General features: G+C 43.1%; 2 protein-coding genes across 3 annotated transcripts; both read left to right on the plus strand.

Moving 5' to 3' along the window:
• Positions 1 to 5,585: 5,585 nt before the first annotated feature.
• On the plus strand, positions 5,586 to 8,498 carry LOC308145030 (visinin-like protein 1; the record flags this gene model as incomplete). Of its 2 annotated transcripts, XM_080516352.1 has the most annotated exons (3): positions 5,586 to 5,747; positions 7,989 to 8,204; positions 8,301 to 8,498. In XM_080516352.1, 3 exons carry the CDS (start codon positions 5,586 to 5,588, stop codon positions 8,496 to 8,498), a joined length of 576 nt encoding a protein of 191 aa, XP_080372478.1. The 2 variants fall into 2 exon arrangements, with proteins under 2 accessions (XP_080372478.1, XP_080372479.1); XM_080516353.1 differs by lacking the exon at positions 7,989 to 8,204.
• An 11,572-nt stretch (positions 8,499 to 20,070) lies between these two features.
• Positions 20,071 to 42,434, plus strand: nt5c1aa (5'-nucleotidase, cytosolic IAa). Its single transcript, XM_080515967.1, has 7 exons — positions 20,071 to 20,629; positions 24,442 to 24,486; positions 29,895 to 30,062; positions 30,146 to 30,275; positions 36,776 to 36,898; positions 39,258 to 39,442; positions 40,271 to 42,434. Exons 1-7 carry the CDS (start codon positions 20,474 to 20,476, stop codon positions 40,625 to 40,627), a joined length of 1,164 nt encoding a protein of 387 aa, XP_080372093.1. The 5' UTR covers positions 20,071 to 20,473; the 3' UTR covers positions 40,628 to 42,434.
• Positions 42,435 to 72,089: the final 29,655 nt, after the last annotated feature.

Here is a 72,089-nt window from a genome sequence, read left to right on the forward strand (position 1 = left end):
GTTATTCAAGTTGGTCAAGTTTTTTTTCTTTCCCTTGGTGTCAGTTGATTTATTTTCTAGTCACCTGCCATCATTGGTCCCAGTCCCATTGCATTTCTCGAGATGGAACAATGGAGCCAAAGCTAGCAGCTTTCGCCAAGAGCAGTGTCATGCCAAGAAAACTCAGGTTGAATCTGGCAAGTTTTCATGTTTTCTCTGTAATCATGTCTTTTTTTTTATTGTTATTCCAGCTTCATGTACCTTCATGATCTGGGTGTACCCTGATATGTTTCCTCCTTTTGATGAAGATGAACTGGTTAAATCAGGGTGAACGTCAAGTCTTCAACATGTACATTTCCTAGACTTTGACTAATCAGGGTAAAACACAACAATGTCTTGGCAATGCTTTGTTTTTAGCATTAATTTATCATAATACTATGAGTCAGAGGCCACAGACCAGGTGGTCGGCGCCTGTACTGAGGCAGCAGACGTCAAAGTGAAGCCAGAGGCTGTTTCTGTGACCAGGTTGTCAGAATTAGACGTAATAATACGTTTTACGGAACAAACCTGGGAAATTATGAATTGCTGTTGTATGTTGATTAAGGCTACTGTGTCATCTGTGATATCTTGAAGTGGTATTTGTTTTGAACGTTATATAAATTTTACCTACAGTTTGAGTTATTTTCAACTGATTTTGACATTTGACAGTGGCACAAATGCCATATATGTATTTATTCCACTCAAAAATATACAAAAACTTTTTTCATATGCTTTTTTAAAATCTTTTTTGTATGATTTTACTGCTGTGTTCATGCTTAATGTTGAACATGGGTTTCAAAGCCAGACCAGTAAAAGTCTTTGATGTGGCTCCGGCTATTGAGTTTCATAAAAGTGTATGTTTCTGCGAACCATTTCTCAGTGAGGCTGAAATATCATCATCATTGAGAAATCATCGCTGCTCAGTGTTTTCCTGGCCCACAGACCTTGCATTTGATACCCCCGATGTAAAACAATGCATGTCAATGACAGATGCTTTTCACCAAATAGTCCTTGGCGAGAAAAAACAAACAAACAAACAAACAAACCTACTTTCTCTCCACTTTGTCAAACTTTGCATTTGACTCAGCTTGACAGGCTGATTCTTTTATAACACTAGAAGTGCAAGTTGAGTGCAGATCTTTTTAAATCTCCACATAAACTGTGGATGTGGGCGAAGGCCCAGAGGTCAGGAGCCGCGGCGCAGCAGTCTGTATACAACATTTGAAGTGTTCAGAAAAAAAAAATAAATCGTTATTTTCTTGTCCGTGCATACAGACAAGCATCACCTTTACAGCAACGACAATAACAATAACCTTGTTTTTTTTTATTTTTTAGACCAGGAGTGTCAAACATAAGGCCCGTGGGTCAAAATTGGCAGGTAAGAGGCTCCAAACCAGACATTTAAAGGAAAAAACAAACGAAAAAAACAACAAAACATTGATTATCTTTTAAAACATCAGCCTCAAAGCCCTGCTGTCATAGTGAGTATGTAAAAATATGTATAATGCAACAGTTGTAGGAGTGTCTTTCGAAGTTTCACTCTATTATGTCCCAGAAGATTTATTTAAAATTGGCTTCATGCTGAGATTGTAGTGATTTTCAGTAGCAATTGTTTTTTTGTGAAAATATGGACAGTCTCATCACGTATACGCTGTGCCACTACAAAGAAAAAATTCAAAGATTAAATTTAAAGGCGATTATTCACTGCTCTGTTCCACACGAGATGAAAATGGGTCGTATGAAGCCCCTGAACTAAAACGTGTTTGACGCCTCTGATTCAGACGTTTCTTTTCTGAAATGCGAGCGAAGCCAACAAGAGAAAACTTCCCGTGTTATTTGAATCAATCCTACAGCACCACGCTCCACAGGAGCTGGAGACTCGGTGAGCGATTACAGTGAAGCCACGGGTTCCAGGTTTTAATCTTTGATCCGTTCAGACGGCGTTTCCTTCCTTTGTTTGCTCGACTGGTTAGTGTCTGCCGCCGTCTTCCTTCAGAAACTCCATTATCTGCTACATTTGCTTCCCTAACTGAGAATAAAATCTCGTCTCAGTCAGTTGGAGCAAGAAACAAAGTAAGAACCCCCGCGGTGTGTGTGTGTGTGTGTGTGTGTGTGTGTGTGTGTGTTGCCTTTGCTTTGCAGTCAGTGATTCACACAGCTACCTGACCCGACTGTAAATGATTCAGCAATGGTTAAACTTTTCATTCCAGCTGTTTATGGAAGGACTTTAACAGTAAAAAGACATTCATGGGTAAAATAATCCGCGCAAACATGGATATTATACAAACTTTCCGGCTTCGCGAGGCTCTTTGGTCGTCCCTGATATGCTCCTTTAGGTTCAAGGACAAATTATGAATATAATGGAAATTATTGCGCTTGTTTGCCGATTAGTGAGCCAGTCACATATCGGAGATTAAAGCAGTGCTTCCGGAGGCGGTGACAAATTTAGGCCAAGGTTGTCAAGAACGTGATGGATGCCCATAGCAAACGCGGGCAAGAAATTTACGTTTAAAGAGTTTAGTTCTCATAAAAGTCAGAAACTCATGGAGTCTCAGAGGGTTCGGCGAGAGTGAGTCCAATTTACACATAAACGCAGCTTCAAGTCTCCACTAACTCCGGGCACAGTGCAGATCGGGATAAACTCAGTGTCTCCGGTTGGATCTAAAGGTGGTAGATTTACATCACAATTTGAGACGTTGTGTTTTTTTTCCCCAGGATTCTAATTGGCTATCGTAGCTTCATGCTCCTTGTTACACTGCCCTCTACAGGTTTGGTTGCTCATAGCAGCTCTGAACCGGCTGTATATGTGGTCCATGTAAATCTTTTTTATAAATTTTTTTCAAACGTAGAGGGAGAAATATCTGTTTTTGTAAAAACCTGGGTACGTGTAAAAATGGTACAAGCACACACATACACACACACACACACACACACACACACACACACAAACACACACACACACACACACACAGACACAGACACAGACACACACACACACACACACACACACACACACACACACACACACACACACACACACACACACACACACACACACACACACACACACACACACACACACACACACACACACACACACACACACATTTATATGGACAGATGACCAAGCTTGACTGTTATTACTGTGACTGTAAAAATGAAACTATCAAGTCCCAGGAGAACATCTGCTTTTGTTTTCGGGGGCTCCGAGCACCGTTGTCATGACAACGGATGCCCAAAATGCACCTAACGTTATGAGTTTTATATGAAAGTTGCTGCTATTTAAATGCGACCTCAGAGTGTGTGTTAATCTATTGAGGTTTTTTCACTGGTGCGGAGAAAAGTGCCTCTTTAAATCCCGCAGCAGACAGAACGACACACAAAGGAGTCGTTGAACTTAAAAAGTCTTCCGTCACCTTTAAGCTGATTCATCTGCGTTACAGCTCCAAATTAAATGGCGCCTCCTTTGTGTGAGTGGAACACTTAAGAGTTGCTCTTTTATGGCTGCTGCATGCTGAGATCTTTTGTTATCAACACTAAAAGTAGAACGCTAATGAAAACCTAATGAAGTCGGGCTGCCTGGATCTTACAGTGAGAGGACTGCGGCAAACAGATGGACGTCAAGCAGTCAGGTTTAACCCCGTGATTCTTTAATTGCGCCTCCTTTTGTAGGATCATAGTCACATTATCTCCATTGCATTTTCTGTGAAGATATCGAAAACTGGAGTCTTTGCAGAAGGATAACACGTTTGTCGAGGTAGAATGAGCTTCCTATTGACATCACCCGCTTTTTATCTTTCAAGACCGGTTCTGCTACGACGCTTCTCCACTTATCCAAGGAATGCGAAGGCCCGGAATATTTGTGCAGTTTTTAGAGGCGTAAGTCTCCTCGGCCGACGTGACTCGTTAACCGTAAGATACGACGGGACTGGGATTTGTGGCTGAATCGGCAGCGTTGGCTGCGGCCCCGGTGTCAAAGTGCGGGCGCCGTCAGAAGTGAGTCAGGCGTGGCGACACCACGGCGCCGCCGTGATCATCAGGCATGTGAAGGGCTGTGCGGTGTTGTGTGGTTAATGGGCCGTTTTATGGACGGAGTCGCAGTGATTGCAGGTGATCCTCAGTATCTTTGACCTATCTGAGCTAAAATAGGTGGCTGGAGACCGACCCTGTTGCACATTTTCAGTCCTGGTGATTTTCTGGATGAATGATTGGGTTGTGATGAGCTGGAAGTGAAATTAATCCACCATGAAAAAAACCCCTCAAGGTGGCGTCATTGTCAGGAGCAACCAAACCCTTTGATAATCTGTTGCCTGGCATGTTTAATATTGACAATAAGTACTAATCCACTAAGATTAAATGCTGTTGACTAACCTTGAAAGAGGCCAGTGAGAGAACTGTAGTTGGGGAAACGTAATGTCGAGGATCAAATTGACGTTTGGCTAACCCCGGCTCAGTGTGCGATAAGGGGATGCAACATAAAATTTATTGTTCACTCTACAGAACATTGAATACAAGGCTTTTAAAAAATACAATAACAAAATAGCTGCAAAAAGAACCCAAACAACTTGGCAATGATAACAAAGATAAGCGGCTTACAATAAACACAAAAACCAAATGAGTGAGCCAAAGGCAGAAGGCAGAGCTGAGGGTTCCGCTAAAACACAAGAGCTAAGATAACAAATAAAGAAAGAAATAAAGAAATACACTATCGCTAAATAAATCTGAAGTGAACAGAGACACACATATCACAAGCTTCAGCTCCGGACCCCTCCCAAACCCCACCAATGCTCTCTCAGCAATGTTAGAAATAGTAAAAACAGTGTTCTCAAGCATGCCAGGCCACCAGTTGGCGCTGTTGGTTGTTTTGGTCGAGACCCACAATCAAACATTGATGCATGCAGAGAACAACATGCTATGAACTTTAACAATGGCGAGAACACGGATATTGGGATGGACAGACGACAAAGTTGGCCTGCTATCACAGTGACTGTCAGCGATAAAACTACCAAGTCCCGGGAGAATGTGGACTGGGAGTCCTGACACTCTGGAGGCCACCAGCCATAGTGGCTGTTGGGATCCAGAGGCAATAAAAAAAAGTACACATCTTCTATGTTCTACCTTATTTTTTATATATTATCTGTCTGTAATGGTTACACTAATAGTTTTATGTTGAAGCTCATTCTATAGATTAAATTTACCTTTCATATATTTTTTTTCCACCACAAATTCTTCTCAAGAAAGTAAAAAAAAAAGTCCTGTTTGAAAAAGACGCCCCCGTGACTCTGCCTGTGAAGCTCTCTGATGCGTACCATTGAAGCTCAGCTTCACTAACCCTTTGGTATAATGAAATCCCGGTCTTGCTTGCCTTTCTCAAATGTACAGTATATTTCAATCCACAGTGTCAAAACAAGACAACTCCTCGCCGGTCTTGCATTTGCGCTCAAGAGACTTGCGTCTTCCCAACAACACATTATTTCTGCTGCGCTGCTTCGTTCATACACCTCCTCGTCTGTTGTTTTCACACTGTCTTTCCCCCGTTGTCTTCTACCCCAGAGAGGCCAGGCACCATGGGGAAACACAACAGCAAGCTGGCTCCGGAGGTCCTGGACGACCTGACCAAGAGCACCGAATTCAACGAGGCGGAGCTCAAGCAGTGGTACAAAGGCTTCCTCAAGGACTGTCCTTCTGGTATTCTCAACCTGGACGAGTTTCAGCAGCTTTACGTCAAGGTGAGAGGCAGTGGGACTACCAGAAGAGGCACAGTTCATTTCTGTGTACAGAAACACCGATGAAAGCAGCCCAGCCCGTTATGGTGACGGCGCACCAGGCAGAGATTAAAAACAAGCAACCCTTTAAAATATTACTTTTTTTTTTACCAATCCCAAATAATTTTACGCACGGTATGTACAGGGTTCCGGCTGGCGGCGCAACTGAAGTCCGCGCCACTAATGATATATGAGATTCTTTAACATAAATGACAATCACACTCATAAGACAGACCTTGATCTATGTTCTGCCAAAATATCAAGAGGGAGCGAAAGATAGTCCAGTAACTTAATCACCAGTCATTTTGGCCAGCCGTGTTAGCCCGATGTTGCTACATGCTATTGCTGCTCCTAGTGCTACATGCTACATGCTAAAGCGTTCATACAACAGCGATGCTACATGCTAAACAGGAGTATGACTGATAACACTCATTACCAGTAAGCTCTATAGAGCAGTACGTTGATTGACGCTCCGAACTGCGTTTTGCGTACGCCTGTAAGGCAATTGGTGCTCATCTTTGTATTGATCACCAACTACTAAACACTTCAACACAATGTTGCTTTTTGTCAGAAAGGTTCAAGATTGCAATAATCTCGCGTTGGGAATCTTCCTAAAGAGAGCTCTTCCTGTGGAAATCCACTGTGTAAAAGACACAACTGGACCAGTGACAGCTCACTGTCATCACCACAGTGAAAAACAGATTTTTAAATGCAGTGGGCAGACGCACATTATGAGAGCTGTTTGGAACGGTTCGTATTATGATCTTCCACCTGTGGAACACTTGACCTTGACGACTTCCACAGTCAGGAAACGGTGGAGGCTGATTATACAACGATCAGTAGGGTTCAGCTTTTTCTCACATTCTGTGCAGTGACTCGAGGAGGAAATGTACTGCTTGTACTTTCTCTCGTTATACAACGAAGGAACTACCTCTTAAGTGACTCATGAACGTGAAAAGCTGTTACATCGAGAGGTTTATGAAGATTTGATCAACGTTTGGGGAATAGAGAGGAAGCAATGACTGTTGCTGCCTTGTTCTGAATCTTTCAGAACCTTTTTGAAAAGCCACAAAGAGACGCCAGGTTTCTTTATTGGACAATCGGTGCAAAGATATTTAAGATATTTTATTTCTTATTGCTTCCAGCTCATCCGCTCCCCTTCTGCTGGCAATCCATGAACAATAAAAACACATTATCTCCTACATAACTAACGTCTATAAAAGCAAACATGGAGCATTTGTAAATCCGCCTCAGCCATGTTGATCTATATTTACAATCACATTTGGAGTCAGCGCGGCGATGCCAGGTCACAGCGCGTCCTTGGAGGGCTGCTGAACGCCCTGCCGAGCTAACGCTGTCACACTCTAGCAGTGACAGGAGAGCCGCACGTTCAGTCTGTGTAAATAAGCCGGTTGCTTTACTCACAAGTTCAACCAGAAAAAAAAAGCATCATCCCAAAATCTCCCAAGGCGAAATTATCACACTCTGGTGTCACATAATAGTGACGCACAGAAGAAACTTGAAGACATAGCCGATTGTAACTGTCGTTTAAATATGACGGTGTTGTCGTTTTGCTTGTTAAATGCAACAGCGGCTTTATGTAGCTGTTTACTGGTTGTTTAGGTAAACTATTTTTCTCGGCCTCCATTTACACAACAATGCTTCAAGTTTCAACGCTTTCCTTTTACCAAAGTTTCGCATTTACAAGGCAACGTTTTGAAAACGCTGTCTGTTTACACAGAAACCCTGAAAATGATACACTAGGTTGGGCGCTGTTGGTTGTTTTGGTACTGAAACGTCACACACGTGCTCAGAGTACGCTATAAATATCAGCAATGGTGAGGACACTGACATTCGTATGGACACATGATGCTATTACAGGTGACACTCAATGATAAAACGACCGAGTCATGAGTCATGATGCTCTGCAGGCCGCCATTGTTGTTGTTGTCCATCTACTGAGCAAGTGTAGAACACCTATTTTCTACGGCCGTGGTGTGCATGTGCAGCAGCAGCAGCCTTTCAGATGTTGTGTTTTCCACCCGTCTACGTGGAGACTGAGCGCTTTCGAAAAATTCCACCTTGGGAGCCGTTTTCAAAAGGTTGAATTTTCAGTGACTCCAGGTATCATTGTCAAAATGTTTTGAAAAGTTTCCCGATTCCCCCGTTCCTGTTGACTTGATCCTCTCACTTTTCCGTCTCCAGTTTTTCCCATACGGGGACGCCTCCAAGTTCGCCCAGCACGCGTTTCGGACGTTCGACAAAAACGGCGACGGGACCATCGACTTCAGGGAGTTCATCTGCGCCCTGTCCATCACCTCCAGGGGCAGCTTCGAGCAGAAACTCAACTGGGCCTTCAACATGTACGACTTGGACGGGGACGGGAAGATCACACGCATGGAGATGCTGGAGATCATCGAGGTGCCCGTCTGCCGAGATCACGACTTTATCAATAAAACCATGAACAGGAAATAAAAAAACAAAACAGATAATGTTCTTTATTGTGACCCTCTACAGGCTATTTACAAGATGGTGGGCACCGTGATCATGATGCGTATGAACGAGGATGGCCTGACCCCTCAGCAGCGCGTCGACAAGATCTTCTCCAAGATGGACAAGGACCACAACGACGAGATCAGCTTGGAAGAGTTCAAAGAGGCGGCCAAGTCCGACCCTTCCATCGTCCTACTGCTGCAGTGTGACATGCAGAAGTAGAGCGGTGGGAGGATGGAGAAGGAGGAGGGTGAAGGAGGGGGTGGGGTTAAAAGTCGAACTGAAACACAAGATGGAAGGCGGCTGAGAGTGCAGGAGGAGGAGGAGGAGGAGGAGGAGGCAGGAGAGCTTGTCTAAAGGTCCGTTTTGCTCTCAGCAGACGAAGCGAGGACAAAATAGGTGTTTTTGAATCTCCGGTTGGTGCCATTCTTTTTACTGGAGGTCTCCTGGAACATGTCACTTCACAAATTCAGTGGTAGAAATCCCTCCGTCAAACAAATACCATCGAAGGAAAAGGTCGACACATCTTGCACATATTGTGAAATATTCCTTTAAAACATGGCTCCGCTATGTGTTTAACCAGGTGTCACTTTGATTTACCACCCTCTACGTCGATTTCCAGAAACAAAGCCCCACTGCAAATTATCTTTAATTTTCCCCCCCTGCATAATCTCTTTGAACCTTCTATCCTGCACAAAACTACCAACTACTTGAATAATTTTTTGAGGAATTCAACCTTTTAAAGACCAGTTTGACTGCTTGATGTCAAGGTCAACATTAGTTTTATCATCGTTCAATAAAAACATGAAGGATGCACGGAGAAATTAAACTTTGGGAATGGTTCCATCAAATAAGAATGTGTTTTTAATTTCTGTTAAAAATTAGCCGAAATATAAATGATGGGTTAGTTTCCTTATTATTTCCCTCGCTTATGACCCTATCAAGTCATAAAGTGAGTAACAGTGACACCAAGTGAGCAAACAGGTATTTAAAGGGCCAAAACTCTTAAAATGACTGAATATTTGTTTTGTGTTCAAGAGACTTACGCACAGGAAACATAACTTTTTTGGAAATAGTGTTTTGTCTTTCAAGATTGTCGAGAGAAAAACGTCTTTACTAAAATGTGTACCATAGACAGCAACACAGCCAAAATGATGGACGGATCGAGAGGAAGAAATTACTCCAGACTATCTTAGGGTAGAAACCTTAAACTCTTTATAAAGTGAGCAATCATGTGTCAAAGCTTCTTTTCGTTTTCCTTGTTTCTTTAATACTAATTACAAAAAAATATGCAGATTGTGGGAGGTTTCTCAGGACTTCCACTAAGAATTAAACCCCATTCACAGATGAATTTTTCTGTTGCTTTGGTCAGTTTCACGCCTTCTGACAGATTTGAATCCATAAGAATGGCACGTGTAGGTATTTATCCATACCCAATCAAATAGATAGTATTCAACAGCGCCCAGAGGTGAAATCCTTCCTTTTAAAAGTATTTTCAAGGGTTAAGTAGTTGGTCATCGATCAAACGCATATCTGACTTGTTGTTTCACGAAGGCTTGCTACCCCCCTTTGTGTTCCGCGTATCGTCAAGCTAAGCTAAGCTAATCGGCTCAGATCGTCCACTAAAAAGAGAATTATAGAAACGTCTTTCTGAAAAACACTGGGCTGGAGCTTTCGTCCTCTCGCTGTCTCCAGCTGTGGAGAATTTCTCCGCTCAGCCACAGATCAGATGCTGTGCACAGTGGGGTAGCTTGAGAACCAAACCAGAACCCCGTTGTTTGGTCCATATGGCCGATGCAGAGCAGGATTACGGGGAATCTCAGCGATGGCAGCAAGAACAAAGCCAGTGTTTTTGGAGCATGAGTCTCGATCTGACACATCGACGGGGATTGGTTAAACTTTACCCCTTTGTACCTGGTGACACGGCGGCTCTTTCATTAGCTTCCAAACAGACCCGATCGCATCTGGTTAGGCTCCAATCTCAGAGCGAGACGCACCGACTTGTAATTCCAGCCCGCCGTCAGCGCGCTTCACTCTCTTAATGATGACTGTCTCAGACGCCCGTCTCCAGCGCCGTGCCCCGGCATACTGATGCGCCACCGGCGCCTCCAGCTTTTCCACATCTGATAAGGCAATCAATACATCTTCAAAACGATAATGCGCTCCGGCTCTAGGACTCACAGCTGCGCCGGGGGTAAGAAGTCACATCGTCCTATACTGAGCAGTTCAACTAATGAGCCATATTGGTCTAAATCTGCTTTGGTGATTAAGTTGCTGGTGTTGTACGAACTATCTTTATCCCTTTCTCTTGATATTCTGATGGATCTTAGTTCACAGTCTGTCTTATGTATAGCGTTCTAAAGAATCTCCAAAGCGCAGAAATCGCTCGTCCTCTCAGACCCCCGGGCGACATTGACGATAAATAACGTGACGCTGTACTCGGCTGGTTGTATTGCTGATCTTTTTCAGAGTAGGAGTACCACGTGCAGTATCAAACCTGATACCTGATACTGGCGTCGGGCGGTGGCGTCTGGTTTAGAAAATATAGGAGTTCATATAGGCTTCAAAAAACACAAGTAAAAATGTGCTCCTCCCTCTTTAAGGTCGGCTGTTCGAGTCGCTGAAACGGCGAATTCCCTCAGAAGTTCAGGCGTCGTGACAGAAACTGTATTTCTCCAAAAGGCCAAACCTGCCTCGGCGACTCACTGTGGCCTCACAGGAAAAGCAGAAATCCGTGCTGGCTCCTCCTCTCCCACTGTCCTGCGTGCTCCACTAACCAACACCCCTCTTCCCCCCACCACCCGCCTTTTGTTTTTGTCTTTTTCCTCCATAAATGTCAGAGAGGAAGCTCTTTGATAGTAGGCCGAGGGAGAGGAACTTTGCAGAACTGGTATCTGAAATCGATGTGAAAAAGAGCAAAAGGTTGGATTGGGAACTGGAGGTTTATGTGTGGAGAGCAGATAACAGGTCAATATACCTGCTGATGTAACATAAAGACGAATAAACTTTGGCACAAAGTGGAAAACGCGACAAAAATGTATAAACGACATTAACTTCTATGTTGGAGGATAGTCAGAACATTGCTACCGCTCTTGTTTCTGCATCAGCTTCAATAAAACATGCAGGTAATTTCATGTCAGTTCAGTTTGTTTGAACCAAAGGATGTAAATAAAACATTATGATAATAAATAACAAAGAAATGGTCATTGTGACCAGGAGAGAACTCACCAACAGCCTATAAAATGTATACAAAACACAAATTAGCAGTAGGAATATTGGTGTTAACACACACATTAACATCATCTGCATAGAGGATGAACGTTTGAAAGGATGTTTCGCCTTGGTCTCGTTAGATGTTTTCAGTTTTTGTCCTGTTTTTCGTTCTTTTGTCGATCTGCGCAGGGGATCAGCTGCTAACTTCAACGTTTAATCAAATGACAATGGAGGAATCCCATTTTTATGAACCCAACTGAGTGTGAATAAAACATTAGCTTTGACTTGGTATTTGGCTTGTCTTAGGTGTATGCTAAATTGCGCCAATATATAAATAGTACTTTTTCTTCAAACAGTCCTAAACTAGGGTACTCTCCCACCCCAACATCTGTATTGGTTGACTTTATTTTTTTGTTTACAGACGTGTATGGACACAAGAGTACAAGCAATCGCATGCTAATCCAGCTTGTGCCATGTGCTGCTGAGTAGATTTTTGTTGGCCAAGCAGGAGCCAAAAACAATGATCGGAAACACGGTGTTAATATAGAGCTATTTACAAACTGCAATAGCATTGTGTTGCAATGACCTTCGCTGTGAAGCCACGTGGGGTTCAAACACAGCCCCTTCTGATTGACCATGACCCTTTCAAACTGGATTTGGGAATCTGTCCATCAGAGAAGAAATAACAATGTCGTGAAAGTGTTGAGAGATTTCAAGGTAAACCATGAAACCAGAAAGAGTAACAGTAAGCGTGAGGATGGAAGTAAAAAAAAAAAAACAATTGTAAAGCCATTATAAATCTCTACTGAGAAACTATGATGGATATTCAGGACCTTCACATCCTTCAAATCCAGCAACATGGACAGAAACTGGTACATCCCAAAGATTGTACATGGACCTGGTGAATGTCTCATCACACTTCACAACTTGCAACTCCTTTGAAGACCCTAGAGAGAGTGGTAAAAACAGGCCTTCTGCTTGAACATTGTTCTTTCTTCTTTGTCAAACAGATTCTCAAATCCAGCCTGAGATAGTCTTGGCCAATCACGACCAAGCTCTTGTGAACCCCTTGTGGCTTCATGAGACTCCAACGACTACATTGTAGAAACTCAACAGAGTACCAGTGAACCTCACTGTTTTGAGCAATTACCAGGAAAACTTGGGAAGAATTTAAAAAACCTGAGCTCCCCATCCTTCAGACTCGATGATGCCTGGATAAGGGACAAAAACGTCTCACAAGACAAACTACCAAGACCAGTTGGCTTGATTCAGTTGGTTTGGGGGGCAAGATCAGCAAGGTTCAGATATTAACCACCATTCAAAAATGGTCATGTTTGTATAGACCATCATGTTTTCATCGTTACGACATGCTGTATGCGACAATCAAACGAGAAAGACTTCTCATATTTCTGTTTCAACTGATTCAAAAAGAATGGCAGTCAACTGGAGGTTCTCACACTCATGGCTGATGTTCAGAACGATGATAAGATGACAGAGAGTTGGGAGACACTGTTGTCGGGTCCTAAAAAGACACAAAGACTAACAAAGATTAACAAAGCTCAGTGGACTTTACCAGACAATTATCTCATAATCACCAACTTTCAGTCAGGTTATATTTTTCAAAGTCAAGAGTTATTGCTGCTTTCCAGTTACCTGCTTTTACAGTTTTATTTTGTGTTTTTATTTATTTATTTGGTTTTGTTTTAACATCGTAGATCACGAGTAATAAAATACTTTTTTCGGTTCACAGTGCAACATGTTGCATATAGGCTGTTTTTACAACACATAGAAGTTTTTCTAAATGCGACGGAGTCGTACAGAAAGCTTTCCCAGCGTTTTCCAACAAAGTCACAAAGTTTCTAAGAAAATCCGAGCCTCGTCACGACTGGAACGCAGCATTAGGCACGCAACAATCGGCCCGATTATCGTCAGCCAGCTGAGGCTTTTCATCAAACACCTGCACTCTGCCAATCAGATCGCCTCCTCCTCTTCACCCGACCAATCAGCTCACTCCTTCCCTTCAGCTGCAGAAAGAGCCCCGCCTCCATGTGTGATAGTGTAACGATAAACCTACATGTACATTACAATACGACTGTAATCGTATTTATGAATATAAACTAATATAACATGTAAATGTAACTCTAGTATAGACCTAATTTCATATGACGACACAGCTACTGAGTGTATGTGAGAGGTGTGTGTGTGTGTGTGTGTGTGTGTGTGTGTGCGCGCGTGTGCGTGTGTGTGTGTGTGTGTGTGTGTGTGTGTGTTGCACTTGTGCGGGTGCTAACATGTTTTGTACTTGTATCATTTGTGTAACGAGCGACGCCTCAGTCCTTAGTCCGACTTTGTAAAGAAAAAAAACCCCAACAAATCTGTGTAAATCGTCACACGGGAGCTCGGAGTATTATTACCCACTCGCACGCACACACTTTCGCTTTCGTGGTCCGCTGGTAAACACGGCATGCTATTGTCTCTGACGAGGTATGCGTTGTCGTTCTCTGCGCCTGCTGTTGCAGTTTCCAACAACTTACACTCATGGGAGGGGCTTAGCTTTCACTGGCGAGCAGCGTCGATGGGTCATTCGGGGGGTAGGGGAGGGGTGGGCTTTTGAATCGAGCGTGGCAGCGGACTGTGGGTGATTGAGACCCACTCAAATGTTAAAAACTTCATAGACATTTGTGTGATGGCCTGAGGAGGAAAGCCCGTCACAGTACAGAACGCGGAAAATCGGTCATCCTCCTGCACTTTGTGTTTTTCTTTAGGTAAGTCTGCTAACCTTAGCGAGCTAACAACTAGCCTTAGCCTGTCCATTCTTGCAATACCACATTGTACCACAAAATGGTGTCGTGAGTCATGCTATCCCCTCGCTAGCCCATATTGATTTATTGTCCATACCCACAAGTTACAGATGAACAATGCACCGATGCAGACTCCCCTATGTTCACAGTGACGGTTCAAAAAGTCGACATTAGAATGCTCGGTGGCCAATTACAGCAAATGCAAGGATTAAAAGCTGCACTAATTACTAATTAATGTCCACAAAATGATCAACCAATCCACCGTCCACAGTTTATGCGTGTAGCTAAACGTGGATCTGCTAACATTAGCAAGCATTCAACTGGCTTCACCTTATTCAGCCTTGCAATACCATTTTGTAACACAAGATGGTGTACCGAGTCATGCTATTGTCCATGGGTTTGCTATTTAAAACCTGCACTTATCACAATTAATGAAAATTGAAGTACAAAGATCCGTATTGCTAACGACAAACCAAAAAGGGAAACTCGATACTGTTAAGAGGAAAACTGAGCACGAGAAATTCCAATTAACTGAAATCTTGTAATACTACTTTCTACCACTAGACGGTGTAAAGATCAGAAAGCACAAAATAGAGAATATCCAAGAAGTGCAGTCATAATTATTAATGGTGTTCTTTGAAAAATGTAAGATTCATACTCGACCGTGACTCACCACTGCCCCCCAGTGTACAAAAGTATCATTATGTAAATTACTTTAAATGAATAATGGAAAACATTAGTGCAGCTTTAAAACATCATATTTATTGACTCCTGTTGAAGCGAGACTGAAATTAATCGCATTGATGGACTCAAACACAAGCTGAATGAAAGGCGTTGAAAAGTGCAGGCATGAAGGTCCAATCAGTCCTTCCTACACTGTCGCCTCTCGTTGGGATTGTTTTGATTTGGCGCGTTATTGACGCCGGCCCGGCCAATCAGCCTCGGCCAGGAGCGATAAAGCAGGTTGATTGGAACAGATTGGCGTCAGAACATGTTGCTCAGACTCTGTCCATCTCCATTAGAGCGAGGGCAGAGTGGCGCCCCCGCCTGGTTTCAACCCTCACAGTCCGTCGTCCACTCTCTTCTCTCCCGGGGTTTCACGTGCCAAGGATGTGGTTGCGTTACATTCAGCTCGCCGTCTTGCGATGTGACGCAGCTCGTCAGCCATCCAGTGTTTGGGGGGGGGGATAACGAAGCTGCGTAACGATACGCACGCTAACCTGGGTGACGCCAAATCTGATGGTCTGACTTTTTTTTTTTTTTTTTTCTTCTCTCCATAATGGATATTTTTGTGCTCGGTTATGTGTAATACAATTTCTCATAAAATGTAAAAATGTCTTTCTGTCCCAGTCGGATGATTTTTTTTTTGTTGTTGTTGCTTTTTTTTTTTTTTTTTGTAATATTATTAGACTTCTAGAACAAAAACAAAACAATGTCATTATTTTTGTTACATAGAATAAAACACGTGAATGTCCAGATTGATTTCTTCACTGAGTCTCTCCAACACCTGCACACACACACACACACACACACACACACACACACACACAAAACACACCCACACACGCACACACACACACACACACACACACACACACACACACACACACACACACACACACACACACACACACACACACACACACACACACACACACAGACACACGCACACAAACTCACCAAGAGGATGAGTCACCCTGGTGTGACGTCATCACTCATGCTGTTGTCAGGGCAACCGTCATTCATATTCGTCGACGACGAAAACACAGTTTTTCACATTTTTTTTTTCCAATTCAAACAACATGAATCTCTTTATTCATATTTTCTATTGCTTCTGATGGATTCCATTCTATTTCAGGAGGTATGGAGGTCAGAATGGACCGGCTGCAGTACCACACAGTGACCACACGGTGGAGCTCGGAGGCAGCCTGCAGAAAGCTGCCCTGTGACGCTTTGAACGCTGTATTTTCAATTCAGTGTCTGATTTGCGTTCCTTGCGAACACTCAACCGATATCTCACTGCTATTTTGAATTTTCTTTTTGTATAAAATGTACTAAAAATCAAGCTCCCATGACTTATTGTGCAAAATGTTCCATGCAACTACAATTTTAACAGAAACTACTCCTCAAGTATTAAAAAAAAATAAATAGATGCAACTAGAATAAATTAGAGAACATATGTTTAGGATTTAGGTTAAAAAGTCAAGACTCTTCTCCTCTAATCCAAGAAGTGTAAAATGTCATGACCAAAAATAAGAATAAACAATCTATAGTGAGCTTCAAAATGATTAAAAATGTGATTCATAACTGGCAGAAACAGGTGGTATTTCTGAATTTTTTTTTAAATGAGTCGAAGAGATAGCAAATGAACGTACAAACACAGAACAATCAAAATGCGACTCAAAATATCTGAAAAATGTGAACTAACTCAAGTAAATTACAAAAAGAGATGTATGAGGTGTAAATCCATACATACATACGTCATCCAAATGTGACTCAAAGCTTCAATAAAGACATTTAAGAATGAAGCCAAATGTTAAACAAAATGAACACAAAGACAGATTGCAGTTTGAAGAAATCACTTGAACATTCATCCAAATGAGATTTAAATGTACAGAAATGCAAAATAACCAAAATCAAGAAATAAAATGGTCATTAAGAGACACAAATGGAATGTTAAACACTCACAACAAACCAACTGTGAATTAAATGGCCAACAGAAAGATGGAAAGCAGTCTTAAATGTTCTTTCAAAACAAAACCTACAGAATGGCCCAAACTGCATTCAAATAGACCAAAACCCTTTGTTAAAGTCATAACAAAACAAAAGAAATACAAATTAACTCACAAAACTACAACCATACAGTGTGGTTATGAAGAGACCCAAAGCCTGAAAAAGTGATTTAAAACCTCCACAAATTGGTCCATAATAACTAAAGTACACTGAATGCAACTGAACACATGTTTAAATAGTTATTTTAGAAGCAAAAATGAAAAAATTCCATTGTAGTTTCCTTTCACCGATGCTGGATTGCATAGAATTGTTGGTTTTTGTCTGTAAAAGTGACATTTCTCTCTTTATAAATAATAGTGAATTGAAATGAATCGACTAAAATTAATGATGTAATCGCAGAGAGGATGTGATCTTGAACTGAGGAGTGATGCTTCTGTATAACTTGATATTTGAACCGGTTGATTTGAGCTGGTTGAGAGAGTCCAGGTGGTGAGAGAGTCCAGGTGGTGGGAGAGTCCAGGTGGTGAGAGAGTCCAGGTGAGAGTCAAGTGGGAGTTCCCATCCTTATCCTTCTGAATGGTCCCTGGTTCATGAAGATGAAGATAAAGATGAAGATGAAGATGATGATGATGATGTCTGTACCTGGCAGGTGGTGGAGGTCATGCTGATGTAAAGGCTTTCCAATGGTCTGACGTGACACTTGTTCCATATCTGCACGATGCTTCCATTTGACATTTATCAACTTCACTGAATTAATTGCTATGACATATTCTAACCAACAACCATTCTAAAACAGGTCCAAATACCAATGTATAGTCATTTTATCCAGCTTTATTCTTGGTAATTTCTTGATTTTCAGTCATATTTTAATGTTTCCATTCCCTGGAGATGAGGGCCTTTTATATTAAATGTTTTTATTTATTGATGGAAAAACGTCTCATCACCCCAAAACCTGCCTGCCGACACACCGTCTCACTATACTTTGATTAATAACACAAAGGAATCTGTCATGGCACCTTTTGTGTAAAACACAGCAGCACAAAGGAGTGGTGTAGCGTGAAACCTCTGGAGCGAGGGCACTAATGGACCTCGTGTTTAACTCCCTGTCCAACCTTGGTTTTTAATGAAGGTTACATCCATTATCAGCCAGCTTCAGGCGGATTCAGCCCCAGCGCCTGATCAGAAAGCACATCTCTGCCTCGCCCACAGTCAGCAGCCTTGTAGCTCCTGTTTAAATAATTCAGACCTGCTCCTGCACAACTGGAGGCTTTCTCAGGCACGGTTTTAAGGTATTGTGTTTCGCTTCAATTAACTTTCTTAAAAGCTCGGACTATTAAACAAACATTGAACCACTGATATCCTATACATACACACACAAATACAGTATAGAGTAAGACCTGTGATGTAGGGACACCCTCAAATCCAAGGGCAAGTGTCAAGGACGTCACAGTGTTAAGGAAAGGAGTCAGGAGGCTTCCTAAAGGAGTTAGAGAAAGGCAATCATGTTAGTGTGGCAGTCAGACCACATTTAGTGACGTCATAATAATCCACCGCCGCCACAAGTTAGTGACGTCTGCCACGGTGTGGGAAAGAACTACAAGTATCTGAAAATGGACTATAAAAAGTGCATTTCTACCACTTTCACCTGTGGTCAGATTATTGCTTTGGTAACTTATATGATCTGCTTCCATCATCCGACATCATGAATTTCCGTAAACACTCGGTTGAGTGGGTTCCTTTAAATGTTGTCGCTGCAAGGAATTGTGGGGCAGCGTGTTTCCTATGCTAAAGGAAGCATCCGTGTTTCCTATGCTAAAGGAGGCATCCGTGTTTCCTATGCTAAAGGAGGCATCCGTGTTTCTTATGCTAAAGGAGGCTCTAAAGGAAGCAAGGAAAAGTTGATAGATAAGGAGAGAGGAGGGACAATTCGGAAGTACTCTTCTTCTTCTTCTTCTTCTTCTTCTTCTTCAACGCCTGGTTGAAACTCTCCTGAAACTACACACACGAGTGCAGAGAACACAAACCTTCATATCCTATATGTAACTGCAAAACTACCAAGTCCCAGGAGAGTAAGGACTGGGAGTCATGACACTAAATGTTGTTGGTATTGTCCATCTACTTATGTCTGTACATACTTTTTTTTTTTACTACGACTGTAGTGCGTATGTGCAGCAGTGTTTAAGAAACATAAAGTCATTTTGAGAAGTTCCACCCTTTTCAAGAAGTTGCGTTTTCAGTTCCTAAATATCAAATCTGACTCGACATTTAGAATACTATGACCCAGACATATAAAACTACAGTGAGAATAGAAGAGGTCCCAGTACACAACCCTGTGGAACACCCTACGTTATGTTGTGGTTCTTTCAGATTTGATTTGTGAGGGCATGCAAAGTGTTTTCAAACTCTGAACCTTTGTGTAAAAATACGTCAAGAACAATCGTAGATATAAACTAATCTATCATTTATCAGTTCTGGTTTTGATTTGAAGACAGGAGCAGTTTTTTATTGGCAGTCTTCAAAGTTTTGATGTGAAACCGAACTAATTAATGTTTTTTTTTTTCTCAGATGACTCATCCATTTTAGAAGTCATTCATGACTGCAGCAAGTGTAAATTGACCCATGAGGGTTTTTTTTCCTTTCCATCAATTGTGGAAATTTTTCAAATTTTTTTTTGTCCAGCTCCAGTTAGTATAAATCAACTCATTTTGTCCGCTGCCCTTTTAAAAGCGTCATTCTGAATTGCGATGTCGGATTACATGGCACACGATGAGACATGTCTGCTGCTCTGTACTTAGTGTGTGCCTGGATATCCCATGAGCCTCCTGGGCAAGCTGCACGGGACAGTGTCGGGAGGGAGGGCAGGAGCGAGGGAGAGAGTGAGAGAGAGGGAGGGAGGGAGGGAGGGAGAGGGAAAATGCGGGGGCTTACTGAATAAGGAAGTGGGGCTGCGATTGGTGGACGGAGTGAGGGAATGAATGGAGCCTGGGAGCTGAGAGGGTGATTGAACGGGACAGAAAGAGAGAGGGGGTGGGGGGGGGGGGGGTGAGAGGGGAGAGAGAGAGTCCGAGAGGTAGCAGCAGATGGACGGCTGCACAGCCTGCAACACACTGATAAAGGACAGACTGTCCGTGTGACAGTGTGTGTGTGTGTGTGTGGGGTGTAACAGAAGAGGAATCACGGCTTTGGAAGCGTGAACATCTTTCATATCCTCTGGAACTGGATGCAGAAACTGACAATCCTCCTGAGAGGAGGAGGGGAGAAGCTCCAGGGGGAGTTGGAGGAAAGAGTCCAGCTTCCTCTGTGTCTGGCAGGTGTGACGCCTCAGTGAGCTGCGAACTCTCCCGCGTCATCAGCGTAGAAGAGCGTCGGGAAAATCGTGAATCCGCGGCTCCAATCGAAGCGGAGCTGTCGGAGAAGTTTTCGGGGAGTTGGCCCGGGTTTGGGCTCTCTATGGTGAAGATGAGTCTGGACCCGGTGCAGGTGATGAGTGGACAGGTAAACGAGCTCAAAGTGTCTCCTCCATCCAACGGGGACAGCAGGGGATCATGGGAGGGGAAGCAGGAGTTCGACCAGGACCAACTGGGCCTCGGCACCAACACCAAGCCAGTAAGTCCCACCACACCTCCAGAACTTTAGGTCTGCAGTTTCCAGACAAACCAAGGGAGTAGCTGGTAATCCCTCAGATCTGTCTCCCCTCTCCTCTTCTGCCGTCTCGAGCATCTCAGTCTGATGTTTACATCGTCCACGTGTACTTTACATACTGGGGGGTTTAAACAGGGTCAGAATAAGATTGTAGCCCGAAGACTTTGGTTCAGTCTTCGGCAGTATTTAAACATGCAATCTTTTACCGAACTCTGAAAGTTCTTGGAATTCAGTCAAGTTACAAAAACAAAAGAACAATTTTGGACAATTTGTTTGATCTGGTTTGGTTCTCAAGGCGAATGTGTTTGTATGTGTAAAGTGAAGACTTGGTTAAACCTCTTCTGGAGCCAAGAACTTCAACTCCGACTGGTGGAACCTGAGCGCTGATCCAGCCTGACTTTGAAAACAGAACCAGTCACACTCACCGGCGAAGGGTACGAGCTGTTTATAGACGCAACATACCAAACAGGACGGACTGCAGCTTTTTCACTCCGATCGACACCGGAGACGCATTTTGATACCAAGGGTTTATCGAGGAGTGAATTTTGTAGATTTCAGGGAGTGGTGATTGGATGCAATGAGTTAAACATCTGATACATTACAGCACAATGTAATCCATTACAATACCATGCACTGAGTAAATACGTCACAATACAATGTGATATGATTCAATAACATACTATAACATACAATATAACTTGATTTAGTTGCTCAGGGTTTTTGTTATCGGGGAAAGCCAATTGCACTGACATCTGAGGACGGTTATGGAAAATTAACTTTGAAATACATATTTAAGTATGCAATATGAAGCAATAGCAAATACTGGATGAAAGCTCTGCCCACAGCTGGAGGTAACAAATATAATATATAATAATATAATATAATTCATTCAGTTGATCAATTTAATTACATAATTTGCATTGGTTTTTTTTCAGTTAATCTCGCTTTCGTTTCACCTTTAACATCCTGTCATTTTGAGTTTGCAGAGCTTGAATGTAGAGCAAACGGAAACTATTATCATTTATCCCAGTCGGGTCTGTCTTTCGCAAGGAAGCTATCACACCTGTGAATATCGTCATGACGATACAATTACAATAACATGGTGTAGCCCCAATTCAACTTTATTAGTCTGAAAATAGCCAAACTAAACAAAGGGGGGTAGTGAGTGAGTGCAAAAAGCTTCAGAGATCTACTTCACCTCTATTGAGTGATTCTGCTGTTGGTGGATTTTTCTATTTGTGGTAGTAAAATAAAGTATGGACACTTCTGAGAAAGATCGTTGGAACGACTCTGGAGCCTTTTCAGCTCAAGCTTGAAGAGTCTGCAAGAGCCGGGTGACGAGATGTAGAGTATGGATATTGGATTTCCTCCTTTTCCTGCTATTTACAGGTCAAACAAACACCGTACTGGATATCAAACCATGCTAAAGCTCCGTTTACGCAACATTTTCAAGTGAAAAAGGAAAAGCTTTAGTTGCATAGTCGTGGCCTTTTTTGCTCGGAGTCACTGTAAACTCAACTTTTTGAAAACTGTTTGATTACATCTCCATGGAAACAAGGGACAGTGCAACTTTTTTAAAACACTTCAAGACTACATCTCTATGTAAATGCTGATACTGAGACACACACACAGGCACGCACGCACGCACGCACGCACGCACGCACGCACGCACGCACGCACGCACACACACACACACACACACACACACACACACACACACACACACACACACACACACACACACACACACACACACCCCACGGGTCGTTGTAAGTAGTTGTTCTGCACATGTGCGAGTCGATCAACGATAACAACAAGATTAGTTCTGTAGTGTCATGACACAGAGTGTTTTTGAAACAGAAAGGCAAAAATGATGTGTCTTCATTTCAAGCGTTGTCGTGTCCACGGGGCTGAAGCACAAGCCATGTGGGACAAATGACCCAATAGTTAGTTGCTGGAGCCACTTTCACCAAAAAAATGCCTTAGTAATCCTGCAATTTCCACCTGAGAGCAATAAAGACTTAGTTTCAGCCCAGCAGCTGCGTGAGCGCCGCGTCTCCTCCAGCCACCCTCTGGTGTTACCATATCTGCCAAGGCTCAGGCTGACCGCATCATCACTGGCCTTTACCTTATCTATAAATATCAACGCCCCGTTGCTCCCCACTCGCTCGGCTCATGCGCTCACCTCCCTGTTTCTCCCCACACGGCACCCGCCTGTTGACTGGGAATCCCTCTCCAGGAGGGTCGTCTCGCAGCCTCTCATGAGTAAATAACGGGTGACTCACGGATCTGCGTTATGAGTGGATACCAGTCGTGCTGATCGGGCAAAAGCCCTCATGGGATTCACACACGGAGGAGCTGAGTGCAACCACAGGGGGGTGGGGGGGAGAGAAAAAAATAAAAGAAATTACATGCAGGCTTATTGAATTTCAATCACTTCGTGTCATATTAATCAACAGATCTGATGGGATTAAAGTCCAGTGCATTCCCAGCAGGTGGGAGGCCCCCCCTGGAAGAGAGCAGGCCGTCCACACTGGCAGTATCAGATCTCAGCAGAGAGCTGGCAGCGCCCTCAGACTGTGTGACTTGTTATTCATAGAGTAAAGTAACTCCAACAGATAAACTGCCCCAAAGCTCCTGTTGGCTCTGCTGCCTGCAGGTCGTCTGTGTGCAAAAGCAGTTTCATCAGGGTAACAGGAAAATACCAAATGCTCTTTTTCTGTTTGCAGTGTAGAAAGGTGCTTCACGCAATCATTTGGAATGAGAGAACATAGCAAACTTGCAGAATTTTACTAAACTAACTCGAAAATCCCACCCAGTTTGTCCTCCATTTTGTGTTTCTCCCCAAAATATTTTTTGGGTAAATATTTTGGGGAAACGGTTTTGCCGTATCGTTAACAAAAGTCACACTATACACGAATTACCTGCAATTTTTAACATTTTTTTTTGTGTAAATGCTCCCATTTTGAACAAAAAAGGTGAATCAACATTAAAAGCTGGATATTCTGTCGTTTGATGCATTGACGTTTGATGCATTTTCAAAATCATCGCCGACCAAAACTCAAAAGTTGCATTTCTGCATATTGTATCTTCAAATGTGTTGAACCCTGGTTTATGTGTAAGATATTTTATTTATTGGTTTGTTTAACTTTTAATTCACCATAAAAATCTAAAAGCATTAAAAAAAAAATCTCCTTTCAAGTGTGTCCTGGCCAAGACAGGCAACAGTACATTCAGGTTCCAGACAAAACAGGCATATAAAACACACATAAAACATATAAGAAAAATGTCAATACATTAATAAAAAATTTGCAAATTTGCGTAAAAAAAAATTGCCCACAAATTAAAACCAACTTCATCATTCAAAACATCTGCAGACAGATGTGTCAGTTTCCAAGGAAGAGAGCCCAGTGAACCCAGGTTTTTTTTGTAGTTCGTTCCAAGCAGATGGAGCCACAAACCTGAAGTCCTTTTTCGCAGTTCAGTTCTGACGTTAGTAACTGATAATAAAACAAGATCCTCGCGAGGGAAGATTATGAGTCCTGGTTTCTGTGACCGATGTGGTTCTGAAGGTCGGAGGGCCGCAGAGCCAGAAAAGACTTAGAAATAAAAACACACCAAGGATTGAGTCTTTGTGGATATGAAGACCATCCAACTCAAGTACACAGCAGACATCGAAAGCTCTTTATTGTTTATTTGTAATTTTACAGGAATGCCTTCTGTTCTTGCGTTGAACAGTCTTCCTGATGAATTAAAAACACTGTTGTTCTGCTAAGGTGGCTGGGAGACGAGCCCGGAAGGTGGAGGGAGGCGTGTTCTTCGTAAGTATGTCCCGCCATCGCGTGAGGTGATGAGTTTTATGTCCACGGCTGCTGATGGCTACAACCGCACCCTTTTCACCCTCCTTTTAACCTCCCGTGTGACGGCCTGCATGGTCACATACCCCCCCCCCCCCACCTCACCCCTCCACACTACTAACCTCCTGGCTGACCCGATGCATCCTCGCCTCCGCCGTCACGTTGATTCGTTCGGAAGCTACGGAAACTTAATCAGTCGACAGCTGTCGTCCCCTTTAAAGTGTGCACTCCTGCTTTGGTCTGGTTTTATTTATTTATTTATTTTGCATTTTGACGCTAGATGACATATTATAAGTGCTGAGTGTGCTTGTCTCAGCTGCAGTTTCCACATCAGATTGCAGGATTTCACAAATAGTCGAAGCCCAATTTAAAATCCTACTGACATTTCCAAACTGCACCAAGAGTTGAACGTTGAGTTCTTCCAGATAAGGACGGCCCTTCTTTGAAAATCCGGTAATTCAATATCGCAGCGTATCAAATGTTTATGTTGCGGGTGGTCCTTCATTAAATGTGGTGTTGACCTTTTGTCACGAGGGAGCGCACGATAAGAAAAGTCTCGCTGGTGGTGTTCTGACACCAACCAGCGAAACACAAAGATATAAACATCACACTTCCTGTTACATCATGTGGCAGCTGAAGTTATTTATGCCTTTTGTTCCAACAAGGTTGTGTTTTGATCAGCTGATCTAAACATGCAAAAGTTAAAGCGTAGAGTGTTGCTCTGTTAGCTTTCTGAAGTTTTGTCTTCGCCAGTTGAAACGATGGTATGGATGTTTTCCTGAGTTCTATTTCTAAGTGTCGACAGCGACAAGAACATTAAACCCCGACAGGACGTGGATGACTATATTGAGAGGATGCCACACATTCACTTTTAACAGTATTGCCCCAAAAGCATCTCATCAGTTCATAGATTGCGCAACAGAACCCACCACCACTTCCTGTTTGCTTTAACAAGCCGTCCGTCAACAATGTAAACCCTCCAAAAATTATTGTGGCAAAATTTCATCAGCTTAAGAGATCAGAAATCAGAAAACTTCGTTGTCAGTGGCTTAAAACAAGGAACCATTGTGTGTTGCAGTCAGACTTCTCCGAGCAGCAGGAAAAAGATCAAATTGAGTTTCAAAATAGTATAAAAATAAATCTTAACAAGCTTGAGTGACTGTAGAAGGGAAAAGCTCCTTTTTAACAGGAAGAAGCCTGCAGAAGATTCACGTGGAGACTTTCTGCTGTTCTGATCAGAACAAAAACCCAATTCTGACCAGTGGAACCCAAATTCTCACCACAAACCTGTGCATTGAAATGTGAAGGAATTTCTTTTTTAAATATGCAAAGGGGTAGAATTAAATAAGTTTACACCTCTTCCTACTCCCTTTTTGAACACGTAAAGCCAGATTTGGCACATTTTGAAGACGGATTATGTTTATTCTACATTTTGCTAAGTCATGTGGATGGTTTTTTTTCTTTTTCTTTTTCTTTGTGTTTGTGTTTTCTTTTTTCACATGTACAAAATAATGATATAAAAAACAAAATGAATAATGAAACAATTGCATAAATACATAAATAAATGCATGAATGTATAAATGCACAAATAAATAAATAAAAATATATAAACAAATAATAAAGAAAGAAAGAAAGAAAGAAAGAAAGAAAGAAAGAAAGAAAGAAAGAAAGAAAGAAAGAAAGAAAGAAAGAAAGAAAGAAAGAAAGAAAGAAAGAAAGAAAGAAAGAAAGAAAAAAGCCTCAACAGCCTTTCACATAAAAATCTCTTGGTTGACTGAAGTGGTTGAATCAAATCAGATTCTCCACACTTGATGCCATTAGAGACCAGTCGTGACAAAGAACCCGTTTGTATAGCTTGTGCCAAAAAGTACCTAGAAAACTTTACAAAGACAATCTTCTTTTTGCTCCTGCGTGTCGGAAGCCGGCTTGCAGCTCGCCGCGATAGTTTCATGCAGTTTTGCGACCGATCCTTCTCCTGCACAGCGGGGATCTGAACAGTGACTCATGTTGTCGTGATTCAAGCGCTGCTAACTACTTCATCACTGTGCAGTCTTAAGGTTTCAAAGCATCTTTTTCGACTTTGTGGTGTCATAATATTCATATTGGCGGAGTACAAGCCAAAAGGTCATGTTGCATAACGGCTGCACTTATTTTTCATCTATATTTGTTCACGGGAATCGTTTCGGCCTGAAGCTTTGTAAAGGTCCATGTGGTCAAGTGATTTTGTCCACACAGACATACAGCAACCTTCCCGACTGAGACTTAAATGCATTCATTCGTTGGAGTGTGTGACACAAACTGCATACATATCAGTATTATTAGATGCTGCTATATAATGTGGAGAAAAGGGTGTCATGGAAGGTTTCTTTTTGTATTTCTCTGTTTTCAGTTTATTGCTTTTTAGACACGATCTCAAATATTTCCTTATAATGTAATGTACAATGGCATTTGGCCCAGTGACATCCGTTTACATGGAAATGGCAGAAATGCTAAAAAAATAAATAAAACAAAACAAAACAAAACATGTCATTTTCATGTAGGGTCATGTGAGGACGAGGGAAATAATTCATAACTAAATAACTGTTGAGAGAAGCTCGGGTTCATGAGCATCAACAGACTTCCCCTCCAGAGATGTTAAAATGTGTCAATGAAACTCAATGCAACCTTATTTTAGGCAAGGTAATGAATTAGCCGTGCTACATACATAAAGTGCCTGATGTCCTGCACTTAGTACAGATTACTGAAGCTAAACATGAAGTACTTCTTTCTTTTTCTGAGCCTGACTTTGTACTTTTGGGTGCCCAGTGTTCTCGATTAGATCATTAAATAATAATTGTGCCAGGAATCAGAGTATAGTTACAATTATTGAAGCTTCAGTGGGTTTGTTGTTTGTTCATTTTAATTTAGGTACACGGAAGGAGTTGGGAAAATCTCTCTGTTAGCAGCTCTTCAATGTCGCTATTATCATTTCTCTAAACTCCAGTTAAGCACAAATCAGAAGTAAGGCAGGCCTTGTTTACAACACAACAATGCTCAGAGCCACTGAAAACAACTCCTTTGATCATGCTTAGCATGTGGCACCGCTGGTGTGTGAGCCCTGAAAGTCTTTAGCACGTAGCATGTAGCATGTAGCGTGTAGCACGGCTATCAAAATGCTCTTGGATCCACTAAACAGTTAAACTAATGAGAAACGCTGGTCTCTAGTTTGCTGGTGTTGTTTGAACAAACCTTCACCTCTTAATATTTTGGCAGAACATCATTTACAGTCTTCCTTACTGTTGTCATTCGCAGTAATAAAAAACTGAGCACGCCAGTAATGATATCCTCATGCTCTCATATCAACGTGCTGGCGACGTTGCTGACGGATACCCAATACTGGTATCGGGATCAGTATCGGTACCGGAACATCCTTAATATTTACTGATGCCGTTCGTCATTCACACATGGCATAACCAGTTTTTATTAATTCCGTTGTGTCGTTAATTCAGGCTCACAGGTTTCTATGTTGCTTTGGCCAGTTTGGTGGCACGATGTTTTCAAAACACAAATAAACTATTATAGTTGGATTGTAATCAGATATTCAATTTTGAATTTTAATCCGTCTGAAGATCTGGGTCAGGATTAGTCCTTCAAATGTACTGTGTGTGTGTGTGTGTGTGTGTGTGTGTGTGTGTGTGTGTGTGTGTGTGTGTGTGTGTGTGTGTGTGTGTGTGTGTGTGTGTGTGTGTGTGTGTGTGTGTGTCATCAGGTAAGCAGGTGAATCACCAGCAGGCAGCAGGTCTGATGAAACAGATTTAATTTAGGAACAGTGGCGCGGCGCCCAGGTCCATGTGGCCTAGTTATTCACTCTCAAAAAAACCAACAAAAAAACAAAACAAAACACGTAATCGTAGACTCACACTGGCTCAGTAGCACTCGCATGCACACAGTTGTTGTTGTTTTCTTTCTTTCACACTAAAAGCACTGTAAAAACAATGTTTATTCTTTAGTTTGTTTCTGCACCTTCTCTACCACCGTTTCCTCATCTCAGCTGTGGGCACCGACAGTGGCTGCCCTTGAAGGAATGCTGCCCCCCCCCCCAATTCCTCCCCTCGCCCCCCTTCAAACACCATAAACATGAAACCCGAGGCGGCCGTGCCATCGAGCACTGATCATCCGATCTCCTGCAGAAAAAAAGTCTCACTCACAGTGTTTTCTATTTCAGTCCTTTCTGACTCATCATTCAAATTGTTTTTTTCTTCAAGAAGCTCCCTGTCATACTATTATTACGAAACACTTAAAGCAGAGCCGGATGGCTCATTAAAATAGTTTTTACTAGATATACTCTTAGCAAGTTCAACTTGATTCTAATGTAAAGCAATGCTAAATAAATATTACTGCAAAACTAATACCAAGTAAATGGAGAGGGCCTTTACTGTAATGGATCATTTGTCAAGATTAAATCTAAATTACTGTCTAACAGCAATCTAAATTTTCCTGATCTGCACTTTTATTGTTTTATTTACATCTGGCTAATTTTTCTGAAGGCAGAACTCTTACCACTATGGAGAGGGCGGTGCAGCGTAGTTCTTACATTGTCACAATGATCGTAACTTCCTTCAATAAACACATATACACAATATTTGTATCTTTATGTTTCGGTTCACAATAAGTTGTTTCCTGTTTAATTTCCCATCTGAGCTCAAACTGGGCTGCACGTGACGCCAGCAGCGAACTGTGATTCTTATCGAGAAATGATCTTGAGAGCCAATTCATTTGAACCCGCTGTGTCAGAGCGACGTCACATCAGACACATGCAGGCGCTGACCTGAAAATGCCGGCTCACATGTCCGGACACATGTAATGCTCTCGTCGCACGAGTCCAGACGATTCTGCTCATAAATCCATTTGATATCAACAAGATAATGCGATGACAATGCAACAGATGACGTGCATGACACGAGGCCTGGTAAGCTGGTGGACTGTGACGTGTTTTGACGATGATGGAGGCGAGATGAGAACGATAACCACCTTCATGTTTCCCCGATCTGCTCCTCGCTGTGGTTTTCAGTCATTGTTTCGTTGGTTCACGACGCCTCAGTGGCGATGCACCGATACCAAGCACGAACTACCTTTCACCTCCTCTCGATAAGAACATAATTTACATTCTGTGTGATGTTTGCCACCCTCAGTAATATTAAATAGGTTTTTCGTCCCCCTGCTGGCGGCGTTGCTGGTGGCTGACGTCACGTTATACCTGCTGGTTTGGTTCGGGGATGTTTTGCCGAGTGTTTGAGTATTGGTATTGGTGCGTCCCTGCTGCTCCCTCATCTCCGTATCGTGTCATTCCTCCGATTTCCATCTTTTGGCTCTTTTTTTGTTTCCCCTCGCAGCCGAAGCCAGAGAACGCGGTGACCATCGCCGTCTCGTCTCGGGTCCTGTTCCGGACCGACCGGGAGCAGAAGGTGTTCGAGCAGAAAGGCGTGGAGGAATACCTGAGATACCAGATCGAGCACGAGAATGAACCCTTCGCTCCCGGACCGGCGTTCTCCTTCGTCAAGGTCACAGTCACACAAAAGACATAGGTGGTTTTTTTTTTTACATGTTTTAGCTTCTTGTTTGACTGTTTCCACTTTCTCGACAGGCTCTGGAGGCGGTCAACGCTCGCCTGAGGGATCTGTACCCACAAAGCGAAGAGCTGTTCGACATCGTCTTGGTGACATACAATCACGCCCACGTGGGTATTCGGCTCATTAACACCATCAACCATCACAGTGAGTCTCACACAACCCATCTGCCACTTTATGCGTGTACATTAAAAAAAAAAAAAAGAAAGTGAACGCCACGGCCAAAGCAGCTATAGAGACCGACATCATGTTGGTGAGAACAGAAGGGAAGGTGATAGTTTGAAGGGAAGCAAAGTAAACATGGAAACAGCAACGGCACAAGGAGGAAAGAGGACGACATCGAAACAGTATTTAAAATAATGTGGGAGGCATGAAGGGTGGAGGAGGTGGTTGGGAAGAGGAGACCGTCTTTACCAGATTAAGAATTGGGCATTCATACCGCAGTAGTACAGAACACATAAGGGGGAAACATCCAACAGACCGTTACAGTTTATGTCAAGAATCAGAAAGAGTGGATGTGCTGGTGAGCTGCAGGGAGTGTGGGAGTGAAAGAAGCAATATGATGGAGGGATTGAGGAAAGAAGGAATGGAAGAAGGAGGAGTGAAGGAGATACTGGAGTGGGAAGGAAGAAGGGGCAGAAGATGTTTAAATGGGTTTCTTTTTTTTTTTTTTTTTTTGTGTCCTGCAATTCACATTAGTTCTCGCAGCTAGCTGCCTTCTTCACACTGCGTTTAAATGGGTTTCTAAAGGCAGCGGGTCTGTTTGGGGAAAGTATAGACTAACTAGAACCAGCAGATGGCGGTAATATAACTTCATGGATGCCAACTGCCATTAAAGCCAAATGAAGAAGAAGAAGACTTTGACAACCCTTGGTGGAAGTATTAGAAGTTTCACTGCAGAAGACTGAATCTGGGGTTTTAATAGCTTCCTAATAGCAAACATTGACAGGTTACTTTCACAAGGTTCCACATCTATTTGATAGGTGAATTATTTGTCTCCATCAGAAAGCCAAATTAAATGTACACTGTTCATTATTTAATTAGCAAAGAAAATCCTCTAATGTGTTGAGTTTATGTATGAAAGGAGGAATTTAGTCTGAACAATCTTGGTAAAAACAACTGGAACAGAGTTTTCACCCCTGAGTAAATACATGACGTCTGCAGGTGAACTTTTTAATCAATTTATCTTTCTCTCTGGCCTATTTGTTCTCCTGCCACTTACACTTTTAATATAAAGTTTTGTGAAGCTGAATTCAATGCATACTTTAAGACTCCAAAGCATTGTTATGCCACATTAAACAGAGGTGTCAAACACATTTTCATTCATGAGCCACATTCAGTCCATTGAGTGACAGTTAAAATAGTGCCATAGTGGCTTTTAAATTTAAACTTTAAAGCTTTTCTTTGTTGTGGTGAACAGTACAGCATATGTGATGAAAATGTCTGTATTTACACAAAACCTAACAACTACTACTAAAATCGATTACAATCTCAACATAAAACCAATTTCAATGAAAGTTTGAAAGCAACAAGGTAACTTTCATTCAGTCATCTCAGCTTAGATCACTTCTCCTACAGAATGTGTTTTTTTTTTTTTTAATTTGTTTTCTCTGAAATTCTTATAATTTTCTTTTTGGTTTGGCCAGATTAGATTGGAGGATCTTGCACTCTGGTTTTGAGTCTTTGGTCGTGAATCGCTGTGTTAAAAAAAGAAATAGAGCCCGACGGTGGATCGTTTGCAACGTAGTCATGAATTCTAACTATTGGAATGCTCAAACTTAAAAACCTGAGCTCGCTTAACGCACATAATTATTATAATTTGAGACCCGACTCTCTTTGACGTTTAGAAAAACAGAACATTGACGTGTTCCACCTTCACTTGGAAACGTTCTTGAAAGCGATGTCTGTTTGTGGAGCAACGGCAGAAAGACTCAGGATGAATTGACACTGTTGATTTAGTTTTTGTTGGAGTTATTCATGTTTTATACTTCACTACAACACAAACGACCCCAAGGAGACACAGAGGGGCTATTAAACATTTTCAGCTGTCATTGGCTGACAAACACAAAAACCAAAAGCGTGTTTCTTTTGTTTGAGCATGTGCCACTTGACTGCTTTTGCAAACCATTTCCATTTTGTTCTCTGAACGTGATTCAGACGAAGGAACCGCCCCAGACTTTGATGCAATGAGAAAACCCAAGTGATGGAAACTGACGCAGGAGAGAGACAAACAACAGCGTGTATAAACAGCTGACTGACGGGATCCTTCCCAGGGAAAAGTGTTTAACCCTCCGCTGACATCGTTCCTCGCTGACCACTTCCTGTTTCAGCTCCTCGATTGTTTTCAGATCCTCGGAGGTTCGGGCCGGGTCAGAATCGTGTCCCTCTGGGATTTAAAAGGGGCCTGAAAGAAAAACAGGTCCGAGCAAAGGCAACAAAACTACGCCCGGCCTCCCCAGATGGTTCCCCGTCTGATCTCTCTGGTGGCGGTGAGCGGGGCGCAGCCGTTCCCGCAGAGCTCCGGTCGAACACACAGAGCGCCGCTCCTCGCTGCTCGGCCATAAAGAAGGATGAAAACACAAACATTTACTCGCTGCCTGACACCGAACAAGGCGAGCTCAGTGGAGTATCACACACTTGCTGTCTCGAGCTGGTTTGAACCCGAAGTGAGCTGCAGTGTGTCTCCTGGCGTTTGAGTGACTGGGGACAGCTTTACAGTTGACACATGGTTCTGAATGGCCGGCATGCTGCGAGCGCCAGCCAGCTATTCCATGCTCCTGCTGAGCACCTACACATCATGGGACCCGAGGCTGAGGGTCATTTTGTTTTCACATGATGAAGTCATTATTCTTCCAGTAGAGACACGTCCAGGTGCCCAGAAATGGATCGGTTAGAAACATTTACTAGAGCGGCTGCCATTAGTCATAAACATCTGATTCATGAAAATTCAGGGAGAGATATTTGATTAGTTGGGTAGCAGAGTGTGTCTTGATATAATCTTTCCTCAAGGTTTTATTGATTTTCTTGGAGATTTTGCCTTTGCCTTTGCAGACACAACACAACTCTGAAACCGGACACAGTTTTGGCCTCATCAGGGTGAAACTATAAAAAACACAGACAATGCAACAGCTATAGAAGTTTTTTGGGGGGGTTTTTTCTGGACATTTTCCTGTTTCATTGAAAGTGGCTTTATTTTGATTGTCCTGTTGCAGAGTATACGTGTTGATATTTTCAAATCACCCCCGATAATTACTACAAAGTTTATTAAGACACTATTTTACCAGACCGGCCAAATCAAGATGAAATTGGGTCTGATTTAAGTCGTGTTTGACCCCTGATCTTGAATGAATTGCCACACCAACATGTGATACAAGTTGGTATTACAAGACTGGAGGGACCAGGTCTGAATAATCTGGTTTTCTGCTGTCACATTCGATAGATCCACTTAGAATTTGGTGGAAACAACATGGAAGCATGGGTCTGTTCTGCCTTGGATGATTAATCTGGGTTGCTGCTGCTGGTGAGATGGATGTTTTCTTGGCGTATCACTAGGACGTGGTGGGACAGAAGACTGACATTATGGATGTGCAGCCAGCAAACTTTGTGACTGTCATGGTGGAGCAAATACTCTGAGGGATGGTTCCAGTGACTTGCTGGAGCCACGCCATGAGGAATTAAAGGAGTTCTGAAAGGGGAAAAAGAAAATCCAGGCCCCTGCTAGTAATCTAAACTGATGGGACAGCACTTCAAAAACCTTTCAAGCAGAATTCATAATATTAATTTAGATTCTGACAAGAACTTACAAAATGAATGTCATTTTCTTGTCAATCTCAGAACACATTTCCACAAAGTGATGTGAGTTTATTCAAAATATATTGAAAAAATTTCGTTAGAATCATCAAAATTGATGTATTACCACAGTCCATCATAGTGATTAATCCGATTAAAAGCTTTAATGCAATTAACCCCATCTGTAGGGCAGACTCAAAATCCCCAAGACATCTCTGGCAATGCATTAACTAATGAAGGTGCTTAATACACACATTAAGTGCAGATATATTCCCTTCTTTCATGAATCTGCTCATACAAAATGAAACGTGAATAATATAGAGTTAAAATGAATGATATTTAACCATGATTAATCAAAATTAATCCACAACATCAATAATAATAATAATACTTTTACGAATACTTTTTATTCATATAACGCTTCAAAAAACACCCCTAGACTTATCATTAAATCGTATCCATTTGCAAAAACAGCCCATTACGTACGCCAGCCGACTGCACGCAGTCAATGTGGGTCACTGAAAGCATCAAAATGTGAAAACGGTCCAACGAAGCTGGTTGTTCTTTACTCCAGTGTCTTCCCACATTAGCATGTTTTAGATCTTTCCGACAAGCAAATAAACCGTACGAAGATAGACTACACCAAAACATTCATGCGAACAGGAAAAGGGGAAAAGAAGGATACAAAGACATCAGTGAAGAAGACGAGTTGACTCCCACGCTCCGGCACTTGTGTTAAAAGCCGGGTGACACTCGAGAGGTTTGAAATGATGAGGTGGGGTACAGTGTAGAGGGGAGGGGGAGGATGAGATTCAAACTCGCCAGGGCTCAACTACAAAGCTAAATAAACCATTCAGGACGTCTTTGGAGGACACTGGTCTCTCTCAGTGATGGAGGGATCGCTCAGGGGGCTTGAAGCAACACTGGGGCTCTTTTTTTTTGTTGGTTTGTTTCCATATCCCTTTGCCTCGATCCTGCTTGTGAAACCAAACTGTTTCTAGCCTGTCCAGGAGAATTGGTCAATGGGGATGAGAAGGAACAAGAATTATGAGGTTTACAAGGTTAACGCTCACAGATTTCACCACAGTGGAATCGATTGTTGAGTTATTATGGGTGGATGGATGGATGGATGGATGGATGGATGGATGGATGGATGGATGGATGGCTATTTGGTTCACATGAACAATAGATGGATGGCTTTGATTTAATTTCCTCGCAGAACAAGACTGTAACACTATATGTACACATTATATAAAATCACCATCATGTTAAATAATTGTGATTCTTTTTCTTTCCAATCTGTTATACTTGGTCATTTGCAATCCCATCTGTATACTCAACTGGGGAACATGATCTAGCAAATCATTTCACTTATAACCACTGAGGTAAAACATGATGTACAAGTCCACTATGCTTCCCAGTGTAGGTAAAGTGGGTGGAACTATGATACCGTCGTAGTATTCTGGCTTCATGTTTCTCCTCAATATATAGACCCCATTTCTTTCAGTGTAGAGTTTCCATGTTTTCACTGAATCTGTCTGTGTTTCCTGGGGGAAAAAAACATGAACTTCTCTGATCTATGAAATTGTTCTCGAGGTGTGAAAAAGACGTCGGCAACATTTCTCGGCTGACTCTGTGTCAAGTCAGAAGAAAAACACTGTAATCCAGACCTTTGTGTGGATAAACCTTTCACAGATAGTTACTCTGGTCGTTTGGCTGCCTCATGGTACACATGAGTAGCTTCAATAATCAATAAATAACGATATTTTCCAGTCGCTGTAACCTCGGAGAGTCACGAGTTCAAAAAGTCATATTTCACAGTTTGGAGTATTTATATAAAAACAAGACACAGCCAATAAGTCAATCCTGTAATAACCTGGAGATGAATGACAAAGTTGTTGTCACCTAACTAAACCAACATTAATATGAAAGGTCCATATTATCGGTGGACATAGTTGCCATACATTTGGGCTCACTGTAGATTAGTGTAACTGGACTCATGGAGTTTGATGATTTTCAGTTAATATATATAATACAACCCTCATGTATATACATTGATGCTGTTGTCATGAGTGACAACACACTGGCTTCCTGAAAAATTCCGACTTTCCTAGTTAACAATTACTCATGGATGCATCATCACGAAAAATAGCTTTTGCTTGCAGTATGGTAGATCTCAACTCTAGCACAGTTTCCTCGTATGGAAACAAGACATTTCTGGTCTTTCTTGAAAGTCGTCCTGCCGGCTGATTTGGCCTCCGAGCCGTCTGTGTGACGCCTCATGGTTAAAGTCCACCACTGAACTGGACCTCTAACGTCGACAACAAGCCTCGTGCCTAAATGGCTTCAAATGAATGCCACAACCTTGCAATGTCTCTTTTCATAAATCTCCCTCCTCACACGTGACACCTTCTCCTCCTCCACATCGCCGTCTCTGTCACCCACCTTTAATTCTAACCTTCAGCTCCGTTGACAGTCACTCCATCAGCTTCACAGCCCCTCGTCCTCAGCTACATGTAGAGAGCGACATGAGAACACACAGGCGGCTGCAGCCAAAAAGCAAAAAGACACTTTCCCACAGGTGTTGGTTCCTTCCGTCTCCCTTCTCAGTGCCCCCCCCCCCCACTGGATCGTCTCCAAAATTTCATGCATTTGTAAGTTTATCCTCTCACCAGGTCTTCACCTTCCCCTCCAGTCGTCTATTATTTTTGTCGCTCTTAGAACTTAACGAGACATTTTGCTTTTTTTCGCCGCTGTGTTTACGAAACTGTGTAATTGATCTGCTGTCGATGTACCGAATGTGGAAATGTGACGCTGAAATGAAAACCCTTGTTGGCTTGTGTCCCTCTCTTCCACAGACCTGTTCATCGAGAGGTTCTGCATGACGGGAGGGAGCAGTCCCATTGGCTACCTGAAGGCCTGGCAGACCAACCTCTACCTGTCTGCGGACGCCGACAAGGTCAGGGAGGCTCTGGCTGAAGGTGAGCGCACATGGATGGGAATCGATGTACGACTGTAACTATGAAGGTACCAGTTCTTCACAATAAGTACCTGTAGTCAGTGATTGTCACTACGACTACTGGGACTCGTCTGGTTGAGTCCGATTTCTCCTGATGGAGATGGAGTCTGTTTGACAATACAAAACATCTGGATTTTCAAAAGTACTGCTTCACAACTTTGCCTTTAAAAAAAAACAACCAGCAGGTTTTATACAGCATGTCACCACTGTGGAAACTGTCCTGGTTAAAAAAAAATAGGGAAAAAAAGCCATCACGAGAATCCATTCTCAAGATATTTTACATAATTACTACATCTCGTAAAGTACGTCTTTAAATGTTCTGCGTTTCATCCTACTTAAAATGGAAAGAAGTGAAAAGGTCACCCCTCTCTATCAGACTCATGCACATTTACATCCCTGCACTGGGAATATATACGTTGTGAATTATTTCCGTCTTGTTTGCATACGAAGCAGCGTTGACTGACGTGGTCTCCCATGCTGCAGTCCCATTACCATAAATCAGCATATTGATGATTTCCTCCCTGCGTCTCTCTTGATTTCATTGCTCCATGTCACTGAATACCAACAAGTAAGCTGAAGGGAATACTAACATTTGCCCGTCCTGTGGCTCTGGATGTGTGTCCATAATTGCAGATATGGCTTCCCACCGCCGAAGTTAACAAGCTGTTAATATGGTGGAAACAGAAGACTAATTAATGAGGAAATGTGTTTGTTTATTTTAGGTTTTCTTTCAGGGACCATGTACACAAACATTCATCTTGAAGAAAAGATGCTTCCTACCAGATTTTAGCAAGTTTCCATTGGCAGTCCCCAACAGGGCAGGGACACAACTTAATAATACATATTCAAAAATATATCATACAGTAAAAATGTATAACATTAACAGGAACCATTAATATCTAACACCTGCTTTCATAAAAATTCCTACAGATTAAAAAAAAAAAAAAAGCGTATGCAACACATTATACAGGAAATACGAAGAGCAGGAGCACATTTGTCGCATTTGACGTGACAAACTGCTTCTGGAGGTCTAAATCTGTTCGTTTCATGTTGCATTATCACGGCTGTCAGAAATGAAAAGTGCGTCATGCTGAGAATCCACAGAGCTGCACGTGGCGCCTTACAGGGAAATCAACGTATCCCCAGAACTCGGCGCGATGATCACAGGGCCGCTCTTCGTGTGACGGACAAGCTTCATGTCGCCTGCACTCGGTGTGAGAAAAGCTGGCGTCCTTGACATTTTACTTGGAGGGTCTTTAATTAGCCACAAAGCTGCTGGCTGATACTATCTGCAAGTTGAAGGACGTCTTACGAGTCTATTTAGAGGGTGATCTTTTTGAAAGGACTGCGGATGGAGAAGGGCTTTGGTCTGGTTTTGGTGCAAAATGAAAATGAAAAGCATCACGGTTCATAGTTGAGGTCTCCCGTTTTTAACGCTTGCTGTCACTTTAAAACAACAAGGCCCCTTGTTCAAAATTGAGTTTCGACATTCTCCCTCTGCAGTCATTGGGTTAAGTGACGTGACATTTTCCTGTAGGAGTGAGTGAGGAATCTCTCTCTCGCTGTATGTGACACATTCGCTGGTTGTATTGTACATTTCTTTTTTCTTCTGGGGTTTGCTCACGCTCCCGACAGCCCAAACTTAAATTGATGGATGAAGGTATTACGTCATTATATCTGTGTCAAAATACCCATTAGTCCAGTTAACTTTTGTGGTAAAGAGGAAGCAGTGAAACTAAACTTTCATTGCGTTTTGGGCGTCCGTTTACACAACAATGGTGATGCACGTCGTACTATTTTGTTCTTGGTCTCACTTTCCCTGTCGGCGTTCTTGTTCTTGAGCTTGGCGTTTCCACTTTGTGCCAGTTTCTGGTTATAGCCTTTTTACTCCCAATGAGTACAATTTTAACCAGATACCCGTCTTCTTTTCGTCTCGCTTTCCCAGATACATGACAACACAGGTATTTGGTAAATCGTAGGTTAGTATATTATAAATTGTTGTATTTCCAGTACTACAAAACACTTTTGATTTAGCACAGCACCTGAAAACATGGTTGTTTGGTTTTTAGTTGTCTGCAAAAAAGTTTCAGTTGAACTTGAAGTGAGGGACACTGAAATTATGACAAATGAAAGCGATGGAAAGTGAAGTGCGTAGAAAATGTAATATAATGACAGAGGAGAGTGACTGAAGTCTATCAAAGTGCATTCAAAGTAAAATATCCACCAAATTGCATTACGGCTGACTCCTCTCCTCTCCTCTCCTCTCCTCTCCTCTCCTCTCCTCTCCTCTCCTCTCCTCTCCTCTCGGTGTTTATATGCAGGCATTGCTGCAGCCACCATGTTCATGACCGAGAAGCTGACGAAAGTGTCGGAGACCCAGCTGAGGGTGGCGTTCGACGGCGACGCCGTCCTCTTCTCCGACGAGTCTGAACGCATCTTCAAGGCCCACGGGTTGGACAAGTTCTTCGAACATGAGCGGGAAAACGAGGACACCCTACTGGATCATGTTTGTACCTTTAAGTTTGTGCAGACGCAGATGGTATCTCACATTTCAAATACTTCAAAATATTCAATGAAGCCCAGTCATATTTTGTAAGTATAAAATATAAATGTCATGCTATAAATAACAGCCGGTGTGTTATTCTGTCAGACAAGCAGCTTCGCTGTTGTAGGTGTCACACTGGGCTACAATGAGATAAAACGGTGCAATTAGAGTGTCATGCCTGTGCCTTGACATCAATGTTCAAAAGAGATCTGCAAAAACCGAAAGTAACTACAACTTAAAAGGAACAGAAATCTTCAAAAAACTAAAAAAACAGGACCAAAGTAAGTGAATGCTGCTTTTTGATAAAAGGGGTCCAGTTAATTTGTAAACCTTGTATTCAAACGTTCTAGCTTCTCCTCGATTTTCCTCCATTTGAATATTGGCTCATAGGAGCTGCGTTCAGAATCTGCTGTGTCTGTGTGAGCTGGACTGGCTCCGTCCACACATGACCATGTTGGGAAGAGGAGGAAGTACTTCCTCTTGTGAGACTATGTGTCAAAGTAGAGCTGCCCAATTATGGGAGGGTCAAAATCTACCTTGATTGTGATTGGCTGAACCCCCGATGACACTATATAGGGTTTGATTTCTGATTGGCTGGTTGGAGCAACACACTTTTTAAAAACTGAAACAAGCCAGGGAGAGAGAGGACACACTTTCTTCACTTCTGGGGTGTCGTTCGGGGTATGGGGACGATTGTTACTGTAATATTGGAAAACCAATAGAAAGTAAGCGATCACGTATAGTTTTTATCTGTTACTTCTGGTGAACACAACACTTCTTGTCCCGCAGGGTCCCCTGAAGGGCTTCCTGGAAGCTTTGGGGAAGCTCCAGAAGAAGTTCTACGCTAAAGGCCACCGCCTGGACTGTCCCATCCGTACCTTCCTGGTGACGGCTCGCAGCGCGGCGAGCTCCGGGATCCGGGCGCTGAAGACGCTCCGGGCCTGGGGTCTGGAGATCGACGAGGCCTTGTTCCTCGCGGGGGCGCCAAAGGGCCCCATGCTGGAGAAGATCCGGCCACACATCTACTTCGATGATCAGATGTTTCATGTGGAAGGGGCGGCGGAGATGGGGACCATCGCCGCTCACGTTCCCTACGGCATCGCGCAGAAACTCAACGCCAAACGGAACGCCAGCGGGGGGAAGTGAGAGGAGGACGAGCTCCAAAACCAAAAGAACCGACAAGGAATCGAGTTTTGGGAGACAAGAGCGACGTTTGAGGAAACAAAGAGACTGACTTGGAAAAGTGACATTTTCACACAGGAAGTTTAAACCGTCAGGAGTCGGGTGTGTTTCATCGACTCTTACTTTGTAAGACTGTCACAAGTGCTTACATGACACGGCAACATCAAATCTCTCTGTGGAGACGACATTTCTCCAGAAGTGCAAAGACATTGCAAGAGTATTTTATTGCACATGACCCTCACTGGCCACCTTCACCGACTCGCACTGTAAAGTACGTCGTCACAAAATGTGCCGTAAGACGATGCACAGATATTAAAGGGTTGAAAATGATAGTGATGCACTGTAGCGTGAAAGCACCACAGCTATGAAAATAATGTAACTGAAGACAGCCAAGCTGTCAGCATGTATCAGCCCACAGCAGACAGCCACAAGCTTCAGTCCGTGCCTTAAGAGTGAAATTATACTTTTCTGGTGAGAACGTGTAGGCGAGAAAGCACAAGCAGCTTTCTTTTAAATGATTCAATGTACTCTTGGAGAAAAAAAAGGATTTCCTAATATGACCTGAATTAGCAAGGCGGGTCTTTGGAAAAGCACATTTCTACTTATTTTAAACATGACAATTTATGCAGAGAGCGATATTTCAACTACTGTAGCATGTAATGCTATAAAAACTTGTTCGAATTCTGTGAGAGTTTGTAACAACGGCGAGATGTTAGATTTATGGCTTTCTTTATTCCATATTTGTTCGGTTTCAGCCATGACATCTGGAATGAAAATTTTATTTCTGCCCACAAATTTATACAGTAGTGAATTGTGACCATGAAACAGTAAGCTGAGGCTATGAGATAGTAATTTGTGGCTACAAGATTGACATTTGAAGTCATAAAATATTAACTCGTGACCACTAAATAGTAATTTTTGCACTAAATAGTAATTTGTGGCAACGACAGAGTGATTTAAGCCATGAAATAGTAATTCCTTTACCACAAAAGTTGTATTTAAATAAGATAGTAATTTGTGACTATAAAATTGTAATTTGTGACTGTGAATTAATAATTTGTGGCAATTGCAAATAATATTTTTTCTCCATAATATTGTAATTTGTGGTCACAAAAAAGTCATTTGAGGCCACAAAATAAATATTTGGGGATATGAAATAGTATTTTGTGGCCACGAAGGAGCAATTTGATGCAACCATATAATAATTTACTTTGTCAAATGAGTAATTTTCTGCAAAAAAATAAGAATCTTTAAAAGGATTTCAACTCATGGCCATGAAAAAGTAGTAATACTGTTTTGGTTTCACAAAATAATTAGTTCAAGATGCAAAACAGGAATTTCTGGCTATGAACGATCAATTTGGTGCTGAGAAATAGTCTAAAACAAGTTTTACTTCCGCTGTCATGTGTGAGGCTCCTTGGATCTGGAATGAAAGTAAAAGTGTGTGTGGAGGTGTGCGATGTGTTTATGGTTCCTGCACTGGGAAAAGATTGAGAGCATGTGGTACACCTGAGCAATAGTCCACCAGACAATGTGAAATTTGATTGTGATGTACAGAAGAAATGTCCGCAGTTTTGTTTTCTGTGAGAGACAAAGCTGCAATATTCTGAATGTCTTCTTGATTACTAACGTGAGAATGTTTAGCATGTGGATTGATTTCATTGTGTTTTCAGTGTCAAGCTGAACGCAAGCGAAGGCAAGAGGCTGGACTGAATAAAGTTGAATAAATTGGAACCATTAATGAATTGATTAAAGTTTCTTTGTTCTCAGACCATTGTAGTGGATATTCAATTTCTGTTGAAAGAAACGCATTTGTGTGAAAATGTGAAACATGTGTATTGTTAATGTGCCACGGTAGTATCTTAAACCAGAGGAATTGCATAACACGTGTCTGGGCGTGTTTGCAAAGTTCCACCTTGGGAGCAGTTTTCAAAAAGCCCCTGAATGAACCCCTAAAACGCAAAGAAGGTTTTTCGTTTTCAGTTGAAAACGTTGTGTAAACGGGGCCTAAGACGATCAGTTGTTTGTACAGATGGGATCTGTTGTTTTACAAACACTCACGAAAAGAAGTCACAAATAACGCCTTCGACTTTCAAAAAGAATTACGGCCGTGTTTTATTTCCCAATTTTTGTTTCAGAAAGGCATGTCGGGAAACGGGAAACGACACGATTTCCATTTATTGATTTTTTATTTTATAAAGTAAAACAAGAGACGGCTCGTCTCCCAGTTTTTGTTTCCCAATGTCAAATCAAAAAACAAAAATCGGATGGGCGGAAGGTACACGGACGGAAGAAAGAGTTACGGTTCCAGAATAAGTTGAAGTCATCAATGAAATCTACATTGTGGCTTCTGCAGGCGGAAGTAAGAAACGTGTTCAGACTTCAAATTCTGCTGAAGCAGTTGCACCTCGGCCAAGTGTGCGAATGAGACAGGAGATAAAGACAGACTTTCCACACTTATTTAAAAACTTAAAAAACTCATTAAAGTCCTTCTTAGTCACTTCGGATTGCCGACGGGCCGCATTATTAGAACCTACATGGACTATCACTCAGTGGACAGACGGTGGAAGTGAGTAAAAGCTCTGGAATCGTACTGAGGATTAACCGTTGTGCCAGGAAAACAATGAGTTATCGCGTTGAAGAAGTGGATATTTCTGGTGACGGAAGCTCAGTTCAGCACTTTTCAGGGTATTTCATTGTCCTTTTAATCCTTTTTTGATGCAAAGATGGCTCAAACGCTGGGGAAATGAGAGTTGCTGGTCCAGTGAGGAGGAGACTACAGAGTCCACGTCCTGTCACCAGAGTCCCAGATCTTTCCCCAAGCTGCTGTCCAGTGGTACGAACATCATCCTGCTGGATTCTCACAAACAAGCAGAACTGAGCTACTGGATGCTGCTGTTGACTTTCCCTGTGTCGTTGTTTCATGTTGGACCTTTGTAACTCTTCCAGGTTCTGCATAGTTGGGGAGTTTTGGTCTCGGCTTTCCTTGGACCACCTGAGTCGTCCACTGTCCTCCATCGCACCCCCACTTCCTGAAGACCCCCCACCTCCCCCACCCCGTCCCTCCACCACCAACACTGCCCTTACCTCCACCCCCCCAACCCCCCCCCCCATCCATTTTCTGAATAAAATTTAAAAAAAAGGTGTACCGCACAAAGATGGTCACTGATTTCTAAACTTCACACAATCAATGGAAAACCAGGCAGGAATCATGTGTACGCTCCAATTGTCTCCAGAGATAGAACGAACACACACACACACACACACACACACACACACACACACACACACACACACACACACACACACACACACACACACACACACACACACACACACACACACACACACACACACACACACACACACACACACTGCTACAATGGCTACACAGACAGTAAAAGTGAAAGGCTCAAGAGACAGATCCGTGACACCAAGAAAGAAGGTAAAAAAAAGTGTCAAGACAGGTTCAAGCAACGTGTCACAAATAATATCTTTTAAATGGAAAAGTTTCAATTGTACAAGTGCGTTGAATTGACCCAGTTAAGCGTCAGAGTATGGATTAGACACGTGATACCCTTATTTCCAAACGCACCAGATGTTTCATGAACTTTATATAATATATATATATATATATATATATATATATATATACGTATATATAGTATCATGCAATACGAAAGCAAGATGAGTACATGACTGTGTGTGTGTGTGTGTGTGTGTGTGTGTGTGTGTGTGTGTGTGTGTGTGTGTGTGTGTGTGTGTGTGTGTGTGTGTGCACTCCTTCAGTCGACCATGCAGTGGCAGCATTGGCATTATTAAAACGCGGCCGCAAACATTGGAGGCGACTTGATCTCTTGATATTGACTGAGCAGCTCCACACATCAGACTGAGCCTGAATCAAATCAGCGTCTATATTTCAAACCCTCGTTCGTTTACCCGCCTTCTTGCATTATTTCTTAACGCGTCTCCTCTCATCATTTCTCCATTTTCCTTTCACTCCGTCACACCTTCACTCCTCAGCGTTGCACAGATATGATGAATGTGTTAATATTCACAATATTTCCACTCCCTTGACGCCTCTTTCGTCTTGAGCGTCGGCGATAAAAGTCAACGAACATCCAGGGCTGCCCGGCCGGCTGCCATCTTGCTAATGGCACCACTGGGGGTGGGGGATTGGGAGGGGAGGAGGAGGAGGGGGGGGTTCAATCTATTCCTGCTGATGGATTGACATGGATGTGGATTCTATATGCTTGGAAACAGCAGCAGTGATGACACTGCGGAGAGCAGGCATGGATAAGATAAGGCCCCACTGCCCCCCCCCGCCCCACACCCCCCGGCCAGCTGGTGGAGTCCGCCAAGCTCGTGCACGCTCGTCCACAATGACGTGCGCGTGCGAGCCGGCCAGCTGCACATGTAAACACACAATAACCACCAGCGCGAAAGGCAGGGGGGTGGAAACGTGGGGGAGATGATGGCTGGGCTCCGCGTCGAGACGCCGCCCGGGGACACGAACGACCACAACGACCCGCCGCCCCGCGACGAGCTCGCATAAGCTCAGTGACTGGAACAGGAGAAGCGTGTCGTGGCGAGGCCAAGGCGGTCGGCGGCGACGGGAGGCGACTGTGGAAGAAACATAGAGGAAGGTCGTTTTACTGGCTGCACTGGGAGGCCAGATGTGGGACGTAACGCGCCCATAAGCTCAAATATTAAGCTGTGTTTGAACCAGATGTGACCTACAGTGTCTGTGTGTGTGTGTGTGTGTGTGTAGGGGGGGGGGGTTCAGCCTTTATCAGGGGCTGAATAGCAGCAAAGGCCGACAGAGAGACAGATGGAGAAAAAAGCAGCATTTGCCCCAAAGACACACAAACAAACTCTGTTTTTTGTGCTGCTTTCGCTCACAGAATGAGAAAAAAAACACCCGTGGAGGCGACGTGAAAATATTCCCAGAAGCAGTTTTCTATCGGATCCATAACACTTTTTCATTTATTTATTTATTTTCAAGCCAGTTGAAGGAATAGTTTTCTCAAAGTGCATCAAAAGACCCTTCAGAAGGTTGGGTTTTTTTTCTTTCTATTTCACCTCAGAATATCAGACATCAGGACATTGAAACACCTGATATTTCTCAATAGAAGGCCGCCCCCCTTCTTTCAAAGATGCTCAACTATACTATACTATACTATACTATACTATAATATACCATACCATACCATACAATACTATAATATACTATACTATACCATACTATACCATACTATGTTGTGGGTTCAGCTGATCCAGTGTACAGGTTTCACACACAGGTTTCAGTCTCCACATGTGCTTTTCCTCCCTTTCCACACTCTGAAATAGGTTTCTTTGTCACAGACTTGCTTTGATAGCTTTTCCTCACCGTCTATTCCGGGGTGTGAATAATTTGCTATTTCCTGCTGGCGGAGCCGACTCCGTTGTTCCCAGGCAAGAAGAAGAATAGCAGGAGAAACGATGTGGCTGTTCAGTTCGAGCCAACAACAATGTAAGAGGACGTCAGCAGAGCTCATAACGTGACTCCTCAATGTTTTTGATCTCAGCCGTTAAGTGTCCTCGGTGGAACGCAACGCCTGGAAAGACGTCTGCCTGCTTCTCGCCTGGCCTGCTGAGGATTCATTAACTCTCAGGCTGCATTTCAGAATTGATCTCCTGGACGAGCATCTGCGGCTGGGAACAGAGAAGGAAGTACAGAAGGTTGCCAATTATGTTTTGTTCAACAAGGTTCCATGTGGAAAAATGCAAATTTGCCTTTAAACTCCACCAATCTGCGTTTGTCAGTGTTAACAGGTTTTAGAGGAACTTAGAAAAAAATATTTCCTGGACTGTAACTTAAATCACTCAGAAAATGTTCGTAAGATGTGATCCGAATAGATCTCCAAAGAGAGCAGAGGTCTGCAACGTGCATGACCAAAAGAGTGGGTTTTTTTGTTGTTTTTTGTGATTTTCCACCAAATAAAATGTGTTTGTAGCCACAAAACCTGCTAATTATTTGATATAATAAAAAAATAATAATAATTATGTATTCATAACATTTTCTAGTTGTAGACATACTTTACCTTTTTTGGTAACTCATTTTAAGAGTTATTCTTATTTTTCCATGGATTTTTGCTCATAAACATGAATTTACAGATTCATTGTTATTTTCTCTAACTAACTCTGGGTTCCCACGTCGTCTCGCGGTGATTGATGGAACAGTGGCGCTTCAGCTGGGAGCGTCTCCTTTTTTTTTTGACTGTAAAAGATGCATCCAGCTCTAATTGTGTCAGTTCGTTCAGTAGAGACATATTTCATATAACTCTATTGGTACATTTTTCTAACCGTTTCATCTTTCATCTTTTGCCCGATGAGTCATAATTTCTTTTCCCACTGCTACGTCTATGAGCTTCCCTTTGTGTATTTTTGCTTTTAAATAGTTCTTCTGTGTGCCTGCCTCTTTTAGAAAACACGGTGCAATTCTCAATGATTGTGTTTTGTCTTTCTTCTGCAGATTTTTGGTACATAATCAGTCCTTGACCGTCAAGAGCACGTACACAAAAAGCAAATAAAAACGTGGAAACATTTGGAAATAGTATGCTATGACTTTTGTTAACAATTTGGCAAACCCTTTCTGATTTTAAAAAAATTATGTGGAAAAACTTCCCATTGAAAATTAGTAGTAGTTTATTGTCGGCAGCGAGCAGCAGGGACACAGAAAACACCTAGTTTTTACATTTGTTTTAGATAAATTATACACTTTCACGATAAATGCTCAAACTTAGTTCTTTTCTGACAAATTAATACATTTCTGACTCACCTATTTTGAAGATAAATACAAATTATAATTCTGGGAAACATACCAGACCAAAGACAAGTGAGACTCCAGAAATGCAGACCGAACAAACGAGATTTCAAGATTTCTACATCAGTGATCTTTTTATTTAGAGCCATTTATCGGCTCTACTGGCGATGTCCTGGTGTTTCCGCCTCCGTGTCGGCGGAGCTGCCGGGCTACTAACAACACCTCCACCTATAAATATAAGACTTCCATGGCAGCAACCTCTGGCTGGAAATGTGTGCTGACCTTTTCACCAACAGCATCCGGCTGGATACCACTGGTGCTTCACACTCGCACGATGTATGACACAAAAGTGTGCGCGTTTCTGTGTGTGTGTGTGTGTGTGTGTGTGTGTGTGTGTGTGTGTGTGTGTGTGTGTGTGTGTGTGTGTGTGTGTGTGTGTGAGAGAGAGAGGGATTATTAACAGAATACATGAACGTTCATCACTTCAGCCCAGTTTTCGCGGCTTCACTCCGGTTTCAGCCGACGTCTGAGGAAAAGGTCAAAGTGCAAAAACACAAATAATCAAACACCTGCATTATGTTTCTGAATTGTTGTTGTAACGTCAAGTTCTTGTTCCACCTCAACCCCTGTTTACACCATGTGATGTCATTAGAGTGGGAGAGAGGATGGATTTTATCTGCACATTTTGGAAACAACTCCTCAAAATCCACAGTTTTGGGCAAATATTTTGATAAAATTATCATTTCTTAAGAGGAAAATCTGTCGTCTTTCAGTCTGTGTGGGTTTGGAAGCAGTTGAATGTAAACTTCAGACACGAGGAGGCACAGTTTGAAGGAAATGCACGATTTTGCTCCATCTGACAGCTTTGTTCTCTCTTGTCAAAAAGGTCATGTTTTATGGAATTTTCCCCACGTGTGTTTAGCCACAGTCGTCACTTGATCGAGGTGTTCTATCATGGCTGTTTCTGTGGAGACATTTTGGTTTTCCCATGTATTTGAATGAGAGGTGGGAGGCAACGGAATTTGACGTTTGGAACTTTGGCGGCTAATAAAAACAAAACCGCTCAACTAATCAAACAGAATTATTGAGCAGGAGAGTCTGCTCTGTCATTTCATAGTGTTTTGAAGCCAATTTGATATTCCCCCTCAGAGGAGCTAGCGTTTGCAAATCTTATTTTCAAAGGCAAATTGTGGACTTCCTGTAGGATTCAGGTCAGGGGTCTCAGCCTGTGAGATAAAATCTGACCCACGAAACCCACAAAAATGTTTTATTTCTGAAAAAATTCTATTAAAATCAAATTCAAGTCATTGTTGGTTAAAACCTTCAAAATGAATGTCTGATCAATATATAAAGGGGCCAGAGGTCTACTGAACACATGTAGTCATAACTACAGCAGAAGCAGTTATTACTAATATGAAGTCAAACATTAGTGCAAACTTTCAGCTTTTCACCATTTCCCTACTGAGGGCAGGGTCACTTTTACTTCATGTACCGGTACATATATTATTAAACATTGTATTTGGGCTGATGTTTAAAGTCATAGATGATCAGATCAAACCTGACATTGCATGTCTCATTATTTTGTGAAGTCTCATGTAGATGTACTACTGGAGCGGATCCACAACTCCACAGAGACAATCTGGTCCTCCACCTCAGAAGAAGAGGTGGAGGAGGACCTGGGCTCTTGTTCCTTTGGAATCGTGGTGAAATGTGTGCAAAAATCCTTCCAATGAAACGGTCGCATTGAAAATCATCAAAGACAATATACTCAATAAGAACATTGAAGAAGCAAAAGCGGAGGTTCAAACACTCAAACACCTAGAATGACACAATCTTGTGTGATTCTGGGTGGAGGTTCTGAACTCACTGAAGGCGTTGGGCTCCGAACAAGTCAACCTTGTTCGCTGCAACGGTTCTTTCATGTTTAATGGATTGTTGTGCATCGAATTCCAGTTGCGGGATATCATTCTGAAAGGCTACACCTCCAACAGGTTTCACTTTCTTATGTTCTTTTGGCCTTTTTTTTTTATCTCTTCATTTCATGTTTTGATTCACTAAAAATTCCCAGCTGCAACTTTCATTATGACAAGCTGACATTTTAAAGTAAGAGAAAGAAAATGATGAAATCCACAGTAAAGGGTTAACCCTGTGTTTAGGGGTTGTAGATTAATGTCTATCTTCAGTTCTTTGAATTGATAGCAAAATAATACAATTAATAATAATTAATAATAATACAAAGTAATACAATTCAGACACAAACAGTCATCCCAACATCTTTGACAGGGAGTTGTAATGAGAGATTCATGATACAGTTTGTAGTCAGTGGTTTTAAGCACTTAGTTTTTACATAGATGAGCAATAACATCTTCTACTCAAAGTAATACTTCTACAAATAATCAGTGGTGTGCAGTCAGTGGCAAATATTTGTACATATACAGTACAAACTCTTGTCTAGAAGTATATGTGTCCTCATTGTCACATGGCATGAATTTCACTGTGGGATTGCAGTTTTTTTCTCCTTTTTTAAAGAAAAAAACTAATTATAAACACTCCTGGGGTGACGGACTGGACTGGAGGGAAAAAGAGAGAGGGAGGGAGGGAGGGAGGGCAAGCGAATTACTGCTAAAATACACAAACACTGAGGGTTTCATAAAGTACTTGCTGGTAGTGATTGTGAGGAGAGGATTGCTCATCCCCGGTGCGCAGCCACGAAGTTAAAGAATTACGCAATTCACCTAAATGCATCATCCATGTATCATTGACATGAGGTTCGTTTACCCATAAAAATCCATGAATTAGTGTTTAAAGCTGCTGAGTTCAGTGTGAAAAAAGTAGCTGCTGATAGTTCAGACATTACGAAAGTTTCCGGTTCGCACCATATGGTAGAAAAAAGTCCTGGTACGCTGAAGGGTAAAAATTGACTTAAAGCACTGGCAGGTTTAATATGCTGGACGAGGAAGCACCATGTATCAATCTCCAGCAGTTCTAGCTATGGATGACCAGCCTTTTGCTCTCTGAACAGCTCTCTCCACTTGACCATTTGACTGTGGGAAGGTGGGACTTGAGGTGGCGTGTTGAGACCCCCACTCAGTCCTGAAGTTCAACAGCTCTTGGCTCATCAGCTGTCTGTCGTTATCAGAAAACAAGTCATCTGGCACACCATGTCTTGAAAATACAGACTTTAGCCCAACAATGATGTGTTTACTTTTGGACCCATGTAGTTTTAGGAGTTCAGGAAACAAATCTTTGACCATACTCTTTCAGGTACTGGGTGTGGCCAGTCAGCCGTCAGCCCAAACAGATGCATTTTTTAAGCATACATAACTTTTTGGGAAACTTTGCACACTTATCAGGCCTGGTGAAAATGTTGTCAATTTGGGGGAGTTACACATGTGACTCGCGAAATGGCTCAACGGCGCCACCTGCAATGGTGGAGGAAGGTCGTCTCAGAATCCCATTTCACCGAGAGCTATATAAATCAGCACACATATGTAGTGGGCTATGACGAACAAAAAAACTATTACAGCCACGCCTAAAACTCAACAGGAAGTCGGACATTGGGAGGAAAATGATGGATTTTGGTGAATTTTTGCACAAATTTACAAATTTTCTAGAGCGAAATCATTCCAGGGGGAAACTCCAATCCATTTCAACTTGGGCTCTTTTGATAGAAAAGTGGTTGAATAGCAGGGGTTATCAAAATATTTTGCAAAAGTGTTACGCTGTGGCCGTGACCACGCCACAAAATTTGTTTTGCAATTAAACAGGAAGTGCAGTGTAAAACGGCTGAACGTGGTCAGTTTGACCACTAACTTGATACGCTGCATCAGAGTCCAACCCTCATCACAGCCTTGAACACCATTGCATTAGCAGTCACTGTAATTAGCATATTCACCCATAACAGCATACATGCAAAATTAGCATGTGCATTAGCATTTGCATGCCTGCTGTTTAACATACGTGCTAGCAGATAGAGAGGAAAATGTGATACAGTGATGAGTAAGTCCCCACTCTGCAGTACGCTAATCAGTGGGAGGGAGAAATTCCCGCTTTAAAATAATTATTTTTTTCACAGATTCCAAAAAATGTACGCGCAGTGCATGCAGGATTCCAGCTGGTGGCGCCACTGAGCACCAGCATATGTGCTCATTGGCATACGCACAAATTAGCATACGTCAGCGTCTACCATATGGGCTAACCTTAGTATCTGTGCTAACTCGAATATGGGCTACCATTAGCATCTGCGCTAAATAGCACCAGTGCAAATTAGCACTCATGCAAATGAGCATACAGGATAATGCTAGCATCCATGTTAATTAGCACACACACTAATCTGCATACTGGCAACAAGCAACAAGACGAGCCACAGACGACAGGGGGAGAGGGGTTTGAATACAAAGGGAACGCACAGGGGGAAGTCATATCGACAGATCGGAGCACACAGAGGGAGAAGATCATTGGTTAATTGGAAACGTGAGGGGAAGCACACAGGGCCATAACAGGGTCATAAGCAGCACCGGGGGTGGGCTTGGATGCGCTGCAGCTCCCTCTACATAGCCCCAGCACCCCCAGTGCTTTGGCTATTACAGCCACGAGATACATATATATAAATATATATTTTGGCTGTATATATTACAGCCAAAATATATATTTATATATTTTTTTATCTGTGAAGGTTCTAATTTGTTGCATGATTAATTAATTAATACATCAATAAAAAATATACATATATATATATAGAAAGAGATAGAAATATATAATGGTTGTGTGAAAACGACACGGAGAGAAAAAGGCATTCTGGGAGAAGTACAGAACCATGATGGTAAGACGGACGGAGAAATGGTGGATGACAGTAGATTCAACACAGCGAAGATGAAAGAAGACAAATCTGGGGAATGTAAGAGGAAAGAAACATGGAAGAATCGAAGCGTCGAACACCAGCGGACATGAAAGAGAAAAAAAAAAGGGCGGGAATCGGCACGCGTGTGCGTCTCGTCGTATGAGTTTTTCAAAACGAACGTGTTCATGAGAGACGTATAGAGAACACTGTCTCATGTGGTTGAGACATTGATCGGATGAATCAGTTCATTCAGTCACTCCGGCGTGGAGAGGCATGTTGCTAAGCACTGACAGGTCCTCAGAGATGAAGAGGGAAGGAAGGTGGCTGAGGAGATGCAGGTGAGAGGGGGGGGGGGGGGGGGGGGGGGGGGGGGGAGTCAGTGACTGGCAGGGGGCTTTACTTCATGGAGTTTCATCACGTAGACGGATTTATCCTCATGGAACGTCTGAACCGAGCCTGGAGGTCTGGAGTCTGGGCGGGACTTGATAAGGACAGCAAACCTCGGCTGTCGGTCTTAGAGAGACACTATTTATCATAGTTTGAATTAAAGAAAAATAAATAAATATATATCTAAAAAGCTACAAAAGTTGTTGATAATACAATAATTGGATTTCAAATAGAGCAATAGAAGAGGACTGTCACGGATACGGACAGGACCCAAGTGCAGGACTCTGGAGGCAGGCTGGGTTCAATCAAGTCTTTTATTATAATGACAGCACAGACCGATGATTCACAGGTTGCTCCTTGACATGAGGAGCACAGCAGACTTGACTCCAATGACTGGACAGGACAGACGAGACATGGAAGACTAGTACTGGACCGGACGGACGGGACATCGCTAACAAACAAACCAACACTGAACAAACACACAGACAGGACATATATAGGGCAGGGTGATTACCAGAAGTGGCCACAGGTGAGGTGCTGACAGCCCAGACCTTGGCCCGCCCACTCTTAAAGGGGACCTCACCCTACACCCTGACAGTACCCCCCCCTCCACGACCGGCTCCAGACGGCCCAGGCATCTCAGGATGCTGCCTGTGGAAATCCCTGATCATGCCTGGGTCCAAGATGTCCCTAGCAGGTACCCAGGCACGTTCCTCAGGGCCATACCCCTCCCAGTCAACCAGGTATTGGAACCCCCGCCCACGCCGGCGAGCTGCCAGGAGCCGCCTGACCGTGAAAACCTCCTCACCCTCTACCATACGGGGAGGAGGAGGGGCTCTTGAGGAGGGAACTAGGGGGCTTTCCCGGGCAGGTTTAACCTTTGACACATGAAAGGTGGGGTGCACACGAAGCGAGCGGGGCAAACGAAGACGGACTGCAGAGGGACCAACCAGCTTAATTATTGGATAAGGTCCAATAAACCTTGACGCCAGCTTCTTTGCGTCTGAGCGGAGTGGCAGGTCCCGGGTGGAGAGCCACACACGCTGACCAACATCATAAGTTGGTGCGGGAACCCGGCGCCGGTCTGCAAGCCGCTTGCGCTCAGCAGAGCATTGCAAGAGCTTGGTTCTGGCCTGAAGCCAAGCGCGCTTGCATCGCCGCACCATTGCCAGAGCTGACGGGACACTAACCTCTGATTCCAGGGCTGGGAACAGGGGGGGTTGGTACCCATACACGCACTCAAAGGGAGACAGACCAGTGGACGAACAGGGCAGGGAATTGTGGGCGTATTCCACCCAGACTAACTGCCTGTACCAAGCAGCCGGGCTGTCAGCACCCTCTCTGTTTGGCCGTTAGATTCTGGGTGGTAACCGGACGAAAGGCTCACCGTAGTACCCAACAGCCTGCAAAACTCCCTCCAAAACCGAGACACAAACTGAGGACCCCTGTCCGAGACAATGTCCCGCGGGAACCCATGAAGACGGAACACGTGTCTCAGCATGACCTCTGCCAGCTCCTTGGCTGATGGGAGTTTCGCTAAGGGCACGAAGTGGGCCATCTTGGAGAACCGGTCCACTACGGTGAGGATGGTGGTAAACCCTTCAGCGTCCGGGAGGCCAGTGACAAAGTCAATGGATAGGTCTGCCCATGGTCGGGTGGGTACTGGGAGCGGCTGCAACAGACCAGAGGGGCGAGACCGCGAGGTCTTGTTACGGGCACAGACAGGGCAAGCCCGGACATACTCCCGGACTTCCCTGTTCATCTCTGGCCACCAGAAACGCTGTCTCACCACAAACATGGTGCGCTCAGTTCCTGGGTGGCAAGACAGAAGGTTAGTGTGGGCCCATTGAATAACACTAGATCGTACCGGGGGACACACAAACAGGCGGTTGGGAGGACAACCTGGCGGCACCGTCACCCCCTCCAGAGCCCGCCGAACCTGCTCCTCAATCTCCCACGTCACCGCCCCCACCACACAGGTCGGAGGTAAAATCGGCGTGGGGGAACGAGGAGCAGGATCCGGTTCAAAGACCCGGGAAAGGGCGTCAGGCTTCACGTTCTTGGACCCAGGGCGATACGATACCACAAAGTCGAACCGGGTGAAGAACAGAGCCCAGCGAGCCTGCCGAGAATTTAACCGTTTGGCAGATTTGATGTACTCAAGGTTTCTATGGTCTGTCCATACCACAAACGGGTGCTCTGCACCCTCCAGATAGTGCCTCCACTCCTCCAACGCAGCCTTGATGGCCAGGAGCTCCCGATTGCCAATGTCATAGTTCTCCTCAGCCGGGGTCAGCCGCCTGGAGAAAAAGGCACAAGGGTGCAGCCTCCCATCCTTACTACTGCGCTGAGAGAGCACTGCCCCGACACCGACATCTGACGCGTCCACCTCCACCACAAACTGCCGCCCTGGATCCGCCACACTAAGCACGGGAGACGAGGTGAACCGGGCCCTGAGCTCCGAAAACGCCTGCTCAGCTGAGGGACCCCAAGAAAACGGGACCTTGGGGGAAGTTAAGGCATGTAGAGGCGCCGCGACGGAGCTGAATCCCCTGATAAACCGCCGGTAGAAGTTAGCAAACCCCAAAAATCGTAATAATTGTTTGCGGCTACCCGGGGTCGGCCAATCCGCTACCGCCCTGACCTTCTCCCTGTCCATCTCCACCCTCCCCTCTGAGATGACGTGCCCAAGAAACGAAACTGTGGGAGCATGAAAAACACATTTCTCGGCTTTGACAAACAAATTATTGCTGAGAAGACGCTCCAAAACAAAACGAACATGCTTGACATGACTGGCAAGATCTGAAGAAAAAATCAAAATGTCATCGAGGTAAACAAACAGAAACTTATTCAATGCGTCTCTCAGCACATCATTGACGAGATTCTGGAACACTGCAGGGGCATTGCATAAACCGAATGGCATCACCAAATACTCGTAATGGCCAGAAGGTGTGTTAAATGCCGTTTTCCACTCGTCCCCTTGCCTAATCCGGACCAGGTGGTAAGCATTGCGCAAGTCCAGCTTAGTGAAGACCTTGGCGCCCTGCAGGCGTTCAAAGGCCGAAGTCATGAGGGGTAGTGGGTAGCGGTTTTTAATGGTTATCTCATTGAGGCCCCTGTAGTCAATGCACGGCCGAAGAGTCTTGTCCTTCTTTGCCACAAAGAAAAATCCCGCCCCTGCAGGGGAGGACGAGGGTCTGATTATCCCAGCCTCTAAGCCAGACTCAATGTACTCTTTCATGGCCTGATTCTCGGGTTGTGAGAGAGAGTAAATGCGACCCTTGGGGGGAGTGGTACCCGGCAATAACTCAATGGCACAGTCATAAGGACGATGCGGTGGCAGAGATGTTGCCTTCCCTTTGTTGAACACCTCCTTTAGATCGTGGTAGCAGCTGGGAACTCGCTCGAGGTCCGGATACACAGGCACCTCCCCAGCTGCCACCTTAACTCCCAACACTGACCGACAATGCTCAGAACAATCCCCTCCCCAACTCAAAATAACCCCCGAGTCCCAGTCAATATGGGGTTTGTGCAAACATAACCAAGGGAGGCCCAGGATAACTGGGTAGGACGGACTTAACCCTAAATGAAAAGAAATCTCCTCAACATGGGAGGGACCAAACAATAACTGAACAGAAAGAGTCTTTTTATCAATAGAAAATATTTTACGTCCATCCAACGCAAGAGCCTTCAAGGGCAATGATAACAGTTCAGTGGGGATATTATGTCTCTCAGCCCACTTAAGGTCCATAAAGTTCTCATCTGCACCAGAGTCAATGAAAACCTCAATGTCCAACGTGTTGTCGGCATACCTCAGTTGAGCCGGCGTGAGTCTTCTTAAAGGCGCAGTAGAGGAGTTCTTAAGACTCACCGGGGCCCTCCTTAACCCAGGTGAGCCTGTCCCTTTAAGAGGACACGCTGCAGCTCTGTGCCCGTGCTGACCACAGTACAGACACAGGCCGCCGGTCAGGCGCCGATGCCGCTCCTGCGTGGAGATGCAGGTGAGGCCAACCTGCATCGGCTCCTCCGGAGGTTGTGCAACACTCGGGACTTGCTCCTGCTGGGAGGCGGGACGTAGAGGGGCGTGCTCCTCCCGTGCGCTCCTGGATTCTCCTCCCAGCTGACCAGTCTGCCTCAGGCGATCACGGACCGTCAGACGATTCTCCATCTTGACCGCCAGGGCAATGAGGGAGTCCAAGTCGTCGGGGAGATCCCTCAGGAAGAGCTGGTCGCGAACCGGGCTGGCCAGCCCGTAGAGGAAGGTGTCCCGCAGTGACGCATCGTTCCAAGCGCAGTCTGCGGAGAGGGTGCGAAACTCAATTGCGTAGTCGATTACCGGCCTCCTTTCTTGACGCAGCGCTGCCAGCGCTCGAGCCGCCTCCGGTCCGCCGGGACGCCGATCGAAGATCTTCGACAGCGCGGCTGCGAACTCGTCCACCGAGTCACACAGCCGGGATTGGCGGTTCCACTCAGCGGTGGCCCAAGCCTCCGCTCTGCCGGACAGGTGGGAGATGATGTACGCGACCCTGGACTTCTCTGTTGGGAACGCCCCCGGCTGCATCTCGAAGTGGAGACCACACTGGACCAGGAAGGGTCGCGAATCCCCGGAGTTCCCCGAGAAGCGCACTGGGCTTGAGAGCGGTGATGGCGGCACCACGACGGCGGCAGCGGCGGCAGCTGGCGGCACTGCGGCGGCAGCGGCAGCCCGAACCTCTGGGACCGAGAGGCGAGTGATGAGCTGCTGGAGGTGACCGGTGAGTTGGTTCAGTTGACTCTCCACTGACGTGTGTCGATGAGAAAGGTCGTGGAGACCCGCCGTTAAACCAGACAACTGCTCGTCGTGTTGAGTGAGCCGGTCCTCCTGCTGACCAACTGCTCCTAGCAGCTGGTGACCAGAGTCCGCTGGGTCCATGATGGTTGGTTTGTTCTGTCACGGATACGGACAGGACCCAAGTGCAGGACTCTGGAGGCAGGCTGGGTTCAATCAAGTCTTTTATTATAATGACAGCACAGACCGATGATTCACAGGTTGCTCCTTGACATGAGGAGCACAGCAGACTTGACTCCAATGACTGGACAGGACAGACGAGACATGGAAGACTAGTACTGGACCGGACGGACGGGACATCGCTAACAAACAAACCAACACTGAACAAACACACAGACAGGACATATATAGGGCAGGGTGATTACCAGAAGTGGCCACAGGTGAGGTGCTGACAGCCCAGACCTTGGCCCGCCCACTCTTAAAGGGGACCTCACCCTACACCCTGACAAGGACAGTGTGACGACCATCATGTTTGTCTATCAACTACATTTTTAGGTCTTTTTTTATTTTTTATAACACCAAATTAAAATTCAGACTTATTTTCCATCCTGAGTTTTTAAATCTAGATTGATGATTATGCTGTAAAATCGCAGACCAAAAAATGTGTTAAGAACTTTGGAAACAAGCCAAATTTTCTATCACGTCTCTGCCTGAGATTTAACATTTTCATTCATTTATAATGTAGACTGTCTAAATAGTGTTTTAAAGAAACAAAAAGTCGCCTTATTGAAGTTATAAGTATGTTGGCAGGAAGCAAATGTTGTAACTGAACCAATAAGTACTTGTACTCGTCCTTTTAAAAAAGCGGTTTGCATCCCTCAGTCTATCAGCCTCGGGTTTGTTTCATATTTGGCCATTTCCACATTGGACATGGAATATGACAGTTGAAACTACGAACAAACTCATTTTGAGTCGGGTGCTTTAGTCTTCCCTGCTTCGTGTCGTAAAGCTGGTAAAAACAGCTTCTCGGGGTTTATCCAAAGTTTAAAAAAAGCACTCGTCACAAACTCCAAAGCTCACTAATTAACTTGCCTTGTTTGTTCCCAGAGCCTGGCACCTATTTCCCAGCACCTGTTTTGATCCAAACGAAGCCAAAGAGAGGAAAATGGAAATGAAAAAAATAAAAATAAAAATACATGCAGAATGTGTGAAATTGCAGCGGAGGCACAAGTACTTTTATTATGGTCTCCAGCACGACACTGGATAATTAGAGCCGCAGGTTTTTCTCAACATACAGCCACTCTAAATAATTATATGTCGTGTTCATGGAAGCTTTTAAGCAAAGTTTGTTTTTTTGTGAATATTCACAGAAGTAAAATACAATTTTGCTGCATGCAAATTACAGCAGCTCACCAAGAACCGGTTCAACTATTACTCTATGATACTGCAGTGCCAATAATACGATCTTTGATGTTAAAGGCCACTGTAATGATAGAAAGCTCAGCAGTTTGGTGTGTGACTAGTCGCTAAACATTGTTTTATGATGGTAAAATGTATTGATCAGCCACAACATAAAGACCACCTGCCTGAAGGTGTATCAAGGAAGTGACAGGAAGACTCAAAAACTATAAAACAACCAAGTCCCAGGAGAATATGGGCTGGGAGTCATGGACATTGTTGTTATTGTACATTGATATGAGTGTGCAGAAGTGAAGACAAGTCGCCTGAAGTGAGGCCGTGTGAGACTTTCAGAATAACACAGGAAACAGAAAATGTGTGGATTCCTCGACAGACTAACCGGCTTCCTCAACATGAACACTGACCTGATGAAGCCACTTGGATAAAGGCTTGCAGCAAATCCTTTAATTCCTCCAAGTCGTGGATCGGTTTCTCTATAGAGCTCGTTTGCCCTGCACTTCCTGCATGAGCTGGATAATTTGTGTAAAACATTTATTGACAATAAATGGTGTCAACTGTATGGGAAGCTTCGAGTGGAGAGACTGGAAGTAACCGCGTGTGTTTGTTCTCCAATCCCGGCTTGACTTTCTGACTGTGCTTTAATTATGGAGAATTTGAAATAAATAAATAAACAGCCTCCCCTCTAATTAATGCGTGAATACAGTTTAATCAGAGAGGTGCTGGAAACAACAGGAGAAAATAATTATTTAAAAGAAAATACACAAGGTAATTACCAAGTTTTCTTTTTTTTTCGGTTATCAGAACTCTAGGAGTGACTCATGAATCACTTGATTGAAAAAAAATTTTTTTCAAATGAATTATATTTAAAGGTGTGTGTGTGTGTATGTGTTTCCATTCCACTGATTACTCTGCGCAGCTTCACAATCTTCTGCAATCAGAAATGTTGTCGCCTTGTGGAGAAACTCGAGTTGAGCAAACATGAAATATGGAGGATTTTACAAACGATTGTGGGACACGATGATTTGGAAGGTGTTTGAAAAACCAGTTTTTATTTATAGACTGACTTCAAACATACAGTAACACACATCCTCAGCAGGAGAAATGTGGGCGAAGCCTTTTCCCAGCTGGATTACAAAGACTTTCATTAACACTATTATTGTCACTGAATTTGCTGTATGTGTGATAAAATATGCCTTTAAAAACCATCGGTGGAAAAACAATACTAAACTATATAATGTATATAGATTTACCGCTCATATGGACAGACGACCAAGGTTGTTTTTACAGTGACTGTTGACTATGAAACTCCAAAGTGAATATCAGAATCAGACAAAACAAAAAAATATTAAAGCAGCAACTGTGCATATTGGAATATTGATAATACTGAATCGGGACGAGGAGTCAGGCCACCCTGGAGGGCGCCGTTGTTGTTATCATTTACATTCTAACGTATATATTTACCCCGGCCGTGGTGAGCAGTCGCGGTGTTTCCACCGTCGCCAAGGGGCGTTTCCAAAAAAGTCTAATTTTCACCTGTTTCTATCACGATGGAGCCCGAGCCTTTTCAAAAAGTTTCACCTTGAGAACCATCTCCAACAAGTTGTCGCGTAAACATCACGCTTGATGTGCAAAGTTTTGCGTTTTCACTTCAAACCGCTGCTTAAACGGATCCTTAGTTGACCTAAAACTGTGCCAGTCGTCAATTCCATCATTTCTCTCGCTGCTCTGCTCCTATTGCGACTGAAAACACGACATGAAAGGTCAAACTATTGCCATGTGAGCATTTGAGAGCCTTGTCTGGTCGCCACATAGATTTTTTCATTAGTAACTGGCGAGTGGTCGCTAAATTTAGAGCCGGTATTGTCTTACATTACTGTTGCGTAATCCTTTGTATTGCATTATCCTCAAAGTAATACGGCCTCTTTCTGTCTGGCTTTCCCAGCCGATCCTGCTCTGAAACACCAGCTCAGTGCAGAACAATGAGCCGGGAGACGAGGATGAGACGAGAAATCAAAGGGAATGCAAAATGCGGCGGTTTATTTCGGAGCCTGGGTCCACTGTGGCATCAGACCAGGCAACTCCGCAGCGTTTACAGCAACAGAGAGCGAAGGAATCGTAATGTCTGCACTATATTTGTTCTTATTGATAGATTTTTTTATTTTTTTATTATTTGAATCCAAGACATGGCGTCATATTCAGAATGCAATTCCTTCTAAAACCCCGATTTCATGCTGGTTACAGGATAGAGGTGAGCCGGGAGTAATTAGAGATGCTGGGAGTCTGTCAGTCGAGACCGGCTGCAACCTGCAGTTAGCCAAAGTTAATTTTGGTTCTTGTGCAACGTTAAGTCTTTCTGCAGGGTTTCGTCACAAATCCCAGCCAAGCATTGGAAGATTTCAAACTGGGGATGCAGAAACGATATACTACAATAAAACTATAAACTATATATATATATATATATATATATATGCAAGACCAGACACTATACAATGCGCGGCCTGCCTGATTGTTATATGAATGTCATTGGTTCTTCGAGGTATGGGGCATTGAAAAAAAGTTTTAATAAAAATCCATTCAATTCTATTTTACTTCTAAAGCGACCAATAAAACACAGTCATTTCATTTAATTTTCTATTGTTGGAGTTAGAAGATAGAAGGAAAGACAAACAGGGCAAACAAACAAACTGTAGGGAAGGATTCAAACCCTGGTTCCGGAGTAGACCAGGATTCTCCATTATATCAATTTACTCATTAAACTACACACTGAACCCAAATGTGCAATGTTTGAAAGTAAAAATCTGAAGTTTAAGACTATTACAAAGGAGTTTCTTGTTTTGTGTAGTTATTATGCACTGGACTGGAAAAACTAGTGACAGGGAAATGTTGTGGTGGCACTTCAACACTGTAAAACTTTAATTATGCACATGTAATGTATGCAGGCATTAAGAAAGAACAGTGACATGCAAGAAAAAAAAAAACATTCTATAATAAACATTGTCAGCCAAGTTCAACGCTATATAGATTGATGGAAAAACAGGATTAAGAGAAGAAGTCGCCGGTAATTAGATGGTGACAACCTACATGGGTACTTTTACACATCTCAAAGAAAAGCTTAAGAGATATAAAACAACTGAAGAAAGCTTAAGCAGAAATGTGTAAGACAAGCATTCAGCTCAGCCTTGATGTGGGTCTCATGAACAACACTTTCAGTATCTATGCATTGGTTCATTTGCGCAGAAAAATGTCTTCAAAGTCTTGTTGACTTCATTCAATTTGCTTTGAGATCAGTCAGATTTGAGGATCGTTTATTGCTGTATGTTGGAAGAGGGACTCATGATGTTAGACGTCGATGTTGGTGGAACAGAATCTTATTTTATTGGAACAAACAAAAAATCCATCAATAACCAAAGGTCACAAAGTCCTCGGGATCACAAGAGACACTGGAGAGCTGGAAACACAGACGAGTCAACAACCGGAACGCACAGAAAACGACCAACATAAACCACAGCCACCAGGTGACGACAATCCCTCACTCAGGAACAGGTGAAACACATCAGGACAGGGAACGATAATCAAACACAAGGAGGGAAAGTGAAGGGTCTTGAAACCAGAGACAGAATCTCAAAATAACAAAATATGCCATGATACACATTTAGGGAGTTTATCCAATTTTAACAATGTATAATGGCATAGTGTATTGTGTCATTTATGTATTATACATTATGCTTAATTCAATTCAATTCAATTCAAAATACTTTATTTATCCCCAAGGGTAATTTAAAAATGTTAACATATTATACTGACCTGAATGCTATAATTTATTTATCTACTTATGGTAAATAGTAAATGGAATATAACACAACACAACACAACACAACACAACATAACATCTACTAAACTGTAAATGGATTAAATCTCAATGAATTTCTGTAAATGATTGCCACTACTAGGGGTGTCAAACATGAAGCCCACGGGCCAAATCAGCCTGCAAGAGGCTCCAATAGGGCCAAACCACCAAGCAAATTGGAAGAATTTCAAAGAAAACAGATTAAAAAAAAAGAAAAATAATAATGTATATACAAAAACATTTCTTCACAGTGTTGGACACGCCACAAGTCTGAGAGCTAAGTTGAGATGTCAATGATGCTGCCATGAAAGCTAGCAAACTAGCAGTAGCCTCAAAGCCACGCAGTCAGGGCAAGTGTGTAAAAACTCCCATAATGCAACAGCTATAGGAGTCATTTTGGGTTTGTTTTTTCACATTTCACTGCATTTTGCAATGAAATGTTTCATTAAAATTGCTGTAATATTGAGATTTTTGTCATTTTCCACTGTTGATGTCCTACTTTTTTAGAATTTTTTTGTTGTTTTAACACATATACTGCACCACACCACAAAGGAAAACAGTAAAATTCTAATTAAAAAATGCTATAATGGCGCTATCTTACCGGTCCGGGCCACTCAAGATGAAGGTGACCCATGAACTGAAATGTATTTTATAGCCTTGGCTTTTACAATACATGGAACCACTGTCCCACCATAACAGCAGATTCTTTTTGATTTAAATTTACAATTACTGGTTACTGGCGCTTAAGTTTTAGATAATCACATGGCCGGCCATGGATGGAACACATGGTTTCCATGTATTGGATACTGCAACCGGGCCACCAGGGGGAAATCAACAGCCAGAAAAGCCCTGGAAAGCAAAGTGCTCTCCAGCAACTTCAAAGGCTACAGGGTAGTTGGCGAATATTCTCTTTCAAACGTTCGTCGTGTTTTGAAGACAGTAATCAAAGTGTTCGGATGCTTCCTGGACGTGGAAACTCTCCGACTGCAGAGAGTGAAAGTTATGAATAAGATGCAGGAAATGGAAGGAGCCTCGAGCGGAGCTGGAACAATCTGGAGTGCTGCCTCTCTAACCCACATGCTGATTAAGCGAGGGAGCAACGAGGACGCACGAAGGAAGTTGGAAAGAATATGTTGCACAAAACGCAATGTGCACTAACGAGCTAAAATTATACTTGATTTAAAATATAGTGCATGCACCATATCGTGATATGGAGGCATTAATACACTTGTAATCTGCAGATTACCGAGACATTTTACAGAGAAATCTTAGCCAGCGTCAGAAAACTGGGTTTGAGATCAAGGACGAGTAAAAAGATAAAAGATGTATTCTGCTGAGAATTGGCAGAGATGCGACAGCAGAAATGATTCCTGCAAACTAACAACAGCTGGAACACATTGGATTGGAAAGAGTGTCAGAAACTTACCAGAAAACAGGAGCGAGAAGGACCTAAACCACGCATTCAACTCTCACTTGACAAGTGTAAAACTCAACATGAAAACATCAACTTGGTTCATTGTGCCTCGAGTACTTAGCTTTCTTCTATTCAGCTTTGACACGTCTCGACTGGATTCTCCCGTCTTCATCAGAAAACTCATCTTATTTAGACGACATCTTTTTTCAGCTGTTGTTAACTGAGGCATGAACCCACCTGTCACGTTGGACAGATCCGCCATGCTCAATGCAGTCGCTGCCATATATGAAATAGAGTCGCAGTATATTGCGCTCTCCCACCGCTTCAGCAGTCCAGAAAGCACTTTACACTGTTAATCACATTCACACTCACACACCGGCGGAGGCAGCTGCCATGCAAGGCCACCCAATATGACAGTCGATTGGAAGTAACATCTCCAGAGTCCATTTCCTGTTTTGAGTCTATATTATTTTCTGAAATTAAACCAATTGGTGTCGGTTTTCAGTAATCTGCATAAAATATTGTGACTTATTGAGGCTGTGTGTAAAATGGGGCATAAATCCTCATGACTCAAGCAGAGACGCCGACATCAGACAACTTTTTTATTTTAAGTGGGAAGTTCAGTAGTTGATTTTCTTAAAAGGCCCTATTGGAGTGTTTCCACGCTTGATGTGATTTTATAATTGCAGTGTTCATGACAGGAGAGTTTAAAGCAGCCGGTAGCTGGCATCCCAAAACCAATTATAGTCCTCCAACCGGCTGTCACAGTATCCTCATTGGACACTCATTATGACATTAGCTGAGAGAGGCAACAGCTATATCACACTGGTATATATGGAAAGCAGAAGCAGTTTTTGATTGTTTGTTTTTGTTTCCATTGGCATGTATTATCTTTTATGCTATTTAGATAACACACGCCTATTATTAGGCTATAAAACAATTGTAATAAATGTCACTTGCATTCCTGAAAATGTGTTTATGCCAATAGCCAGCATGGAACAGGACAAATATCAGATTTACGACATGGATTAAAACCTCATAAAGTTAATTGCACAACCACAGCATGAATCTATACCTTAATGCTTATGAGAAGCTGCATTTTGTTTATTTTTGTCCCCATTAATTGTAGCTGCGAGGATTAGCGCTGAAATCAGCGACCCCGAACGGATAAGTCTTGTTGGCGGGATGCTAAACATGCACAGAACTCAACTATTTAATCTACGACACTTTTGTTATTCATTAATCTGCATTACCAGCGTCTCCTGTTTGTTACTATAGAAACATCCCGAACTAATCCACTTTCGCAGAACGAATGGCGAGAGCGCCACGTGTGAGAGGAAGCGATGGGAAACTGTGAATTGAGTCGACCACAGTCTGGATGCACATAACTTCAGCAGTGTTCAGGCGTTACAGTTTTATAGACGAAGGTAAAAGAGTCAAACACCCCCCCTCCCCCCCTTCAACTGTGAAAAACAAGATAACCGAGACAGAGAAACACCATCTGGCGTTTCGATCGCAATGCTAATTAGGCTAATTAGACTCTTTCCGACGTCGGTACTTGGTTTTAGAAAAACGATTGAATTACTGATCATTCTGTGTTTCGTCAGTTTAAATGTGAGTTGTTTTTTTTTTCTCCCCTCCAGCAGCGTGGGAAAGTGTCGCCTGCCCTCGGATGATCTGGAAACTGCTCTGAATTTAAAAAAAAAAAAAAAAAAAAAAAAGGTTGCAGAGTGGCTCTGCTGTAGCGGGGGCTGTAATCACTGCTGATCAAAGAGATAATGCCTCAGCTAATGGTCCTAATGTCCGCACATTAGCCACCGAATCCGATGAACGTGTGTGTGTGGTTCAGGTATTGCTAAACGACGTTGGGACGAATCTGACAGCGACACAAACAAAGTCCTGTGAAAAGTTATTTTTCCAAAGTATGCGTTTCGTCGACTTCGGTGGAAAAGTGAAGAGACAACAATCAAAAAAGGTAAAAGGAGTCAAAGTGAAAGGACATAAGAATAAAGATGTATTAACTCTTCCAGATTAATACAATACAGGGTGGAGGAGGTTGGGACTGGGGGTTGTGCCAGATAAAATTATGAGTACAATCAAACCAGGCATTCCTATCCCTCACCGACATCAAACAAAGCTTCACCAAAAACCACTCTTGGGTAACTTGACAGAGAAAACAGAGCTCCACACACACAGCAGACAAAGATCAACTCAAGACGAGCCTCCCTTCCCTGCAGGAGTGCTTCTTTTATTCGGAGGGGTGTTGGCCATGATTGGCCAGTTCCGGAGACACAACAGGTGCAGGCGATTAAGCTGATCACACCTGAAAGCAGACAGAGGAGGAGGGAAAATAAACCCGCCCACAAACCAAGCTTAACTTTATTCCACGCCTGGCATGTAACAGTAGGGAAGTTTTGACTCGATGGATGCAGAACGCATCTCCAATCTCAAAGCAAGACAATCAGACCAGCTACACTTTTTCAAATGTTTGGGAAGCAGTTTAACCTCTTATTAAAGTTGCTTTATCAGACTTGCCAGTCGAGTAAAGAGAACAGCATGAACTCTCGATTCAAGCTTGATAAAGGTCAAGACGTCTTCCAATACATAACCAAGTCTGCTTTATCTGATTCAGTTGTTTTGTTTGCTACCTGAAGCCACTTCTACCTCCATTCCTTGGACTCCACTATCCTCGAACAGGGAGCAATGAGCTAATGTCCATAGGAACTGTACAGCAGTGGAGGCTGGTGGTAAATTTCTTAGGTGGGACTCCAGGTGTTTATAAACCACATTACACATATCTTGTCTTGTTTGGATTGAGAGGCCCCCAGTGATGGAAATTATAGTTATTTTAAACAGCTAGTGAAACATAGAGATAATGCCTCAGCTAATTTGCGTAACACCTTTATTACCGTACATAAATAAATATGCTTAGTTAATCCCTTTTAGAAAAAGCATGTGTTTTGAGGCTGAATTACTTTAAATGACAGTTAGTCTGAGTTTAGGTAAAACAAAATCAATCTCGGTAGATTTTCAAACGACACATGAATCCATCTTTGAAAGCATTTTAGAATTGCCTAGAATTAGAATTGTCAATCACCAAGCAGGTCTGGCCAGGGCGATTTAAAAAGCAACGAGCCTCGGTTGATGAATAAGAGTAAAGATATTTGCATCGTGGCATCTCTCTCAATGCCGTGGCTGATGTTGGTGTGCAGTGAGTTTATTTAATTGTTTAGCTTTCCAATCCAAATATCACAATATGAGCGAGGACTAGTCGACTGACCGTGAAGTCATTTGATTTCCGGGCCGGTGCAGTCAGTGGTGTGAGTCTCAGAGCAGCGGGAAATCCACAGAAAACGTCTAGAGATGCAATCAAAGATTGTGTAGAAGTGCAGAAGAGTAGATGAGAGCAGAGGGAGGATTCCTGTTCTACCCCGGCCGAGTCGACGTAGCAGAAAGCCGTCGTCCCCGGCGGCGGCGGCGGACCGGCGCCACTCAACAGCCACGCGCCTCCATTCCTCAACCCTCCTTCCCATAACGCGCACTCGTAACCTCCAGCGGCCCCTCGCTCCATCACTGCCACGCTACACTTCCCTGTCTGCGCCGTGCGAGCCACCTGGCGTCGAGCGCCGCTGTACGGGGCTCCAATCATGACTGATGGACTGTCACACACATGAGTACACATGCGGCGGGCGAGCAGATGCACGACTGGCCTGTAAGCACGCACACATCCAGGGAGGAAGCACTCACCCCCGGCTTACCGAGGGCGCCGGCTGGAAATGGACTGGCTGGAGACGAAGGTTTCAATCCGTAACTCTCTACGAGCACCACAGCCAGTGTTTTAGTTGTCATTGGGCTTTTTCTCACCATGACACTATTTCCATAAAAGAACCCAGCAATGAGCTCGTCATCGCTCTTCAACGCAAACTCCAAATTGACTTTGTGTGCTCTTGTGAATTAGCATGTTGTCGTCAAACAGCTCAAACAGGCTTTGGAAATCTAAATAGCGACACAGAATTTCCCCGAGGGGATAATAAAGTACGATTCGTTCGTTTTGTTTTACATTTTCGTTTCAGAAAAGTTTCACATTTACATGGCAATGTGCTGAAAAATGATTTCCCGTTAACACAGAAACAGCAGGAACTCTAAAAACGATGTAGTGAGCATGTGAGGCCACAAGGGAATGCTGCTGTTTGTTTTTGTAATGAAACCACACAAAGATACAGTATGTGTGCAGACAACAATACGCTACCAACGTTAGCAATGGCTAACAAAGGGTTCTACTTTGATTGGGTCTAGACAATGTGCTGTTGGTCAATTTTACACTTATTATCTATTAATGACCTAAAAGAGCATCTTCACTAAATTTCTAGTGCTCATTAAAGGGTTAAGAGTTTTCACACAGCATAATCTTCTTCGAATACTCCCTGTCTCTACTCTCCTTCTTTCTCACCTGATCTCAATCAACCTTGTCTTCACTTTTTCCCATCGCCACCATCTCTAAACTGTACACTATGACCCGCCGGTACACCTTTCCGGTCCAACCGAGCAGAGGCTTTTCTATTTGTCGTCGCCGTCCCGCCCATTCACTCTTACTTCTCGTTCACATTTTGGACTCCAGGTACTGAAACTCCTGTCACTTTTCTCCATCTATTCCCTGTAGTTTCCTCCTTTTCATTTGCACATATGTATTATACATATATAATACCTATTCATCACGTTCCCAGCACCCTCTTAAGCTACTTTGAATTGAGAAAAACCTCTTTAAAACCTCTCACACCGTACTGGCTCCCCATCACGATGCGCCCAGATGCAGTTTGAGATCAGCTGTTGAACACAGTTGAGTATTTTGTGGTTAATTAGTGGGAAATTGCTGTCAGTGGACTGCCGTCATGTTTTCTAGTGTGGAACGTGTCCACGTACACACAACCCCAATTATCTATGGAGGCATGTGCAAACCAGCTGGTTTGTGTTTGAGTTTGCAGCGAAAACCTTTAAATTGGCTTTTACTCCAGAGGTTGTTCATTGTAGCTGCCCGGGAACCATTAAGCCGGGAGTTTGTTGTGTTATTTATTTATTTGCACTGCCTGCTCTATGAGTTAGAGTTACATTTTAATTGCTCCGCTCCCCCGGGGACAAATTAAGTCTTTCATTGATTGATTAATTTATTGATTGATTGGGGAAAAAAAGGAGCGTTGCTTCCTGCCCATATAGCTTTTTGGAGAATTTCTCTTGAAACACAAAACGCTCATGATGTGTCATCGTTGCACAATCACGTCAGCTCACGTACATCGTAGGCTGCAATTCAGCATGTTTTCATAGTATAATCTGCATACGGCAAACTTCATGTTGTTCATAACGTTTATTAGATTCATGTCATACAGTTTGGCGGCAATAGAACAGAATGTCACTGAAGTTTATATAGTTCATATAGTTGTTTTTTTTTATCGTACAGAGTTCATATCCTCAAATAAACAAAAATATGTTAATGGCTTCAGCCCATTTGCACTCACATATTAGCCCACTATGCAATAAAGGTTCTGGATTCTCCAAGAAGTCCCGAATTGCATTTGTGAAAACCCTCCAGTAAAACATAAACACAGCAGACACTGATCACTGTATATGTTAATTCGGCCTCTGTGCTCCTGATACTCCTTCTGTGGGATGGATAACAGTAATTGTTTATTATCGCTGCACTAAATGTTCTCCCAAACTAATCCCTGACATTACTTCCCCCATCAAATATTACCTTGGTGGGGCAATCACTGTTAGCGTTGGCAATGAGTGAAATTTAAATGCTAAAGCCAATAAAAAGGAAGCAGTAATTGCAGCTCTACCTACTCTTATTAACCTCTCCTGTAATCCCACAAACCCGTGAGTTGAGCAATTAATCACTCGTGTACATTGGCTATAAACCTCAGTGGTGCTGAGAAATCTCCTTTATGATGAGATTTAATCAAGGTAGCGTCCATAAAAATAAAGCTCGACATAAATGAGGCACAAATAAACCTGAAAAACAGACAGTCAGATGGATGAAATTAGTATAATGTTATGTAATGGCTGATTCATAAAACACTCTGAACTCAGGGGGTACTTTGTGTTTCTCGTGCTGCAACTCTGACATCAGGGGAAATAAAGAGCCTTGGAAAGCCGCTCTGGGCTTGGGAGAACATGCCGCAGACAGATTTATTTCACCGTGTTTCCAGATTACTCTGGATGCTAATGTTCTTTGCCGCAGGCGATATTTCCAGTTTAGTGCAACGCACGATTTATAATCTGTTGAAGGGATTGCCACTTTTCTGCACAGTTATGCCCATTTACCACTAAGACGAGAACAAACAGGTGTTTTCTCAGCCTTATTGATGATTCGAGGCTTAAAAACTAGGGTTTTTTTTGCGAATGCGATTAAAGTGATTTAAGACCACGGGGTCATTTTATGCAATGCAATCTAAAGTTTGAATCGGCGCAGGGCGAGTGTGCAGAGTTTAAGAAGAAATTCTGACAAACATACCTACTAACAACCAAAGTGCTGCCTTTATGAACAAAAGAGAAATTTTGGACCCAGACAAGATAGAACACATTCTATCTCAGACCCACTTTCATCTTGAGTGAGCTGAATCGGTAAAATAGTGCCACCACAACCTTTAGATTTAAGTTTTTCTTGTCGTAGCGCAGAGTGTACGTGATTGATTGTTTCATCCAGTATTACACCAACAAATTTGATTTCTTGAGTTCTCACAATGCCAATCCCTTCTATAATCTGTGTTGTTGCATTAGTATTCCTTTTGCAACTACCAATTAGCATACTTTTTTTTGTGTACATTTCGTTTATTGATATTTATTGTCAAGCCGCTGTCTTATTTACACATTCCTGCAGTTATTGTCTTCAGTTGTTCCTGTAAATATCTCATCCAACCTAAAAATACATCAGAAATAAAAACAATTTTAAAATAGAAACATCACAGATGTCTTTACAGAATAGGATGAAAAGTTTTGGGACCCAGTACTGAGCCCTGGGGGACTCCTATATTGTTGCTCCTTGAACGCCACTCTATCAGGGGCAGTGCAATTGTTTTCATACACTTTTTAATTTTTCTCAGATTAATCCTCTTGAAAGCAACATTCCTCTAACATGACCGAATACCAGGATTTATTTACTTTTAATATTTTGGATATTTAGCTATTGAATTGCTTTATAAAATACTGAGTGTCTCCGTGAAGCCAGTTCCACTGTTCCCTGGGTTTCAGTTGATTATTTCTCTCAACTGATCAAACAATACAAACATACAGGCAAACCTGCATCATTATCAGCAAAGACAAATGAGTCTTAATTTCCCCTCCAAGACCTTTCTTCTTTTACGTCTGTCATGATTACATTTCCAAGAGGAAACTCAACGTTTATCACCTGCAGGGGAGAGCAGCGGGGAGATGACGCAGACTCTGGCTGACAAACTACTGCACTATCGAATCCAAATGCCACATTTGTCACCTCGAGCTGCGAGATGAGACTCTCTTTCAGAGACTGCTTGCTCGCAGATCAAAATTAAACTGAGATAAAAATGTTTATTTTCAAAATAAATTGGTGGAAGCCGCAGGGAGTCAGTACGGAGGAGCTGCAAGGGAACAATCAGATCGAGAACAATTGAATATTCACATCTGAATGATGCACAAATGATGCCCAAGTTCTACTTGTACCAGCTCTCATTCAGACGTTCCTGCTTTTGTTTTGCATTTACATCATTTTGAAATTAAGTGATTAATTCAAATTAGGGATACTCAACACTGATTGGTACAACTCCTTGTTGGGGAGTTGCCTTTTCTCTATTATCTGAGCCCAATAAGACGGCGCCATCGTTGTGTTTGCACGCTGGTCAGTCGCAGCGGAAATGTTGGCGTCAAACCAGCAACTGCTGCTCTACGCAATGATGTGAAACTTTTTTTTTTTTGTC

This window comes from Blennius ocellaris (genome assembly GCF_963422515.1).
Source record: "Blennius ocellaris genome assembly, chromosome: 20".
Lineage (NCBI taxonomy): Eukaryota > Metazoa > Chordata > Actinopteri > Blenniiformes > Blenniidae > Blennius > Blennius ocellaris.

Bases quoted from the DNA above. Each gene is read 5' to 3' on its own strand.
- nt5c1aa (XM_080515967.1), top strand. From the start codon at position 20,474: ATGGTGAAGATGAGTCTGGACCCGGTGCAGGTGATGAGTGGACAGGTA. The intron at 20,630-24,441 runs GTAAGTCCCACC...TGTTCTGCTAAG, and splicing joins TCGGCACCAACACCAAGCCA to GTGGCTGGGAGACGAGCCCG. The intron at 39,443-40,270 runs GTTTGTACCTTT...CTTGTCCCGCAG, and splicing joins AGGACACCCTACTGGATCAT to GGTCCCCTGAAGGGCTTCCT.